Raw genomic sequence first — 57,464 nt, forward strand, 5'->3', positions numbered from 1 at the left:
ACCCAAAAATGTGAGAGAATATTCCCGACAATATCAAAAAAATAATTTATTATAATTGGTTAAAAAATTTAAATATAAAATCACAGTAGAAACTTAGGTTGAAAAATATCTAATACATTATATTTGGAGACTTTATAATTTTTTTGTGTTATTATTTAAGATTAAATTTTAATCAGAATTAAATTTTTAATATATTATCAATATTTTATTAGTTTTTTAATATAAATATGCCTCCACATAAATTTTTCTCTTAATAATACAATAAGTGATATATAAAATGATAAAGAAATAAAATGGGTATGTTTCTTGTTAATGTTAGGCTTTCAAACATCAATATGGCAGCTGCCTTACCTTTGTGGCCTTAATTAATAGCCTTCTTAATTACTTAGTCAGTTTTATTGTTTCATATATTGTGGGCAGAATCTGTTACTTTTGTGTGCTTTACTATCAGTAACTTCTTATAACTAAAATAAGATTTAATATTCATTTTAATATTTATGTATTGTACCCAAATGTTTTACATCATTCGTTCATTTCTGGATTAATTTTATTTATGAGTGAATTAATAATAGTTAACATATGAATGATAGATAATGTGTTAAAAGTATAAAACATTCTTATATTATTAGTGCATATATTATTTTCTATTTAATACTTTAACATATAATAAATTATTTAAATGTTAATATTCTTATATTTTTTTAAAGGAAGTAGGAAGAATTCGAATTGTGTGGTGTACTGTCATGAGTCAATTACTAGGTCCATTTCCTTTGGTTAGGAGTTCCTTGATTAAACATCATTCAATTAAGATAACACCAAACTGTGGTGTGGGACTAACAAATTAATAATTGTATCCTAAAAGTCTAAAACTAAGAATACCCACTTTTATTTATTGGCCGACACTTCTATTGAAGAAAATTTTTCCTAGTTCTTCTCAATTAATTAAGTGAAAATAAAAGGGTTGCAAGCAAACTTAAAAAATCGCCATGCAAAATATTCATTAATTTTTTTTCATTTAAAAAATGAGTTCAAGTAGGATTTAATTGGATGATTAATTGATGTAGATAAGGAATAAGAGTGTGATGCAATTAAATTGAAATATTGGAAGGTCACTCATTAACTTAGCTTCATTGATTAATCTCAGCGTAGAAAAAAGGTATGGCCTTAATTTGTACGTATTAAGTTCAACTTGCAGGATAAGTTGTACGTGTCGAAGTTTCAAACATGAAGCATAGTTGGATTTGAATAGAATATGATGCGAGCAATTGTGGATGTGCATATATATTAGGTCATCCTCACAGATGTTATGGGTTGATTAAAGTTATATGCAACCTTTCACCACCTCATTTGTGTTGGATAATCGGTTATATTAATTATTACGGAGAGAAAAGGAAAATTCTACATCCTCAAATTTGGAATTATCATCATATTTTTTCCACTCAAAACGTATAAAATTTTCTTTTATGTTCAATTTGAAAATCATCAAATATAGGTTTTGAGCTTGATAATCGATTATGTATCAAAAAATATTATTACATCGTTCACCCATATTAAAATGGTAATACTACCAATCGTATGGACTAAATTATACTATCAATTTATTTGATTAAAAACTATTACAAAAACATACAAATAATTTATATCTTCCTTTTGTGTTTTGGCAAAAATATATCTTGATCTTATGCATCCTTAGGTACAATAGGGATATTAAGACTATATATTTCTAGTAAAAAACTGGCTAATTGGGATATATTTTTATCGTTTTAAGCAAAAACGACATAGTGCAACTTTTTAAATGATTAATGGAGAAAAAAAAAGTTAATAGTAGCTACTTTCCTCTACCCCTAGTTACTTTCAATTTTTTTGTATTTTAAAAAATCAATAAAAATTTGTATTTACATTTGATTCATTAATTATTTGTTAAAATAAAGAACTTTATTTGTATTGTTATTATTATTATTTTAATTAACTATTTATTAAATAATTTTTACTTATTATTTTATCTTTTACTATATTGAAAAATAAATTTAATAAATAGAAGTGATACATCACAATATTCACCTATGATTCGAGGAAGTAAGTGAAATCACGACCCATCTATATTTACTCTATAAGATTAATCACCAAATATTTTAAAGGGTATTATTCTATGAGACTGAATCCACTTAATCGATGAGTAAATTAAAAAAAAATATTTCACATCTTAAGCATTTTTTCTATGGGAATCTCATTGTTCACATGATATGAATTAGTTAGTTGATCTGACTCATTAGATTTTCATAGAATAAATGACTAAGATATGAATTAGGTTTTTTTAACTTACGCCCGAAGTAAGTGAATCTCTTCCCTTATTTTATTAATTGTGAAATCTCGACAAGCCAATGTGGAAGTGCTAGATGTACGATCTCCTGACACATGGAAACTGAGGCCAGTTAGTGGGATTGTTCTGGCGACTGGATAAAGACAATCCTGCATGGACATCCAAACACCCACTTTTTTGTAGGGCTGACAATAAATCAAACTAACTCGATATTCATTCAAAATTTGACTCGTTACTTAGCTTGATAAACTTGGTTCATGAACCAAATGAGTCAGACTTGAAATAGAAGTTTAGTTAGTTAAATAAACGAGCTAAACTTGAGTTGGACAGAGTTCGTCTCGTTGGGTTCATAAATAGACTATATATATATATATAAAACTATTTTTTATATTTTATTATTAGGGGTGAGCATGAGTCTGGTTGGGTCAGGTAAGAATTATCTTTACCTAACCCTGAATGTTGATAGGGTCATTTTTTAAACTCGGATCCGACCTTAGACCCAAAGATAGCTCGACCCTAAATGTTGACCTGGTCAGTCTTTGAACCCGAACCCGACCCTAGACCAGATTAAATACAATGCTTACCCTTTTAAATAAAGTATTCTCAATATTATCTATTATTATGAATATTTTAATTTGACATATGAAAATATATATTTGAATCAATGATACTTTTGACCAATCATGATTGGGCCAAGCCGGATGAACGGGTAGGGTCAAGTCCAGCTCACCCCTAATTATTATTATGTTGTGATGACTAATACATTATTTTTTATGTTTATTGTTATTATATATATAACCTTGCACTATTTTGTTAAAATGAATTAATTATTTAAGTTGTCCACATGAACCAATTCGAGCTGAATCAAACAAACCATGAAATTTAACCGAACTGCACTTGAGCTAAAAAATAATTCATATCGAACTCGAGTCGAGTTTTGAGCTAAGCAAATATTTATCGAACTGAACTCTAGCTCAACTCGATTCGGCTTACTTTCAACCTTACTTTTGTATATTCTCTTTTGTTGTGTGTGTTTCTTGTTAGTCTACTACGCTATTTATTGTTGGGAAATTCAAAACCAATTTCTCTTCCCTGTGATGCAAAATGGGCACTTGCGGAAGCGACAAATGGATAAAGAAAATAGAGAAGAGTAGAAGAATAACACCAATAATTTTAATGTGGAAAAATCCCCTCAATGTGAAAAGGAAACAACCACGGGACCTAGTCCAGAAAATATATCCACTATTAAAAGTAAGATTACAATATTTGATTCTCTCTTACAAAGAGGATAACACTCAATCTCACCCAAAAGGATGGAAATACAAACTCTCTCTAGTATCTCACTAGGAATACAAATATCATACTATGTGGATAAACTCTCTCACTTTTTCTCTATGATGTTGTTTCTCACTTGTTTGTTGTATCTCTTCCTCAGAAGTCCCCTATATAATGAAAGGGGGAAGGCTCCATCATAAAGACGTAGTTGATGATTAATTGTTGTCATACTTTTCAAGACACTTTGAAAAGTACTACTCCAACTAAGTTGGACTTCATAATTTTCAAGAGTCAAGGAATAATTTCAAAACTTTGGAATAGTCATCATTGAATGATTCAATGGTTCATCTATCAAGATTCATTGGTGTTGCTTCCACATCAATTAGGAAAGATTCTCAACATTTATAGCATAAAACTTTGAAATTTTTCAAACGTTTTTGTAGTGACTTATTAAACCAAATTAAAACCTCTTAATAAATAATATTTTAGATTCAAATAATTAAAACCAAACTTATGCATGACCATTGATTATGATTTAAATATTTAAAGTAAATAAAATTGATTTCAGAACATTTAAAAAAATGTGATTTTCAGTATAAAAATATTTTTATAATTTTAAAAAGCCATATAAACTACTTTAACACTGGTAAATATGTAAGAATAATTATTTAGCTTTATAAAATCATAAAAAATATTTAAAATCTCATTTGAACCTTTTTGTATACTTTTTAGTGATTTTAAAAAAATTGTAATTTTATTTTTTTTGCAAAAATAGAGCGGACATAATTAGGTGTTTATACCACTATGGATTGAATTTTGCAAGAATGTGAGGTTAAGTGATCATCATGTTTTAGCAATGTTAGAGATAGAAAATTATATAAAATACAAGAATATGTGCAAGGTTTTAAGATAAATATTTTTGGTACTACCAAGAGTATCTCCGCCCTATGGATAAGGAATTAATTTCTTTCGTAGCGTGCGATTGCCCCTCCCAACAAGTGTCATTCCATGAATCAAACTTTTGACTTTTTTGTCATCCTGAGGATCTAGTAGGACCTTATACTACTAAATCAATGTCTTGCTGGTAGTTTTAAAATAAATTTAATAAACTTTTGAGAATTTTAAAGATAAAATAAAATATTAGTTTATTTACTAAATATTTAGAAATGTGAAGAAATTCAAATAAGACCCTAAGATATTCTGCTTATTATACACTCACAACATAGCAAAATGGTTCATGCCCACATACATATATAAACATATGCATTCACATCATCACTAGTGATGCTAAACAAATTTGTTAATCCATTCGAAAGTTCATAACTTTAATCTAATTAATCTTAAATTAAAAAAATAGTTTATATTAAACTCAATTAAATTTGAGACAATCCCTCATTCCCTATTGAGTCGATCTAGGTTGAGACTAGCTCCATTTGTTTCCATCCCTATTATTACTAGCATAAACAATGATCCTTTCACCAAACCTCATCTCAAGTGCAGCAGATAGTAGTGTATCAGAAAGTGTAAGTCCAAACAAAGAGGCGTTGCTCCTTTATCTCAACAAAGATAATAAAAAAGTTGTATTGACTTAATCCTTATATATGCAATTTCTGGAGTTGTGCTTTTAGAGTTTCCACCTCAAAATTTGTTACTGAATTAGGTGATATGTAAGGTTGACTTTGGTTGGGTAGAGTTAGAGAAAAAGAAAAAAGAGGGAGAGAGAAGTAGAAGAAAAATGAGAAATTTCTCCCATTTGGTTGAAATGGGAGAAAGAAGAGAGAGATGAAAAAAGTGGATGTGACCACAAAAATTATTTCTCTCCACTTATAAGGAGAAAGTGAAAAGAGAAAGAGAGACTTTACCGGGACAAAGATCTATTGTCCCAAACTATGTCACAAATCATATCCATTTAAAATGTTAATTAAAATTATAATAAAATTTATAATTTAAAATTATAACATTTATTTTTAATTAATAATAAAACATCATTTGATGTTTCCTTTCTTTATACTAAGACATTTTTGTAATTTGAACCACAACATCATCACTCTATTCTCATTTTTTATCAAACTAAACAAAAAATAAAGAGAAGAAAATACTTATTTCTATTCATTTTCTCCCATTCTTCTCGTATATCAAACATCACAAAAATCTACTATATTTATCTTCTTTATCTTTCTCACATTTTTATTTCTCACCTATTTGTCTCGTTCTTATTTTTCTCTTATCAAACAAACAAAGCATAAGTGAAAGAATAAGTTTGAAGCAAGGCCACCTAGATCCCACCACCTCTTATTGCTATAGCATAAGCCAAATATAGAGTATAACAGCATGAATAGGACATGGTATATTGTTCTCTAATGGTAGAAAATAGAAATTTTGAGCTTGCTAAAGTAAAACAAATTTAAGAGTAGATGATTTAGGGTTCCTTCAACTAATTTAATGTATCAGCTTCATATTGTTATTTTGCATCACATGACCTGATAAAAGGTTTTAAACTTTTAATACATAATTGTGTATTACCATTTAAATTGAAACAGTAGTCAAACTTAAGCTGGACTTTTGATAAATCTATTTGTGCATTATAGACGTGTATATTTTTTTAAATCAATTTATCTTTTACCCACTACTATATTTTGACCTACAACAACGTATTCATTTTCTATGGTTTTAAAACTATGGTCTTCAAGTATATTTGGCCATATTTGTAGTAGTGTTATCATATTTATCAATTTTATTTTATTTATATAATAAACGGTTTTGACCCATTCTTGTAGAGGAATAGGCAATAGTTATTTGTATAATTTCTTTTATATAACTTTGGTGTACATTATGCTATGGTTTTTTTTTTAGTGTTTTCTTATTTTTTGTTTTAAAAACCGTTCTCGTTTATATTAGGTCACACTATTTTTAGCGTTGTCGTATGAGTTTTAGGAAATTTGTTCTCTATTGTCTTGTTAATTAATTTATTATTTTGCACTACCACATTCTCTCTTACACACTCCCTAATTGAGAAACATTCACCCTCATCTCCAAACCCTTCTTCATCCCTTAATTTCAAAAAACTTAACCCCTTTCACACTCATCTTATTAGTTTATTAAATCTCCAAACTTCATTCCTTTCACACCCAAAACCTCCAAACTTCTTTTACTATATGATTAATAAACCGGAAACTCTAAATCCTAATTTCTTCTACGATTGATAAACTAAAAATCTCAACTGGCCAATTGTTTTTGTGACAAAACTCACAATTTATTCTTCTCTTTCACGATTGATGTTTTTCGTTCGCAGCTATTGTGAATTTTCACTTCCTTTGAACGCTCTCTAAATTAGCATCAAATTGTAGTAAGGTATCCTTTTTTCCATTCAACATTATTCAGTTCTTCTCATTTAGATAATAGTGAGTGACCCTTAAAATTTTGACAACATTATTATCAATATTGCCCAAGACTGTTGTTGGGTTGCTTGTTGTACTCACTTCATCTTGTTGAACTACATCATTAAGGTCGTTGTTTGATGTTTCCTTAAGCTCACTAATCTTAGGATCAATTTCCTCATTGTTCATTTCAACATATGCACTATTTTCATTTAGTTTTCCAAATTTGAGTTGCATTTGAGAATTTGAGGATAAATTTAGGGTTTAGGGGTGTAGTAAAAAATGACTACTTTATTATATTTATTTTTTAAAAAACTTCATGTTTATTCATATAAGCTAACATTATTATAACTTCTCTATTTGCAGCAAAATTATTTGGAAGACAATTTACCACATACAGTATAGATGGGAATGAATCAAGATTTCTTATTTTAGATTCTGATTATATTTTGTTAAACAGTAATAGAACATAAGCTTGTATTTTGGTTCACTAAATCTAGAGTAACAAATACTTGTATTTTAAATTAATTAATGTTATGAATATCCATTAAAAACATTTATTCATATTTCTTATTATTTATTGATCTTAGAGTATTATTGAAAAACAATGATTTTCTTAAAATTAAAATTCTAAATGAAAAAATTTATTTAGAAAAAGGTAGAGTAGTTGAGGATTGTATATATGGTGTAGCAAAGGCAACGATTATCTATTTCAAAAATGGACACGAGACCAATGACAACGATTTTCTTGTTTATATAAACAATGAGAACGGTTTCAAAGTTGTTGCCTATAAACACAAATGACAATAGTTTTCAAACTATTGTCTTTATACAAAGTGACAACAGTTTCAAGACCGTTGCCTATGAAAACAAAGACAATGATTTTGTACTTTCCTTTTAGATCACCGTTTTTAACCGTTGCCTTTAACATTGAACACAAATCATTGTCTATTTAAATATTAGACAATGATTTTAAAAATGTGTTGCCAAATGTCAAAAAATTGTGGTCTAAACAAAAGGCAAGGCCTTAGACTATTACAGTTAACAAACTGTTTTCTTTGGTAACGAGAACAATTTTTTAACTTTTGGTCACGGTTTTCAGTCATTGCCATAGATCAAAAATGTTGTAGTCACCTTAACGTTATTTACCCCTTTTTAGGTATTACAACTGCTCTCTTTTTTCTGAAAAAAATATCGTTTACCCTTTACATTTTCCTTAAGTATGAGACAAGTTTACAACTTAAGAACTTGTTAAGCATGTTTGTAAACATGAGAAGAGAAGCAGGTTAATCACATTGAGACTGCCATTCATTATGAGGTTTGTCTGTGGCCATGGTGTTTGCCAATATTATAAACAAAACCAGCATATCCTAAGGTTGGATCCAAAAAAGTAGCGGAAATGTTGGATTGTTGATATAGATCTTGACTATGGAGATGTTTAAGGGTTTGTTTGCGATTTAAGTTTTAGAGGGAAATGAATGAAAAAGGAAAATTTTAGAATAATCTCGCACGTGTATTTCATGACTTCTAAGCATTTTCTTTCTTTAATTATCCTTTAAAAGTAAACTTGCAAACAGACCCTAGGGAACTAGAAGATTGGAACATTGAGATTCAATAATTAAAACAAACTTTAAGGATGGTAAAACAAGGAAGAGTGAGAGTTGTTTGGACAAAGTTTGAAGACTTGAGAAATTCTATGGAAAAGAGATATACGTGATAAACAAAGACATAAAGTTTAGAATTATTAGTTTAGTTTTGAATTCGAATTGTAATAATGGGGATTGATAGTTTCTATTCATGTTTGAATATTAATGGCCTTAAAAGTGGCCTTAGAATAAGTTAGTGGTTATTTTGTTGGAGAAGAAAACGTATGGAGATATTTCAAACACATCATATTTGGAGATATTATATTTTTGGTTTTTTGTGTTATGATTTATGACTAAATTTAAATTTAATTAAAATTAAATTTTTAATATGTTATAAAGATTTTATTAGTTTGTAATTAGGTGATTTCAATTTTCATTAAAATTGCAACTAAATCATTCCTAACATCTCATCAAACATATTAATGGGAACATAAATTAAACCCCAACTTTCCTCGAATGAAAATTTTACCTTTGTAGTTGACTTTCTGTTAGGCATATGACTGATATTTTGGTGGATCAGATATTTTCTCCAGAAAATATCATACAAGTTATGAGTTTTAGTTTAGGCTAAGAAATTGAGGTAGGAAATTATATATTTATGTGTTACATAAATTTAACGATAAATAATTATAGTTATAAAACAAATTTTTATTGTTTAAATACTTAATGATAACTACTCAACGCTTAAGGAAGTGAGTGATAAAGGGTTGAAGGTTCGAGTCACACTCACTACAAATGTTAACATATTAACATTTGTCTATAAAATACTTGACACTTTCGGAAATGTATATACAAATTGGTTGAACTTCGTAAACAAATTTATTGTATTATTCCATATTCAGGTTAATATTTAATTGTTCGGTTTTCCCTAATCCTTTCTTCTCAATTTTACTTCTTGTGAAGTCCGTAACTTTCTTGTTAATTCCTCCAATTTTCTTTATCAAAATTACTATTTTAGTTTATAAACCTTATCACAAAATTTGTCAAACTCAACATTAAAATTGGCATGCATGTGAAACGTCTAAATCCACAAGCTTATTTTTTCACCATTAACCGTACTCGAAGATCACATAATAACAAACCAAATGCTTAGCTTATATTCGATTTAATTCACCTAATTTATAAACTTTGGTTTTTATAGGAAGAGCAAAGTTTGGTAACTTTGTCATTAATCATGTCTACTTTCTACCAAAATTTGGGTCAGAGGCTGGTCAATTGTTGCTTTCATCAAAGCTATTTGTGATTCATAGCCATATATAAAAATTCAAATTTCCTATAATAGCTAAAACTATTTCCTTCTAGTCTAGTGTTTGAACGAAGAAAAACAAGAATCTTTCCCAAGAAAAGATGATGTAGAATAATACAAATCATGTTGTGATATGTGAATGAAAATGCGTGTCATTTCAAATGAACCATATTCTACACAAGAGTTGGGAAACTTTAGGTTTATGGGAATCAATATAGAATACAAGGTATGGGACCATTATATGAAGAATTGGTAGCCATATAATTTGCACCATATTCTTACCAAATATAGTTTTCGTGCTAAAAATAAAAATATGATAAATGTGTTGCAAATGGGTAATTGATTTTTCCTCCATCCTCTTATGGATTATTGGTATTAGAGCAGCCACCAATGATGTACTTTTACCCTTATGTTAGTGGAAATGTTCACTTTAACCAACTTCACTAATCAAAATTGGGCAAAAAATTAAACAAATGAGTGATAACACCTAATGTACTTGAACATGATGAGATGACTTCTAGTGTTTAATTAGCACAAATTTCATTTTATTTAACCTAGTTTATTTTACTAAAACTTCTCAAAAGTGAGCCTATGTTTATGTTTGAAAAACAAATAAGTAAAGAAATATATCCTTAAATTAGTAGTAGATTGAGATTTTGATGCATTTAAAATTAAATAAAGAGCGGAACTTAGTAATAGTTTATTGTGGATTTTATACGGTATTTATGGCAATTGAGGGGGAAGTCAAGTAGCAAAATATACTAGAAAATTAAAAAACTTGATCAAATGTACTATCTCTTATTACAACAGACAGTATTTTTTAAGATTCATAAGAAACTTCTTTACATTTTTAACATAAAATTTGGTTGAAGAAAAAATTAGCATAAAATTAGTTTCCCGTTTAAAATAATTTTAGTTCACATTTTTAATAGCACTCTATTTAATTCACAGTTTCTACTCAAATAATTTGCACATATATTGTTGGCCTGCCTCCTTAATTGTTAGCCTAATAATATTTTTCATTTAGGTTGTAGCTATTTATTATATTATTATAGAATAAGATAAGATAAAAATATAAATATGTATAAAGGCAAGTGCATGCTTGTGAGGTGATATTGGGGTTTGCTCAATTAATGTTGGTGTACCAAGTAGATATTAGTTTAATCATGTAACATGACAAAAATGATTAGTTTTTTATCATATGTGAGAGAATATTTTTTATAGTAAAAAAACACTTTTCATTTGTTCTTTATAAAGGGAAGTCTCCACAACTCAAATTCATGACCTTGGGAATATAGAGTCATTGTCCTCATGAGTCACTATTATTAAGCTATATTAGCTCAATGGTAACGACTCGTAAAAACAATAATTATTTGTTCATGAGATCATATTTCGAATCATGGGAGACTCCCTTTATGAAAAATAAAATATTGGAGAAATAATTTAAGTTTATGGGTGAAAAGTTCTGTGACATGTCTCTATCCATGTTATTGCATACATATACCTTAATACCCCACTCTGGTTTTATCACTTAACAAAATATGAAATAATGATATAGCACCTCTTTGAACTAGAAGTCCTGGAATTAATTTTTGTGGTTGTGTTCGTTTTAGAATTATGATGATGGAGTAATAAATTTATAATGACTATCGAAATGGGAGAGAACTATTAGATGCAAAAAAGAATGATAAATTAGTGTATAATTTAAAACAAAGTATAAAAGAAGTTAAATTTCTAAAACATCAAACTATATAGTGTGAGGAATATAACCAACTCCAAGCTCCATCTGTATTTTGCATCATAATTTTCCTCACATAAAATACTTTCATCTAGAATTGACTAATCCACTTGGTTTGGGTATGTATAAGGGATTAGAATATGTTGTTCCAATGTATATCTCAAACCAATGATAATGAAGAATAAACAAACAGAAAATAAAAAAATTTAATTTTTGAATTAGCATGACATGTCTTCACTTATTTATGACATGTTTTGGCACTATTATCAAAATTGGTTTGTGTCGGCCGATTCAACCACTAAACAGATGAAAAGATCTTAATACCAGTATGGTACAATGTTTATATCAATCATGTAATTATATTGATCAAAACTGATTATACCGGTCAATTTTCAATTGAACCATACCGGTTATACCGGCTAGTTTTATTTAAAATTATTTTTAATGAGAATGATTTATATTTTCCAAAATGTTGGTATGAAGGATCAAACACACCACTAGGAGAATGAAGTATCTCCTTACACTAGGAGATAACTTATATGTCACTGATTGTTTGACATGTGTATTGTTTTTTATAATATATTTTAAATAAAAATTTCTACGAAGAAGAGAAAGAAGACACATGTCAAAAAATGAATAGATTTAATGAGATAAGGTATCTCATGGTACAAGAAGATACTTTATTCTAATATAAAAATAATTATTGTTTTTTATTGATTTTTCAATATTAATATTAGTATAAAATATATATATATCTAACCTCACTAACAGATTAATTAGTGAACTATCGGTTGAATCATCATATCACTATATCAATACTGATTTCATAATCAGTATAATATTAATAAACATTGTATTTTGGGATATTTGATCTTTGTTCTACAACTATTGAATCACTTGACACATCATTCATTTCTGACCAACCAACTCTGCCACCTAAGCTTGGATTAGATGGACCTGATCACTTGAATATGTCATTTTATTCTCCTACTAAGTTGCCAGCTAAGTTACAGCATGCACATATAGTTTGTTTAAGATGCAGATATAGTTTGTTTATATTTTATTCTTTAAATTCAGATTAAGAATATAAACTTTAATTACAAATTTACTATCTTTGTTTTGGAAGTCTTGTTTCCAAGGGGAGAGAAGTAGAGATGTCAATGAAAATAACATCTGGTTTTACCTGTATGAAACTAATCTAAATTTAAAGGAGAAAATTCAATATGGTTGAGTTTGAATTCAAGTTTTACTCGAGTTCAATTTTCAGATTCGGGTTTAATATAATTAATACCATACGTCGAACTCGATTAATATATATAAAATTATAAAAATTAGACATAAATACGTATATAAAATATAAGTTTTGGGCATGTTTCCATCGCGTTCGGGGATAATAGTACTTTTTTCAATCCCGCTTAACTGGGTTCAAGTTTTGGATATCGAGATTGGGTAAGCACAAATCCAATTCCGACCCGCCCCATTGCCATTCCTAAAGAGAATGACAGAGTCTTCTTGATTCGGAGTTGAAGGAAAGAAATGGAAGAGTTTTTGTGGTTTTCTGGAATCTCTAAAACTCTCAACACGCTCATTTTCATAGTTCCCCCAATTTAAGTTTTTCGGATACAAATATATTATAATACATAAATGTCTTTAGTTAAATATTATATTATTTATGTACATTTCTCATTGTTAATTATATTTTTAAAATAAAAATACGAAAATTATTATTGCACTATCATTACTTCAGTCTCTTCCCATCTAAATTTGATACTCTCAAATTAAATAAGTGAGACGTTTGTCTTTCTTTGTCATTCTTTTCCTCGACATCTTTGTTTATTGATCTATCTCTTTCTCTCATAACTCTTAAACATACCCTAAATGACATGTATTAGTTTTTAAATTAAAGCTATTAATTATCCTATTAACAGTATCATTTTCTTGTCGGTATGATATTGGGTTATGATACTTTTATCAGATTTATGTATACTTGCATACATTATTGATAGGGGTATCAAATTAGCAGTAGTTTTCTTTTGTTGATATACATAACACAATCAAAACTACTTTTTGACAGTACAATAGAACCTTCGATATTTTATCCCAAAAAAAACTTCGATATTAACCTTAATTAAATTAAAACAATACAATTTATTGTTTAGGAAAAGATAAACACGAGTATAATATAGTTCTAAAAATTGTATGGTGATGGGGTCACTTTAAGACTATGCTTCATGTTTATCTTTGCAACAAAAATGTGTGGATTAGGTTTGTTAAAACGATATAGGAGTCAATTATTGGTTTAGTATGGGAAGCACATCTGCTGTCCCACAAAGAGTGTCACTCCATGTGCCACTACTTGTAATTGGTTGAAAAAATATATTGAAATTAAAATTTTAATAATTAATTATTTTTCTGACTAATCACAAATAATGGCACATCAAGTGGTACACTATCGTGGGACAGCAGATGTCTACCCATACTTATGCGTCTATATTGGATTAGGAATTAGGCATGTTATAATAAAGTTTTGTCTTGCAAGTAACATCCATCCCTATCACTTCTCACCACCAAAATAATGTATAGTTTTTCTTTGCCTTGGCCATTGTTAACAACCATTGTGATTCGACCTATATAACTAGTTTTTTTAGCATGTATAATGCATGGATTGTTAAATTTTATTATATTAGTTAACGAGTACTATTATTTAGGATAGAACAGTCTAATTATTATCTATATTTAACTTAATGTTAATATTTATACTACTATATAATGGCAAAACATGCCTAAGGGGTATTAAGATAATTGAAATTTTAATTTTGATCACATGATTCATCTATTTTTTATGAGATTGTTTTTCAAAAGTTAATAAATAAATGCATATCTTAATCCTTAATACTATGATTTGGTAGAAAACGTGGAATAGAAATTTATGATTAATTTAAATTAGTGCTAATATGAATAGCTCTTAATTTTAGCATATCAGTCACTTTAATTTTGGAGAAAAATAGGAAATTTTTGGTTTTGGGTTATTCCAATTTTAGCATAGCAATTAGGATAAGGGGTTGCAACGGGTCAGAATAGACACGAGTAATACTTTCTTATACTCATAATATTTATAGATACCTGTGTGGGTAACGGGTATGCGTATAGTCACGTGCTTATATTCCTCCACTCTTACCATGCATACATGATTGTGATTATGTTTCTTGAACTAAAATTTTGTATGCTCAATATTTTATGCCATTATTTTTGTAACCAATAAAAATAAACATTTCACTAATGGTTTTAATAACATGTTTTTAATTTATTTTTTTAACGTGAGGTGTTTTTTATCAATGATAAAATATAATTATATAAAATAGTGAGTATAAAAGTTTTTTGTTGTTGATGATTCTTTGTCTTCATGTTAGACATGTAGGAGATGTTAAGTGGTGTATAATATTAAAACTCAAAAAAGCTATGCTTAGTATTTTTAAGTCCCTTATCGTGTGGTGAACCACTTAACCCATGCATTCTCTTCAAATGTTCTTCATCACTTATGTTCCTTTGGTCTTGCATGTATTTCTGACATCAACAAGGATTATTAGGGTTTCTTCAGCCATCTATTAGCAAAAGGTCGTGGCTTCAAACTCGATCAGCATTGAAGTCACGTATTTCCACTACCTCCTTACTGAATCTTGATACTAATCTCCTTTGGGTCTCCGCTTGTGAGTTTTTCGGAAAGAAAGAGAAAGAAATGATTTGTGAGGTCTTACTATTTAATGCTTTCAAGTCTGAAGATAATAACTAACACGGTAAACATAATTTATAAATAAATTCAAATAATTAAATTTAAATAAGATAATTTTCTATCAATCCAAAATATCCTCTAACATGTTCCTCAAGTTGAAGCTTAATAAAAAAAATATGGGTTCCACAAAAAGACAATGAAATGGGTTACGAACTGCGAAATCCGCAAATATAACCAAGATCGTCAATATGAAAGGCAGCCGTAATTAATATAATTTATCATTGTGACAAAATGTATAATCGGTATGATCATCATAAGAATAGAAACTAATTATATAATTACCATCAAAATGATCGTTGATGACAAAAGAAGTCACAACTAACATAATTTGTCAATATGAGAAAAGACACTACTGAAATGCACGTTGGTGGGAATAGAACATAATTAAATTATTGTTAAGTGTGAAAATTACCTTAATTCATAAGGATAATTGAACAGTTTTTTATTCTAAAACCTAATAAAATGTTATTCATACTTTACATCTTGATGATTTATTGCACAAATTCTGCCATATGAATAACCATGTCATGTCAAGACTTAAAGAGCAAAATGGGTAAAAATTGGTGACAAGCAACTAAAACCCAGACCAGCTGACCTATGTCAAGCACATGAATCACGCTTAGTGCATCCATGTTAAGTATAGATGATACGTCAAACGCAATTTGGCTAGGTGAAAGGTCGAGCTAGACAAAGATTGTGCTTAGCGCAACTTCCCTATGATTAGCAAAACGTTAAAAAATCAAATAGATAAAAGGGGCTTTAAAGGGGTCTGAAACCATTTCCTTGCACTTTTTTCAGTTAGAATTAGGATGTTTTCGATTTCTCTTGGTTTCTAGGTTAGATGAGGCTGGAAATCTGAAGTAAATGCAAGGGGGAAGATTAGAGGAGTTGATGTTTGCTTATTGAGGGGGTAATCTCTTCTCCTTTAGGTTGTATTTTATCTTTATTATAGCTTTCATGAAAATGTTTAGCTAAACTTCAACCTTGTTGGGATCGAATGTAATAGTCACTTGATGTATAATACTTGGATTTAATTTTATACTTAATTGTTATGTATTAATTTTTATGAGTTTCCTATTTTTATTAATGCTTCTTTGGATATTAACAACCTCATTTAATGATTTTTGAAAAATGAACTCCCGAAGGAATTATGGTTATAAGAGCCTAAAATTAGTAATCTATTATAATTCTAGACATAGATTTGTGCTAATATGTCATATGTGCTTGTGTTAATATGATTACTAAACATAGATTCATATGGACATTGAATAGCTCTCAAACTTATTAACATAAACTAGTAGACATAGAGATGTGTTAACGACGGATAAATATTTATCTTGTTAGTGTAGTTGTTAGACATAAAGTTGTATTAATAAGCTATTAATATGATCGGCCAAGACCTTGGCCATTAGTATAATTCAGGTGTTGCACTAAAATCAAATTCACAAGCATAGACTTCTAGATATACATGTATATTTTGTAGGTCATTAATCTTCATTTTATGTGTAAAGTTGTTAGACATAAAGCTTTATTTTATTAGCTACTAAATTGACTAAGACATTAGCTTTTAGTACCCTTGAGATCTATTGTGTGTAAGAATCATTGCTAAACGAACTTGTATTGTTGAACATGGTGTGTATGAATAGTGACTAGTAAAGTTTGATCCCAACATCTTAATTCCAGCATTTTTATCTAGTAGTTTAATTTGTATTTAGTTAATTGCAGAAACAAATTAAACCCTTTGAAACTAACTTAGAATAACAATATTTCGTTGAAAGGTTAGTACTAAGTCCTTATGGATTCGACAACTTTTTTAAACTTGTTTGTGACACCCGATTTGATAATTTCATAGACCATTTTTATGGTTAGTAATAATCACCATCAGCATGATCATCAATGAGAAAAGAAATCACTACTAACATTATTCGCCAATGGGAGAAAATGCACTAGCCCAATTATCATCAATGTGATGATTAACATATATTAAATAATAAAATAAAGGAAGAAAGTAAATTGTTGTATTAGAGCAAGTGGTGTTTCTTTATTTGGATAATTGTTGCATATAATATGGAATTGTTAGGTTGAGAAAAAATGAATGAATACGTCTCTTTTGTGGATGAACAAGTTAAGTCGGACTGGAGCTCCAGGTAAGACTTCTTAAATATTTGGGTTGGAGTTCTTATGGGATCTGGATGAAGGTAGACTTGGACCCGCCAGTGGAGGTACCTGAAAAGGTTCTCCAACGATCAAGTCAATAAGACTAGACAGGTAATGCCCGAGAGCAATAAATGAGTTATATGGGAAGTGAATAGAGAGAAATAATGACAAGAGATGAGTACTAAGTGTTACATCTTGTTGGAGGAGACTCATATTTATAGTGGTTGAGTTGGATGACGTGACCCTGGAGGATACTATTGGCATGACCGACCATCCTGGCTTGTCAGGGGCTGATTTTCCTATGCCAAACGACTTTGGGAGGGTCATACTCTAGGCATAGTTGACTTGCAGCTTGTGGAAGTTCTGGTAGTCGTATTGCAGTCTATCCTTGTCGTGTTGGTAGGGTGTAGGTGGGATTGTAGCTGGCGTGGCAATGTGTTGTTAGCAGCGTGTCAGATAAGGAGTGATCCCGACCCCAACCTTGGAGGTGTGGCCTAAGAGGGAATGACTTCGGCTAAGTCCTTTAATTGGTTATACCCAGTCTTTTCTCGGCTAGAGGGGAGGCCATCACGGGCAGTTAAGATGTCCGAATGACCGGGATGGAATAGTTGCCCTCATTCTATTAGTATGTTCGATAGGTGAGTATGTTGGTAGACTCTAGGTGCATTAGTAGGGTGTTGCTAATCTTCTGGCTTGGGCAACATGTGGCTGATCGTCATTAATGTTCTTTGGTAATCATAATGTTTTGCAGCGCAAAGTACTTGAGTGTGGCTCATCGATTCATTTCATATCGCCTTTCATCTTAGTTCTTGGGTCATTGTTGGATCATACTTAAGTTTATTTTGAACGGGGAAGATGTGTTTTGAACTGGGCCATTTTTCGAAGGTTCTGGAACTCCTCCGCGTGGTACTCCATGTCCACTGTTAGATGTATTTGGTCCCTCCCTATAAATAAGGAGGGCACTTCTTTCAGTCATTCAACGTTTGCTTATTTCTTCGTTTGAAAACTCTTGCTGCAGAACTCGTTCTCGAGCCGACCAATTATTCATCCTCATCATCTTCGAAGTATTTACTATGTAATCTCTCTTTCTTTTCCTTACTCTTACTTCTGATAATGTCATCCTCTTCCGAGCATGATCATAGCTTAGGTAGTGTGGAGGTTATGTCCAAAACTCTGCCTATCTTCACTTCCCCTTCCCAATGATGTCGGTGTGTGAGGTCGGCCTTTGAGAGGAGGGCGCATGATCTCCCAGTCCAAACCTCGATGGTCGATCGGAGAGAGAGAATGGCTACATAGGGGAAAATCTCAGTGTGTTTCCAAACCTCGGGAAGCAATTTCCTGTTGTGAGTAGTTATTCTAGTTCGGGGTCTGATATTTCGTCTGGTTGTAATTCTTCATAGCGAGAACATACATGGTGAAAGCTGATCAGTTGGTCATTCTCCCCGACTTGGACATACCTGGTGCATGGTATTGGTGGGTGGATGAGGAGATCACGCGAGAATCAGCCTAAGATGAACATTTTGGAGGGTTAGGAGAATGATGTTGTACTGAAGTCTCCCCAGATCGACGAGAGGGTCTGACAGGACCTCTAGGCTAAGGCGGGGATCGATTACACCTTCTATTACGCCTTTTATTTATATCACCATATTACATCTTCCTTTTGACGATTAGAGTATGGTTGTCTTGGGTCATCTTCAGGTTGCTCCTTCCCAACTCCATCTGAATGCATGGTTTTTATCTGGAATTCGCCATTTAGTGTGGAGTCAACAAGAATCTCTGCTTGGTGAATCTCTTTTAATGGATGTTTCGAGTCACTCATAGTACTAACTCGGATGAAGAGAAAGAAGGTCGCCACAGGTGGGTGTGCCTTCAGTCAAGGCAAAAGCGAGACTTGTTCACCTTTTTTAACCAATCGGTGAAGAAATGGAAGACGGGTTTTTACCAAGTAGAGATTGAAGGGGTGGCCAGCCACCCATGGGCTTACAGATTGGATGGCAAGAGGCAGTTCCCCTTTGCTTGGAATGGGGCGTTCCACCAAAACCCATGCAGAGGTTTTTGACGAGTGGCGGGAGTTTGACTAGCTGGGAAACAAATGAGGCTATTGGTTGGCGGAAGGAGCAACCGTAGCCTGCTCGACCCTAAAGAATGGGGACACGGTCTTAGAGCAGCGCATAGGCACATTAGTTGAGTTTTTTGTGTATGCTTGGGAAGTTATCTGATATTTACTAATCTTTGTTTCTTTTGTAGCTGAGATGAGCAACAATCTCGACAAGACCCGTCTATTGGCCAAGACACTTGGGAGAGGGCAAGATGGGGCGTCATCGAGCAAGCATGCTCGGATTTCCAATCCTTCAACGACCCCTTCTACCTTTGGTCACGGGTCAGAGTCCCTTTCGACTCAACAAATGATAGGTGAAGGTACTTGGCTTGTCCCCATCCTTCCGTCAGTCCAACCAATAGTCGATCTGACCCGGAGGTTTGCATCTGACCGTTCTTCCGAGCCAGGGGGCTCTGTTGATGTCGAGGTGCAGATTGTTAGGCCTGATGGGCAGAAGCCTACTACCAAGGGAATGGAATCAACTACCCGGCCTAAACGCGTGCTCTCAACCTTCTGACCTTCTCCGTCGTTAGAGCAGAACCTCGTAAGCCCCACCGTCAGAGAGCTTCTGGATGGGATCTTGTTATCCTTTAAATGAAGCCTTTTATTTAAGTGCTTGTCTCTCTTTAATATTCATGTCAGGTAGTTTTAATCATGCTATTTATTTATCCATAATCGATATTGACTAGATCTAGATTTGGACAAGGTAACCTAAATCGGGAATAACTCACAGTAATTGTGATGATTGAACCTTGAATCTTGATAAAGTGCCCTTGACTGGTAATGACCTAGCAAGTCAACTCCATTTTCTATGAATAATTTTAAGCACTAAAGATGATTTAATCGGCATTAACTCTCCAATTATAAGTTGTTTCAAGCCCGATATTGGTCAAAATCGGACTTTTATTTTATCTACCACTCTAACACTAATCAAAACTAGAACTTGAACAAGATAAACCTGGTGGGAAATGATCCAGAGTGATTCGTATTTGAACTTTAACAAATGAAACTTGGCAGAAGTATTAATAACACAACTAATTGAATCTTGAATTTGAATAAGGTAATCTTGGTCAAGGATAATTCAGAGAACTCGAATATAAACAAGATAACCTGAATTAGTAGAAGAGATAACATATATAGTTGAAATCGGATGATGTGATACTTCCAACATTAAACCTAAGTCTGAGTAAGTTGAGTAGCTTGAGTGTGAATTCGACCAAGGGGATCAAAGTTTCATTCTTCGAGTATTGAAGTTAACCACCATAAAAAATGGGGCATAGGCCATGCCTTTGACGTGTATTGAAGTTGAACCATAAGTAAAGGGGGACAAGGTCCGCACCCAGAGTGAGTTGTTTGACCGTCATAATGGGGGCCATGGACCACGCCTTTGAAGGGTACTAATTATTGGACCACCAGTCAAGGGGGCTTGGCCCACGCCTTAGGTGATTTACTAGACCACCATCAAAGGGGGCCATGGGCCACACCTTTGAAGGGTATTAATTATTGGACCAACTATCAAAGGGGTTTGTCCACGTCTTGAGTGATTTACTTGACCTCCATCAAAGAGAGTCATGGGCCATGCCTTTGAGGGGTATTAATTATTGGACTGACGGTCAAGGGGGCTTGGCCCACGCATTGGGTAATTTACGTGACCACCATCAAAAGGGGGCCATGGGCCACACCTTTGAAGGGTATTAATTATTGGACCACCTGTCAAGCGGGTTTGCCCATGCCTTGAGTGATTTATTTGACCATCATCAAAGGGGGGCATGGGCCATGCTTTTGAGAGGTATTAATTATTGGACGGCCAGTCAAGAGGGCTTGGCCCACGCCTTGGGTGATGTACTTGACAGCCATCAAAGTGGGTCATGGGCGACGCCTTTGTTGAGTATTAATTATTGGACCACCAGTTAAGGGGCTTGGCCCATGCCTTGGGTGATTTACTTGATCGCCATCAAAGGAGACATGGTCCGCACCTTGAAGGGTGTCGTTGTTGGGTCGGATTCTGGTGATAAATACATGAAATGAATAATACCTCGTTATCATATATGTGTTTGAGTTACAAAGGGTTGTCCGACCCGAAAGGGTCAACATTACATTTTCTAAGCGTAAAATTTTTGGAGGTTTAAAACATTCCATGTCCGAGGAATCTCTTTCTTAGCCAGGTCTTCCAGCTTGTAGGTGTCTTTGTCGGTTTTGTTTATCACCTAGTAGGGACCTTCCTAGGTGGGTGCTAGTTTCCCCTTGACCCGTCCAATTTCTGCTCTACGGAGAACTAAAGCATAATCTTCAAAGTTCCTGGGGACAACCGAAGAGTTATATTTCCCCATTGTTTTCCTTTTGACGGTTGCCTCCCTTATGCAGGCTTGATCTCTCTTTTCCTCAATCCAATCCAGGTTGTGCCTAATCAATGTTGGATTGGCTTCCTCATTAAAGTGCAGAGTTCTCCATGCAGGTTCTCCTATATCCACCGAGATCATGGCCTTGGTGCCATACGTGAGGTTGAAAGGAGACTCGCTGATTGTGGAGTATGGAATTGTTTGATAAGCCCATAGTACATGATGAAGTTGGCCGAGCTAAGTTCATTTAGCCTCGTCTAGCCTTTTCTTGATTCCCCTTAGAGTGACCTTGTTGGTTGCCCCAGCTTGCCCGTTTGTTTGAGGGTGCTTGACAGATGTGAAGTGCTGCTTGATATGTAAACCACACAACAACTCTTGAAATTTTGGGTTGGAAAACTGGGTATCATTATCGGTCACTATGGTAGTTTGAATGCCAAACCTAGTAATGATATTTATCCATGTGATATTTTGGATGTTGGTTGACGTGATGGTGAACAAGGCCTCGGCTTCAATCCACTTGGTGAAATAGTTCACAGCTACTACCAGAAACTACAGTTGGCCAGTGGCTTGAGGAAAAGGCCCTAGAATATCCATGCCCCACCTGCATAATGGCCAGGTGGTCAGGGTGGTAGTTAACTCCTCGGGTGAGTCCTTATGGAAATCAGTGAAAAACTAGCATCGAGTACATTTCTTGGTTAGATCAGATGCATCCTTCTCCATGGTAGGCTAGTAATACCCAGATCGTAAAATTTTCTTTGTTAGGGAAGTTACACTAAGGTGGTGCCCGCAACTCCCCTCGTGGACTTCTTGGAGGATATAGTGTGCCCTATTGGGGTCGAGGCATTTGAGGAGCGGGGTAGGGAATCATCGACAATATAATGATCATCGCGTCAGGGTGTACCAATAGAAACATCATATCATCCTTTGCCTTTCTTTCATGTGGGTAAGCATAATATCTTGCAGGAGGTAGTTGATGAATGGACCCATCCAATCATCTAGGATGGAAATTTGTTTGATGGCCATGATATTGGGTTTCAGGAAAGTTCCCTGGATGACAGACCGATAGTTTCTTGGGCACCTAGTGCTAGCCAGTTTAGATAGGATATATGCATGTGCATTATGTTCCCTCAGAACATGTTGGGTGGTCGCTTCCTCGAACTTAGCCATCGGTTCCTTCACTTTTTCCAGGTACTTACCAATTAGAATGTCTTTGGTTTGGTAAGCACCAATTACATATGAGACCGCCAACTGGGAATCGCTACATACTGCAATTTTTTCATTCTCGACATCCCTCGCTAATTGCAGTCCGGCTATGCAGGCTTCATATTCGGCCTAGTCGTTAGAGGTTGAGAAAGGGAAGGTAAGAGAGTGTTCTATGGTCATCACAAGGACATGGTCCAACAATATCCCGACCCTGATTACCTTGGGGTTGGAAGATCTGTCGACTAATATCATCTAGGTTTGTCCTAGTTTGTCCGATTGTGTTGTCAACTCGGCAAAAAGTTTGAGAGGACTTAGCTCTTGATAGTCATTCGGGGTTCGTACTGAATATCAAACTGTAAGAGTTCAATAGATATGCTATCATTCGATCGGCCAACTCTAGTTTATGTAAGATCTGTGTGATGGGATGGTTGGTTCTTAGCACTGTTGGGTGAGGCTGAAAATATTGTCATAATCGCCTCGTCGCCATTAGGAGAGCATATGCTACTTTCTCCAATTGCTAATATTGAATTTTTGGACCTTGCAGCGCCTTGCTTATAAAGTATATCGTGCTCTAACCTTCTTCTGACTCATGGAACAAGGCGGAAGCCACAACTTCATCGACCACTGTGAGGTAGACATATAACACCTCACTGGGTATTGGCTTGGTCAGTACTAGCGGGATGGCCATGTATTATTTGAAGGTTTGAAAAGCCTTTTCACAATCAACTGACCATTCAAATTTTTTGCTCTTCTTTAGCAACTGGAATAAGGGGAGAGAATGTTTGGCGGTTGATTAGAGGAATTTGGACAAAGCGGCTAACCGATCGTTCAGTTGTTGGGCCTCTTTTACTAAACGAGGGCTTCCATGTTGATGACCGCCTGACGTTTGATGGGATTGGCCTCAATTTCACGGCTGGTTAGTATAAAACCTAGGAATTTTCCGGCCTCAACACCGAACGTGCACTTCTCCAGATTGAGCCTCATGTTGTACTTGAGGAGCTGTTAAAAAAATGTTCAGCATAATGGAGACATGATCTTGGTGTAGAAGGATTTTGGCGATCATGTCATCCATATATGCCTCCATGTGTCGGTCAATCTGTCCTATGAATATCTTATTCTTTATTCTTTGATATGTGGCCCAAGCGTTCTTCAATCCAAATGCATGACCATATAACAATAATTCGCCTGATCACTAATGAAGGCGGTCTTCTCCTGGTCTAGTGGATACATTGGGATCTGGTTGTAGATTGAGTAAGCATCCCTAAAAGATAAGTATTGATAGCTCGAGGAGTTATACACCAGATGATCGATGTTGGGAAGAGGATATGGGACTTTTGGGCATACCTTGTTTAGGTTAGTGTAATATACACACATCCATCATTTCTCGGAGAGCTTTATGACCAATACCATATTTGACAGCCACGTGGTGTAGGTGATTTCTCGGATGAAACCAACCTGGAGAAGCTCGGTTGTTTTTTGAGTGACCTTAGTTGTTCTTTCGGCTGCCATTTTCCTTCGTTGTTGAGCAACTAGTTTTTCCCCTAGGTTGGTTGTCAGTCGGTGACATACTGATGAAGGGTCAATTTCGGGCATGTGGGTTGTGGACCAAGCAAAAAGGTCTTTGTTGGATTTTAAACATTCCACAAGCTTCACCCTCTAAGCTTTTGGCAAGGTGCTTCCGATATATACTAGGTTGGTCTCTAGCGGTTCTAGCTAGAAAGAGGTTTTCTCCCCTTCCGATTGAGGGTGGAATTCTCCCTCATCAGCCCGGGTATCCAACTCTACCAGGTGTATTGTTTGCATTCTTTTCATTGGGGATGGTCTTCTCCTTGCAGTATGATTGGGGCGAAGACTTGTTTGATAGCAACTATGGCATTGTGTTGATCACCTCGAACTATACCATACGCAGAGATCAAGAGAAAGAAACTTCATGCACATATGCGGTGTAGAGACCACTACTTCAAGGCGGTTGAGTGTTGGATGACCTAGAATCACGTTGTAAGCCGATTGGCAATCAATGACTAGGAATTTGACCTGGGTTGTCTTGCTCAAGGGTTGGTCGCCAATTGTCAACCAATCATCCATGTAACCGCGTGGAGTTATGCCTTGGCCAGTGAATCCTACTAGCTGCTTGTCATAGTGTAGTAGGTTACGATCTCTCAATTCCATCCTTGTGAATAAATCTTGGAACATGATGTCCGCCGAGTTGCCTTGGTCGATAAGGAGTCTGTCAACCTTCTTGTTGTTTAATTTTGTTGTAATGACCAAGGGATCATCATGCTCTCGGATAACACCTTCATAGTCACGGTCGTCGAATGAGATGGGAAGAGCATTTCGGCTAACGCGTTATGGGCGAACAGTTCTAGCGGCTACTTGCATGACTTTCTGCATATATTGTTTCTCGACCGGCCTGGAAGTGCTGCTTGCGGCGAATCCTCCAGAAATGGTGTTGATTTCAATGAGGGCCATCTGCATGCGGTTGCTTGGGTGGTATCTATCTGTTGGGACTCTAGTCTAAGGATGTCTTTTTCAATCTTCGTGGATGTGGATGTTATCTCCTTTATAGGATTTGCTTGGTTTCTGGTGGTCACCATGGTGTAGATAAGCCATAAACGGGCTAATGTTCTTTTGTGGATGAACAAGTTAGGTTAGACTGGAGGTCCGGGTAAGACTTCTTGAATATCCAGGCATGATTTCTTCCGGGATCTGTATGAAGGTAGACTTGGACCTGCCGTTGAGGTACTTGAAAAGGTTCTTAGACGACCAAGTTTGTAAGACTGGAGAGGTAATACCTTGGAACAATAAATGAGATATGGGAAGTAAATAGAGAGTAATAATGACAAGTGATAAGTTCTAAGTGTTACTTCCTATTGGGGGAGACCCTTATTTATAGTGGTTGAGTTGGATGACGTGACCCTAGAGGGTACTATTGGCATGGCCGACCATCCTGACTTATCCAAGGCTACTTTTCCCATGTTAAGCGGTTGTGTCAGGTCATACTCTGTGCATAGTTGACTTGCAGCTTATGGCAGCTCTGGTAGCTGTATTGTAGTCTGTCCTTATTGTATTGGCAAGGGGTATATGGGATTGCAGGTGGTGTGGCAGTGCGCTGTTGGCGGCATGTTAGATGGGGAGTGATCTCGACCCCGATCTGGGAGGTATGGCCTAAGGGGAATGACTTCGGCCAAGCCCTTTAGTTGGTTATACCTGGTCTTTGCTCGGCTAGAGGGGAGACCATCCTGGGCAGTTAAGACGTCTGCATGACTGGGATGGAACAAATACTAACGAGAAAATTACACAACAATGATAGATGACTTATCGGGGTTACAAATTTTCAACACCTTGGTAGCGAAATAGTGATCGAAGAGGTCACGAATATTGAAATTTCTTTGATACCGTTGACGATGCTACATGTGTTTCAGGGTGTGTCAATACACACCCTAGGATTTTAAGATATATCACTTATAACTCTATAAGTCCAAAAACATTTGTAAACAACATGACATACTTTGTGAAAACAAATAATTACTAGAGTGTAATATTGATACAATGTGTAAAAATTTATACATAGTCAATACATCATTCATTTGTATTACTTTATTTCAGGAGTCAATGATTATAAAACATGAACGGTGGATGATACAGTTATAGTGTATAAAACTCATATAATGTTAGTGTATACATATTTTCTCTAATCATTATTGTGTTAAATTATTTTGTAAGATTGTGGATATGCAACTTAAGAAACTTCATCATCGTTTCTCCGAGACAAATATTCAGCTATTTCTTTGTATGTCTTCCTTGAGTCTAGTAGATTTCTTCTCTAGTTTTGGTATGGCAAAACTGATTGAATCTGTCAAGTTTTACCCACATGATTTTTGTTCAACTGATTTGGTGATATTTGATGATAAACTTGATATTTATATCATTGATATGCATAACAATGTTAAATTTGCTTTCTTGGAATGAATCAATAATCTTTGTGATACGTTGGTTGAAAGTGAAAACACGTTGTTTACTAATTAGTTTATCTTCTTTTAAAGTTAGCAATACAATTGTAGAAAAAGTTTTTTCAACTATGAACATTGTGAAAAATAAGTTAGCATAATTGAGTTAGAGATGCATGAAAGAATGATTGTCTAGTGACTTATATATAACGACATGTGTTCAACAACATTGATAATAAATTGATCATTCAACAATTTCAGAATAAGAAATTATAAAGAGAAATATGTAATTTATTTGATGAAATATATTTAAATTTTGTAATTTCATTAATACTTTCATCTTTTTATAATTAGTGATATCTAATTTTTTTTTTTTTAATATTTATTGCACACCTTACTTCTGGATCCTAGATTTGTCATTGTCTATGTAAAAATGTAGAATTGAGATTTGTCAAACTCAAAGTATGAGTAAGCCCATATAATTTATTATATAAGTAAAAGTTGTTATAAACGATAAGATATTATCTATCGAAATAAACATAAATTGTAAATAAATTCAACTAAAATAAAACTAACTAAATTATAAATAAGATAATTTTTTTTTGTTAATCTAAATATGTTCTAACTATTTTTTTGAAAATTAACTAGGATTATTGAGATCTTTTGATATCTTCCTAGCAAATTCAAGACATTACCAATAAATTGTGATGGGAGATTGATGTGAATACCAAATAAGTGTTGCTCATTTCAAGGTTGTTAGGAAAACTCTAAATTTCATGAGATCTAAAGAAGTGGTTAACAATATGTGAGTGTTGAAGGCTACTAAATGCTTCTTTGGATCAATATTCCCATCATATTTCTCTAATTCATAACTTACATGTTTTCTCTTTAAATAGATTATATTATTTGCTCCATCTTGTTCCCCTTCTCAGTTTCTTTCATTATCATGCCTTTCTTTTCTCAAGAAGTATATATTTCTCTTTCATTTTTGCTTCATCTACTAACCTTTGCTCCAAGGTATGCATAAAAAATAGTTTTAACAATTCTTACAATGCTCTAATAAGAAGTAAGATTTAGAGTATTATTCACTATGATCAATACTACAATTTATCTTTTAAACAGATTTAAATTTTTTTTATACAGGTTAAGCAAATATGTTACAAGAGAATTAATTGTTTTGATTTAAAAAACATACAAATAATTATAATTCAACCAAAATTGTACAAATTTAAAGTGATATTGGAAAGATGAAAAAATGTATGCACTGACAGTGTATGAATTTGATACATTGTCATTTGCATCATCTATCATTCATATTTAATCATCATTGACTCTTCAAAATAGTTAAATTTACCAAAAATGATGATTTTTTGCTTCTAATTGAGACTTAAAGAGAATATAATAACACTAGAATCATAATTCTCAAATGGAACTGAGCATAGACCAGTTTTGTGTTCCTTCTTGGATAAGTTCTCAGAGGAGTGGGCTTGAAATCCTCAGGCCCAGTCATGAACACAACACACTTGTAATACTGGCATAGAAATAAAAATCCCTCAAACCTACTTTATATTTAGTTTAATAATTTTATTTCACCTTCAAAGAAAATAGAAGAAAGGGGAAAAGAAAAATAACTAGAAGTTGGAAGAGAAGAGGGAGAGAGAATAATAATGGAAAGGGAAAAGTGTATGTGTTGGGAAATGAAATAATAGTAAGAAGCAAAACTAATGATGTATTGTTTTGTACTTTTATAGGTTCCAAAACTATAACAAAGCTAATAGAATATGATTTGCACGTTTTCTTCAATAGGTGTTATAATACTTTTTAGTATGCACATAATTGTCATGACATAAAACATGGAAGATCAATATAACATGGAACTTACTTTGTGGTTGTAATAGCAACTATTATTTTTTTTGTTATTGATGGATAATTGCCTATGCTTGAGTGAATTATATATTTGTTCTCTTCAAAAGAATAAACTGCTACAATTATAATATAGGACTAAAGACACACTTAAGAAAATAATATGGAAATTGAATGGGTAGATATAGATATTGGATTATATAGGTTTTTGGTAGAAGATGGTAAATTATTACAATGTGGATGGTTTTAGTATGTTTTGGCTTTTGTTTTTCTCTATTTGATCTTATTAAGAGCTTTTATTATCTCTACCTACTTTATTATTAGCATTGAGACTATCATTTAAGTAACAATATTAAATGAAATAATATTGTAACCTTAAAATATAAAGAAAAATAACTCACTTCTAACCCTAATAGAAGTGCATACTTTATAACTGTATTAGAGGGTAGGAAGAAGACACGTTACCTAAGTCAAAGAAAGAGAAAGGAAGAAAAAAGAATCCCTCAAATGTGAAATAGCTGTCTATGGGACCCACCCCTAATAATACCATTGACTCTTCCTCACCACTACTCCACTATCATCATGATTCATGAACTTAATATAAGGGAATAAAGTCACTGACTATGCCAACTTATTTTGTTTCTCTAAAGTAACATTATATTTAAATTAAGAAAATCAAAGTGTATACATATTATAGATCTTCATATACTTTATTAAAGCAATGATAGAGATCCTTACTTTTTTTATTATAATTTTGTTGGTACATGAGAAATTCATTTCAGAGAGCTAAACCCATTCCTTCAAAAAAAAAACAAAGGAGAACTAAACCTATTTCGTGGATCTCCTAAAGAAAGAATTTGAAAATAAAAAAAATAATATCAAATGCTAAAATACAAACACATGACATAATACTTTTAGAAAAAAACATAAGTTTTAAGCTAAAAGCATGTTATAAAACATATTCTTTTATATAACCGGTATCGATAAAAAATAATCTTTTTTTAGTGTATAATTATCATTTTTAACCATTGTCACTTTCATGAATTAAATCACTTGATAAATACCTTGTTACCAACTCCTAGGTATAAAATCTGTATTCTATACTAACATATATTCAATATTTATTTTATGAAAAAATAGGTTATGTACCGTTAATACATTTAAAACTTTATATAGCCTATCTATTCAAATTATTATTTTATTCTTGGTACCTTCTATGCTTTAATTTTTCAACAAGTGCATAGTAGTTGAAAGCACTTATTCCAAACTCCACCTACTTCAGTTTCCTCATCCTATCTGTACCTTTGACTTCTTGCTCAAAGAATATCACTTTTTAAATACACAATCTAATCTTTGAAGAAATCAAATCAAATAACAAGAAAAAAGGAAAATAAATTCCTATTTTATGCCAACAAAGAACAAAACTATATTTAATTTCTGAGAGCTACAATTTCTTTAGCGGTCAAATTTACACAAAAGTCCTCTTAAATCTTAGACGATTCCGTCAAAAGCTACATTTAAAAAAGATGACTTTTTTTCTCCTTCAATACTTTGCTTTTGATGCTGTTCCTACACGCGCCGCCGCGCCGTTTCCGGAAACAGCCACCATCAAATGTGTGACGGTGTTTTCAATTTTGCGTCGTCGTTTAATAACTCAACATGACTGGAGTTTGAAAAAAACACCGGCACCGGTAGTTGCCGGTGAAAAAGGCAGCGCGTGGTGGTGGTCTCCTTCATAAGTAACGATGAGCATGTTGGGGTCGTTTTGTGCACGCTCCACGTGCTTCCTCGCTGGACACCCTCTTACAGTGCTGCACTTGTAGTATCCACTGAAATAATAATAATGAAATTACAACATTATACTAAGATTCATTTATTTTTTTGGAATGATTATACCATATACTTTTCTCGATCTCATACATCAAAAGATCTAAGTATAATAATGAAAGTATAAATTTTAATTAAGTATAATAACAATATAGAGAAAAATGCATACACCCATATGCAAGAATTTTTTAATACTATATTACGTATCATTCATATTTAATCATTAGTTATTGTTAAATATAACTAATACTGTCTACCAATTTTTATATTAACAGTAAATAGATATAATTTGTAAAAAAAAAATTGTCAATTTAATCTCTCATTTATTCAAATATTAATACTTATTCACTTTTTTAATGAATACCCGATGTTAAATTATGCAATACTAATGTACAGAAAATTGCACAACCTTCTGATATCTTTAAACTCAGACATAAGATGGACATTATTTTGTTGAAAAAATGACAAATATAATTGAATGCAAATTTCTTTTTCATTGTTGATTAAGAAATATTGTAAGTTTTATTCGCAAACAACATTAGTTGCAAAATATTAAGAGATCAATTATTTCAGCTTCTAATAAAAGTTAGTTTTCTTTTATTTTTAACCATTACCGTTCAGCAAAGAATTTAATTTTAATATATCAATCATATACTATAAATTAGAGTGAAATTAGATCATTGTGTTTGAGTATGACTTATTCCAAAACAAGAATAGTATTATACCGTGGATAAGGTGAACCCTTGATCGGTTTTTGACCATACTTTCTCCACGAGTACTCGTCCGATGGTATATCAGCGATCTTTGAACTTATCGCCGGCACATGAATCGTTCGTTTCACACGTGATTTCCTGACAAAAACAATAAAAAACATTAGTCCATCAAATTTATTGTTTTTGAATCCCGACCCAAACCCGACCCAAAATTTCATTGTTGCTGAAAAAAGTTGACATCTAAATCAAAACTTTAATACAATGATTTTTTGGATTTTCTCCTACATGTAAATTTTTTGTATCTAATAAGATTTCATATTTGAATATATCTAACGATTTGATTAATTTTACCATTAAAAATTAACTTTTTTATATTAAAAAACAGTTGCAAGATAGTTTCTAAAAAAAATTACCTTCTCTTGGAGCAATGGCAATTGCCGGAGGATGAGACTTTTCCGGAGAGGGTAGCATCGTGACACCTTTTCCGGTGAGTAGAAGAGAGAGGTGGTTTTCCGGCGGAGACAGCAGGAACCGGAGGAGCAGGGAAAGGTCCAATTTTCCCATCGGAGACACTTCCGTCGCCGGTGATGGTGGACATGAAGGAGGTAGTGGTGGTAGACATGCTAAGAGCCTCATCCATAATACTAGACTTTGCTTTGATAAGATTAACTTTCGACAAACCTTCTTCTTTACCTTGAGTTTTTGGTTCAAGTTCGGGTTTTCTATCCGGTTGTGATCGAAGTGGAGCACGACGAAACCGTGCATGACCGGTTCGGTTCAATAAATTAATAACCGTTTTGAATTTGGAGACAGTGAAATCCGTGATTTTGGAGCAGTCGAGGTTGTTAAGGTTAAGGTTGTTGTTTGTAGGACAAGAAGTTTGTGTTTGTGATTGTGATTGAGATTGATATGAAAGGAGTTTAATGAGATGTTCCATACTCTTTAATCCAGCTGAAGCAGCTTCTTGTAATTCCATATTATGATCTTCAATATTCTTGATCATAGGAACACCAACAAGATCTAAAACCATCAAATTGTTACACAAAAAAGAGAGAGAAAAAAGAAGAAGATATTTGCTTATGTTTTGATGAGTAAAAAAAATGAGGTTGGATGGGTTATAAAAGAGAGGAAAGATGGGTTGGAAGGAAAGTCAAACAAGGTTTCTAGAATCTAAGGGTAGGGATTGGTTGAAAAGAAAAGTAGAGTATGACAAAAGTAGAATGGTTTGTTGTCCTAAATTGTATTATAAATTATGTATCAAATCAATAAAAATATGTCATATCAATTAAAAAAATTAACTATTTATTATTTTTCTATTTTTACTTCAATATTATTAACAAGTTTCATAATTTAGAACAACATATTCTTATATATCACAAAAAAGAGGTCCAAAAGAGGAGTTGGTGGTGGGGTACTACCTCTTTATTTTCAAAGTGGGAAACAGATGAGAAAAGACTATGCGAATATATGAAGGGAAGCGATTACTTGTATTTTACTTTGACTTTTTTTGATTAACTTTTAAGAAATATATATAATGCTATGATAAAAAAATATTATAAACTTTGACTAAGGTTCATAAAGAAATATTTCGTCAAAATGATTATAAAATTGAAAGTTTAAGCACCAAGTAAAGAGTTTCTACTAAGCAGAGAATTTGACTAAGCGAATAGTTTTTCAATCACAATAATATTGGTAGGTAATAGAATTTCTATAATTTATGTGAAGAAGAAAATAGAATTTCTATAATTTATGTGAAGAAGAAAATAGAATTTCTAGAAACGTTTTGAACTAATTTCTGGATTTTGGGTTAGAAATTCAATTTTATATTTAGTAACTATATTATGCCATTTTAGTACATTTGTTTTAAAAAATTGATATATATTGCACATGTCATTTTCATGAAAAATCCCCCAATTAGAAGAATTTTAAGGTTAATCTATTAAAAGATTATCACATTTTCTATTAAGAAATATTTAGATGTGAGTTTTAAGTCTTTATAGAATTAGCTTTAGAGTATGGGCAAAATGAAGAATAAAATAAAATAAAATTTATTTAATAATATAATTTTTTATATTGTTTATTAACAAATGAAAAAGATTATATCCCAATAATGATAAAAAGTAAGTTGTCGTTTAAACTAATACATTTCTACTTCATGTAAATTTAAGTTGGAAGTGACACACATTACTTTGTTAGGAATAAGAAGATATTTAAGGTGAACATAATAAAAATAATTTTGTTAAAATAAAAAAAATCAATGATTTTATACAACAAACTAAGAACTACAAGAAGTACTTCACACTATTTAGTGTCTAATTCTTCAACACTCAAAGGTGTTACATAAATAGTGAAAGCCATGACCTTCTGTCTTTTATTTGTATTGTTGTATTTTTTGTATTGCCAGTGATATATTCTAATATTTTTTTTATAAAGAATTAATCTCTTTTATGATATATAGTTGTTATTCCTAACAAATGTTACTATTAGGAATTAAATTTTTTGATCTTTTGATTATCATAAGGATTTAGTAACTTGCTTCAATTTATTTTGTTAAAATGAAATTTGTGATAGGTACTTATATTTTGAGTTTGGTAACCTATATAATTATTACACCGAAAGAAAAATCAGTCTGAATTTGTTGGCGAGTAGGTCAAGGCAATAAATTACGTTACAAAATATTAATAAATTCCTGAAATTGTCTTTTCATGTTTCTAAAAAACACTGTTATTTCACAAATGAAAAGGTAACTTTTTGTTGATTATTAGTAGTTTTGAATCAATGTATCTATATATATATTTGTTCTATCAAAATATTGGTATAGTGGTAGAGGACCTGAATTAATTTTTAAATGAGTGAAGATTATACGTATTTGTAAAGAACTCAAAACGCATCAACCATATAATAATATAATATAATAATAATATTGAGGTCGTCATAAATAAAGAATGAAATCTAAAAGAAACTGGATTTTTGGCTAAGTCGACATGAAATTGTGAGACACAAATTTCTCTAAAATTGTTTCAATAACATATAAGATGAGACTGTATAGATGTATTATTTTTAGGTAAAATAGTCAAAAATTTGATTCTTGAAAGTAACATTTATTAGAATGGACATTCATACATCAAAAGAGATTAGCTCATTATCATAAAATAAGGGTGCCATTTGTTATATAAAAAAAAATCAGTTGGAACAATATTTCTTCTCTATTATATGTTGTTTTAGAAATTTATTTATTTTATTCATTTTTAAAAAAGTTGGTAGAATATTTTATTCTAAAATTAATGTTTGAAAAATAATAAATATTTTAATTTAAGAGCTTTTTTCCATGAAATAATTAATGGGTCATGTCAACAATATTCCTAAAAACATTGTTTAAGCAATCCAAATTGAATAAGTCAATTTTAAAAATATAAGTCTCACAATTTTCAGAATATTAAATCTATAAATTTTCAAGGCAAACTTACTTTTTTATATTTTTAAACAATACCTTAAATATATTCTTCAACATTTCTCATATAACCCTTAAATTAATTTTAATAACTAAACAACAATCTTGACTAAAAGGTAGCAATGCACGAAAAAGAAAACAAAAGTTGGATAATTATTTAGCATCGATATCATCAAAAGTTTCGCCATTCCATCTTTTCTTCTTGTCCTTTTGTTTATAGTTGACCAAATGTTGATAGGTATCTGTAGAAAAGAAAACAGCATCACATGGAACTTTAATTTTTTAAAATTTAGCATGGTTTCAATCAATACAATGATAAAAGTAACTTATATACATAATATTAAATATATATAAATATTAAACAACGTAAAAGGGGTTACCCCATTTGATTCTCATACTTTGGTCAGAGCCCAATTTGATGCCACCAACAGGGAAGATAATATATATATATATATATATTATTATTATGATGGAGTTTAGGATAAAAAGTATTTCGAATAATTTTTACTATTTTTTATACTCACCTATGGGTATAGAATTAACACTTTTAATATACGTAGCTGTTCATTCTAACAAGTATTTAGGAATCGAATTCTTGACATTTTGCTTATCAGAGTTTAATATGACTAGACCAACTCATTGATAGTTTACTATTATTGATAGTTTGTATCATTGATAGTTTGCTATCATTTAAACTCATTAAGGCTAATTTTGTATATCTAGTTTTAAAAAATGTCAAATAGCCTTAAATCATATCTAAGTAGATTGTTTCACACAAAATAGAAAATCATCCACTTTTTTTGTTTATAACAATTTTATTTTTATTTTTCCTTCCTCCATAGTAATGACGGTAGAGGTATAATATTTTTTACTATCTGATATAGGGTAAAGTTTTTAACCGGGCCAAGCGGAACCATTCATATATTATGTTTCACAACTCTACTAGGTGGGTTGTTTGATAAATAAGTAATTAATATTATCTTTGAATGTGAGATTGAAAATTATGAGAATAATTTATGAGTTTAAAATCTATACACCGACAGTATATTTTTATACTGTCAGCATACTATCCATTATCAATTTATATTACTTTTGTTTAAGAGTCAATGTTTGTTAATAATGGTGGATGATTGACTGACAGTGTAAAAAAATATTTACACTGTCATTATATAGATATTAAATCCATAATTTATACTTATAAAAGAACAGATGAAGTAATATACTTAGTACTGAACACACAGATTTGGCCTGAACACAGATTTGGCCTATTTAATATATGGTGATGTGGGACAAAGATCTGATATCCCAAAGTATATCCAGTATTAATTAAAATATATTATATTAGTTAAAAAATTAAACATTTATAATTTTTATTTTATTTTATTGTGATTGATTCGGAATATGCTTTGTGACATAAGATCTTTATTAGGGAATGTGTGGCTAGAAAGAGGGTGGGGTTTGCCTTGAGCGTGTGAGGTCCAATTCAATTAGACAAAACGAAGGTGCGTTTTGACATTTATGATGCGTTTTGACATCAACAATGTGGTCAAAGTTTGTGCAACCACGTAGTTGATCAAATCCATACAAATTTGCATATTTTTCTAATGTGTAATATCAATATAAAATTTATACACAATTCGTATATATGAAAAATCTACTATTTATTTGTATTAGTTTTTTGAAAAATCAATAATAAATAAACATTAATAATAGATGGCATAATAACAATATATGAATCTTATATATTATTGGTGTATATATTTTTTCTCTATTTTATTTCCAGCTCTTTTATTGTCTATAAAAGGAAAATAAAGTAAAATAAAACTAACACAATTTGCTTGACTTTTTGGTGTGCTCAAAGGAAGTAGTTGACTATATGTTAGTGCTCCACTATTTAAGTAAGTGAAGGTGCAAGTCAATACAATATATTAACATATTAAAAGCTTTTTACTTATAATAGAGCAAGTCCTAAAATCAATTTAACGTTAATATAAATTTATTCATATCACATGCTTTCGAAAAGCTCTCCAAATATTTGGTATTTATATGTATGATATTAAATATTAAAGATGAACATTTCTTTCATTATAGGAGCAAGTCAACTCTTTAAACAAATGTTCAACGTGATAGTATTATTGAATTATAAACATAGGCTGAATTATCACAAATATGTGGTGGCTGTGGTGGTTGATCCAAGATTTGAATAATGGCAAAGCACATGATGCCACAATTAGCTTACGTCAAAACCACTAAGCCTCAATAATCAACCAACAAAGCTGTCTTAATTAGATTAGTTTTCTATATCATATTTCAAGTTATCCCAACTAATTCATATCCAATCCAGCTATTTGAATTTAGGTAAGCAACAACTAAAGAAGTGGGAGATGGCATCGTACAACGTACAGGTCGAAATATGATTTTTAAATTCAAATTAGTGGATATTGCTAAAGGAAGTGGCAATATCATATACAAAATAGAAAAAAATGCAATCAATTTAATAATGATCTAATGGTCTTTGACCCGAACTAAAGAATGTTAGATCAAATGTGTTGTGATATAAATATGTGACACTTAATGTGTTTATTATACAAGAGGGATCTACTTACTCTAGGAGTAAGTTAAAAAAATCTACTTAATATCTTAACCATTCATTCTAAGAAAATCTAATTATTTAAATTAGTGAGTATATTTCAACTATTAGATTTTCATATAATGAATAACTATAATGTGAAGTATATTTTTTAACTTATGGTCTAAATAATACATGTTATTTGATATTTGAATTAAATTATTTTAAAATTATACTTTTTTTTGACAAGTGAAAATGAATTACATATACAATCAGAAACTTTATAAGAAAAGAAATGTAATCATATTTTATTATGTTTGTTGTATGTTGACTTGGGACATGCATTGGTGAACTTGTTGTGATAAATCATGTCTCCATACTAAATAAAGTAGAAAAAATAGCTATGTCAATGACAGCAAAATATACCTCCTTCTTAACAAAAACAAATGCACAAGCTCTTGTGCAGAAATGTCAAATGGTATTATATTATTCTAAAGTCATGTTCATAAAATTAAAATATATCTCATGTTACAATGACTTTATTCTTTTAATAAACTTATAGAGCTCAAATTTACTCTCATACAAAATTATACGACCTCTTATATAGTTTTTTTTATTTGACTTAATGCAATTTTAGTATCTCATTGTCACTTTAATCCTTATAATTAATAGACCACAAGTGGCATGTTGAAATGGTTTGTGTTATGAATAATTTTAATGTTCAGCATTAACTTCAGCATTATTAATCACTCCCTCTCATAATTTTGCAATATTCATTTACCAAGCTATATAAGAAAAAATCATGAACCTTTTGAGGAATATATTATAATAGAAGGGGGTGAACTCATATCAATCATAAAACACAATTACATTATCAGTAATTAAAAAAATAATTCCAAGACCACACTATTATCAAATCCAACACTCCTAGCATCCTACATAGACATTAACTCACTTCAATTACTTTATAAATGGAAGTTGAATGAAAGCACTAATTGTGCACAAGTAAAAAAAATTGGGCTTAAAAGGAAAAGCATTAAGTAAGAGTTTAAGAAATAAAAGCTAATATTTTTTGTTGAGATATTTACAGGTTTTTCACAAAGAAGTTAAAATCTTAAAAGCTACTAGATAGGAGTTCTGGCCCAGATCCAACAAACTAAGATAGTAGTGAAAAAAGGCGGCTAAGCCCGATAACTACTGCGATAATAAAAGTGATAACAACAATGGTAATGACAATAACGATAATCATTACGAAAGTCGCAATAGTGGTGATGATGACAAGAATTTATATATATTGTTTTAATTTTCAACACTTTACCAAAAAATTGTAGAGTTTCATAGGTGATTGTAATTTCAATTGCTCTAAATCAATCATTTTTCTATCAAATGATATACAATTTTTGGTTGAAGGGTATCAGGTAGGTTCTATAGATAATGCATCTTTTCATCTAACAAGTCTAATTTGTACCCTTATATTTAGTAGAATCGGCACTCAAAGGTTTTTTTCCAGATAAACCCACCTAGTGGAACTAAGACTATTGTTTTTCCCGAATAAGCTATCTGAAATTTTCACAGTTCGGAACGGTCTTTCCAATAGTGTAAAACATAAAATCGTCACCACCAAAAAACTTCGCTTTTATTATATTCTTCAACTATAATGGTTCACTTTACCTATAGGTCTCAATCTCAGAAGAATGAAAATTTAAACAAACTTTGGTTGAAATGAATCCCTCAAACTTGATTTGCACAGTATTTACTGCATGAGCGTAAGTCAACAATCAAGTAAACAATAAAGGACACTATGTAAAGTGTTTTTCAATATAAAAAACTGCACAATTCTATTCTCACTAGTAAAAGCCTCTAAGCAAATTTTGTTTTCTGTTACACCTTACAAGTTTACAACAAAATGTAGTTGTAGCTACTATTACAAAATCCAAAGAACATTGTAGTTCTACCATGGCATACACCAAATCATTAAATATACAAATGGTGTTCCAACTACAGAACCAAGCATTGTAGTACATTTTTTATCATGTATTATAGTTGACACATCATTATAACACCTAAAGTGGTTAGATCAGAGTGTAGAAACAAGAGAAAGAATGAAAAATGCTTGGTTAATGTGTCGTATCATTGCATGTAATGCAGTGATAGACATTAAGTTAGACAGACTCGGCGCCGTAATGCCCATCATGAGTGCTGCCATTTTCATTGCTCAGTTTAGATTTTGGTAAAATGGATGGCTGTTTAGGAGATACCTTGTTTGATTGCTGCTTCAGATTAAGGCAAGTGTAAACAGACGTACCGGCAATAGCGGTAAATGCACCACCAATACTGATTTTGCCAGGATTGGATCCAAAGAGGTAATAGTTTCCGAGAAGGAGGATGCATGTCTTAAACTGCCCGAGGACAACGTGTGAGATGGCGGATGTAGCACTGTAAATTGCAAGGTAAAAGAGAGAAAAAGTGTGAAAAAACTGACCAGCAGAAGATATGTACACAAAAGTGTATTTACCCAAGCAAAAAAGTCATCGGAATGTTATGAATACAATAACAATAACCAAGCCTTAATTCCACTAGATAGGGAACTATAATGTTCTAAATGTTATAAAAAAATGGCAAACAAACATAACACTTCAAAAAACGTGATGGATAAGTAAAATATATTTGCTAATGCTAAAGTTCTTGGTGCCTAATCTATCACTAGTATTGTCACCAACTTTTAACAGTCAGTTCTTTATTTGTATAGTTGGCCATAGATTTCATGTTAGTAACTTAGTATCACCAGATAATTATGCAACATTTATTACTACCAAATAATCATGCAATATCATTTAGTGCAGGGTGTTCAAGTCTAGACCGGTCCAAAAGTAAAACCAAAAGCCGGTCCAATATCAGTATTACTGCAGTTGAAAAATGGAATCACTCTTTCAATATTCAATACCAGATTGCTATTCACCAAACAAGAAGAAAAAAAAGAATAAATACCCATTTCAGTTCCTCATGTTTTTCGACTTTACCAGTTTGGTCCCTCAAAAAAATGAAAAACCCAAAATGATCCCAAAAAATTTCAAATATGGGTCAAATTAGTCATTTTTAACATGTTTTAAAACACTTGGTAGGGGACTAGAAAACATTAGTTATCTGAGGTACCACATTCGCAATGCCTCAAGAAACGTCCAAGTTAGGCTACGATTAGGAAGCCTCCAACCACTGGGAAGTTCCATTGTTACCGGGGCATGAGAAGAGTGGAGAGTTACAAGTGAGACACCACGTCTTGAACCAAAACCTTAAGGCAACGGTTTCATGAGTCTTTTCCACTTATAAAATATTTCACTCCTTCCTTTATATCCAATGTGGGACTTCGCACTTGAATAGATCCAACACTTATGTCATTCAGCAAAACATGTTCTATGCATTCTATAAGAAATTGAAATTCTTTATACAAACAAAACAATTCAACAAATAAAAAATTCGCTTACCCTAGTGCTAAAGCACCTGACAACTGAAGCAAGAAGCCAAGAACAGCTGATGAGAAAATCACCAAAGTGTTTCTGAAGTTCCAATCAAAGAGAAGTACACCTGGAGGATCTAAGAAGGGTAGCATAGCGCCCAGGAATACCAAAGTAATTGGTGTTGTTTTCCACATCAGCCTGTTGATCAATCCAAAAATTACACAATATAGAGAAAGAAATTAATTGATGCAAAACAGCACGAAAACTTTGGGGGGAATAGCGGTGCTAAAATACAATAATGTCATAAATTACTCACGACAAGGCAGTCCAATTCTCTTGCTGCTGCAGCCGAGACCAGAGTATTTTGTTTACAGCACTGGGTACAATCCATGCCAATGCTACACAAGCACCAAAGAAATGGAACTGAAGATCAGTCACTGTAGCCACAGCAACACCAATAGATACCATCACTAATGCTAAAACCTGTAGAGTTTCAAATGCTACAGTGAACATTTCAATCTAAAATGAAATAAGCACAAAGACTGAAGTGTCAATGTCAATTGGAGAGACATATAGCGCTCGTGAATTAGAAGACTTCATTTATTTAAATACTAGTTTTCGTAAAGCTTATGTCGTCTTAACAAAATTGACTTCCCCCCTCCCTACACCTGCACCCGACCCTCCCAAAAAACACACGAGCACACACACATGTTCTTTTAAGGCAGGAATAATAAACTCTTCTAAGCCATTAACAAAAAAAGGGTGGTCTAGTGCACAAGACTCATCACCCTCGCAAAGGGAGAGACCCTTTCCAAACAAGGCAGCAATCTTACCATTGTGCCGATGCCCACTTTGGCTACATATTCAAAAGGAAAACAAGGTGAAATTTGGTTCTAGCATATAGAATACACATCATTTGTAGCCAGAGTATAGGCTAAATAAATAACACTTTCTTATGTGATGATGCTAGAGATCCCTAAAACAATATTACGATGATATATCACAAATACTATGACTAAGATTCTCGGGGCTAGACCTCCTCTGTCCGCTACTATTCAGAGCTGTATTCATAGGACCTCAAAAGCACATATACAACGTCATGTCACATGTGAAAATCACTAAATCTACTCAGTCATTTAGTCATCTTCTGTAAACAACTAAACACAAAGGTATAAGTAAAGCAATAAAGGATGGCACTAGCAATTTGATCCACGTTGTTTTAATTAAAGGTATAAGTTGATTCTTATGACAATGTGCACATATTTCTTATGTGCTAATTATAAAAGCTATTTTTCCTACAAGATCCATATATTTATCATATATACTCGCACAACCAAAGCAAATGCATGTACATACCTTCTGCAAAGAAACTTTTTTCCTATACAGTACAAATTCTGCCAAAACTATTGACGGTGTCACTGCAATCTTTGCCATCTGATAGAAACCAATGCTGAAGATATAGAAATTAAATTAAGAGTATAAAACAAATACTTTGAATAAAAATGTGAAAGTCGGGTTACCTATTATACTTCAGGCTGACATTAGCAAAGCCGGTAGATAGAGACATAACAAATCCGAGAGTAAATAAGGTAGACAGTGGAGTTGATTTTGAGGAAGGAGAAGCAGGTAAGAAAGAAAGCACTTTTAGAACTGCCATTAAGAACCAGCTCACTAAATAATGAATTAGTGTGAGAAGTATCGGGTATTTGAATTTAATAGTTTGAAACACCTGAGACAAATAAATGTAGAGAAACCTAAGAAAGTCAGCAACTAAACACCATGTTAAATCGAAATTTCAACACAGAACACAGCTTAACAAGATAGACAGAAAAGAGAGATAACAAACCATTTTGTTCATGAAAATAATACCAACTGCAACCAGAAAATTGAAGGTAAGTGCAGTAGCTGGACCACAAAAACGCTGCTGTAGACGTTTTGCACCTTCGGATGAACGGAATTCATTTAAGAGAGAAGCTCTCAAGTCTTCCAGAGCTCTTCCTGCAACGACCGGTCAAAAATAATAAAAGGTGTTTAGCATTTCATTACTTGGAAATTTTTTTCTATAAATTATAGATTTACCATGAATAATTATTTTCATCTTTCCCTCGTTGAATGAATGAGATGTTGATTTAAAATTGAAGTTAACCACTACATTGTATTATGAATGTAGCTTCCCACACTAGATTAACTGACATAAAGACCAAGTCTACAAATATATTAGCAATAACACAATCCGGAATACTCGTTGTTTGCAATACTCCTCCATACTGGTACGGCTACATGGTACGTCATTTTACCAAATATGTGATTCATGGGATATATACCTAGTCAGTATGTTATTTGAGTTTACATTTTATTGATCTTTCAAAAAGGTAAACCCCGCCTTTACTGCTATGTTTTTCATGGGATCTCATTCATTTCTATCATGGGGGCAGATTCGTCACTTGTAGCAAAATGAATTGTGAACTAGAGCGGCTCAAATCGCAAATGTATCGCAGATTATTATGTATAAACTCAGTCGAGGGATGATATGGGTGGAAGCATATTTGTTAATGGTGCTCGAAATTGATATTGTCTCTAAGGAGAACATATAAGGGTATATCTACATTGATTTAATCTAACCCCACCTAGTGAGACTAAGATTTGATTGTTATTGTATATTGTGATCTTAACTTGCTAACATTTAATAGTGGATAATACACCTTCACTCACTCATTTTAGTGACAAGTTCAAGTTAAAGGATCCTTTATGGTTTAAAATTGCAGGTCACAACAACAATTGCGGGCAGAACATTGTAGTTTCGGGAGTCTTTGCAACTGCATCGACACCTTAATTGCGACCACATCACTACTTAAATTGCAACCGCATTGGCCACAATTCCCGCAATTGTGGTAAACAAAACATAACCACGACAGCGACTGCAGTTGCAATTTAAAACCATTTATTCCTTATCTTTCATAACACAGAGCAATCAATAGAGGCTTCAGATTCCTTTACTAGATTCTAATATAAAACAGAATTGTTTTAGGTACTTAGATGAGTATTTTAAGCAGCAAAATTTTCAAGAGAAAAAAATTATAATTTGTTTGGATCAGCTTATTTTCATTAAAAAGGGCACACAAACATAATGTCTTCAAGCTAATTTGCAAAAACAAATTAAAAACAAGTGATTTGGGAACAACCCAGAAGCTCCATTGTGTAGTGTATCATCAAATAGTTGATATGATAAAAGAAGCACACAGAATATGAAGGAAGGTATAAAAGAATTAAACTTGAAATAATTGGAACAAAAGGGGTTGTAAAGAAGAAGAAAAAAATGAACCTTTTTCACCAGCATCACTGTCTTTGCGCTTGAGAATCTTTCTAAGGTATTTCCTATTGAAGAAATTGAGCATTGTTGAAACTAAACCCTAAAGAAGAATTTGAAGCAGAGAGAGAGAGAGTGCTTGGTGTATGTATGTGTGTGGGGAGTGAGAGTGTGCAAATGTTGCAACAACAAAACAGAACAACAACAGCAAAACTTTATATTAAAAGGAAAAACCGCAGCTGTCGGACAAGGAAATGAATGTATTGTTTTAACTTTTAAGAGTTTAAAATCTATCCATCTTTTATACAGATTTTTACAATTCAATGTCAATAATTGTATTCCTTTTATTATTTGAGAGTCAAAAGGTGAATTATTACGGTTTCATGAGTCTTTTCCACTTATAAAATATTTCACTCCTTCCTTTATATCCAATGTGGGACTTCGCACTTGAATAGATCCAACACTTATGTCATTCAGCAAAACATGTTCTATGCATTCTATAAGAAATTGAAATTCTTTATACAAACAAAACAATTCAACAAATAAAAAATTCGCTTACCCTAGTGCTAAAGCACCTGACAACTGAAGCAAGAAGCCAAGAACAGCTGATGAGAAAATCACCAAAGTGTTTCTGAAGTTCCAATCAAAGAGAAGTACACCTGGAGGATCTAAGAAGGGTAGCATAGCGCCCAGGAATACCAAAGTAATTGGTGTTGTTTTCCACATCAGCCTGTTGATCAATCCAAAAATTACACAATATAGAGAAAGAAATTAATTGATGCAAAACAGCACGAAAACTTTGGGGGGAATAGCGGTGCTAAAATACAATAATGTCATAAATTACTCACGACAAGGCAGTCCAATTCTCTTGCTGCTGCAGCCGAGACCAGAGTATTTTGTTTACAGCACTGGGTACAATCCATGCCAATGCTACACAAGCACCAAAGAAATGGAACTGAAGATCAGTCACTGTAGCCACAGCAACACCAATAGATACCATCACTAATGCTAAAACCTGTAGAGTTTCAAATGCTACAGTGAACATTTCAATCTAAAATGAAATAAGCACAAAGACTGAAGTGTCAATGTCAATTGGAGAGACATATAGCGCTCGTGAATTAGAAGACTTCATTTATTTAAATACTAGTTTTCGTAAAGCTTATGTCGTCTTAACAAAATTGACTTCCCCCCTCCCTACACCTGCACCCGACCCTCCCAAAAAACACACGAGCACACACACATGTTCTTTTAAGGCAGGAATAATAAACTCTTCTAAGCCATTAACAAAAAAAGGGTGGTCTAGTGCACAAGACTCATCACCCTCGCAAAGGGAGAGACCCTTTCCAAACAAGGCAGCAATCTTACCATTGTGCCGATGCCCACTTTGGCTACATATTCAAAAGGAAAACAAGGTGAAATTTGGTTCTAGCATATAGAATACACATCATTTGTAGCCAGAGTATAGGCTAAATAAATAACACTTTCTTATGTGATGATGCTAGAGATCCCTAAAACAATATTACGATGATATATCACAAATACTATGACTAAGATTCTCGGGGCTAGACCTCCTCTGTCCGCTACTATTCAGAGCTGTATTCATAGGACCTCAAAAGCACATATACAACGTCATGTCACATGTGAAAATCACTAAATCTACTCAGTCATTTAGTCATCTTCTGTAAACAACTAAACACAAAGGTATAAGTAAAGCAATAAAGGATGGCACTAGCAATTTGATCCACGTTGTTTTAATTAAAGGTATAAGTTGATTCTTATGACAATGTGCACATATTTCTTATGTGCTAATTATAAAAGCTATTTTTCCTACAAGATCCATATATTTATCATATATACTCGCACAACCAAAGCAAATGCATGTACATACCTTCTGCAAAGAAACTTTTTTCCTATACAGTACAAATTCTGCCAAAACTATTGACGGTGTCACTGCAATCTTTGCCATCTGATAGAAACCAATGCTGAAGATATAGAAATTAAATTAAGAGTATAAAACAAATACTTTGAATAAAAATGTGAAAGTCGGGTTACCTATTATACTTCAGGCTGACATTAGCAAAGCCGGTAGATAGAGACATAACAAATCCGAGAGTAAATAAGGTAGACAGTGGAGTTGATTTTGAGGAAGGAGAAGCAGGTAAGAAAGAAAGCACTTTTAGAACTGCCATTAAGAACCAGCTCACTAAATAATGAATTAGTGTGAGAAGTATCGGGTATTTGAATTTAATAGTTTGAAACACCTGAGACAAATAAATGTAGAGAAACCTAAGAAAGTCAGCAACTAAACACCATGTTAAATCGAAATTTCAACACAGAACACAGCTTAACAAGATAGACAGAAAAGAGAGATAACAAACCATTTTGTTCATGAAAATAATACCAACTGCAACCAGAAAATTGAAGGTAAGTGCAGTAGCTGGACCACAAAAACGCTGCTGTAGACGTTTTGCACCTTCGGATGAACGGAATTCATTTAAGAGAGAAGCTCTCAAGTCTTCCAGAGCTCTTCCTGCAACGACCGGTCAAAAATAATAAAAGGTGTTTAGCATTTCATTACTTGGAAATTTTTTTCTATAAATTATAGATTTACCATGAATAATTATTTTCATCTTTCCCTCGTTGAATGAATGAGATGTTGATTTAAAATTGAAGTTAACCACTACATTGTATTATGAATGTAGCTTCCCACACTAGATTAACTGACATAAAGACCAAGTCTACAAATATATTAGCAATAACACAATCCGGAATACTCGTTGTTTGCAATACTCCTCCATACTGGTACGGCTACATGGTACGTCATTTTACCAAATATGTGATTCATGGGATATATACCTAGTCAGTATGTTATTTGAGTTTACATTTTATTGATCTTTCAAAAAGGTAAACCCCGCCTTTACTGCTATGTTTTTCATGGGATCTCATTCATTTCTATCATGGGGGCAGATTCGTCACTTGTAGCAAAATGAATTGTGAACTAGAGCGGCTCAAATCGCAAATGTATCGCAGATTATTATGTATAAACTCAGTCGAGGGATGATATGGGTGGAAGCATATTTGTTAATGGTGCTCGAAATTGATATTGTCTCTAAGGAGAACATATAAGGGTATATCTACATTGATTTAATCTAACCCCACCTAGTGAGACTAAGATTTGATTGTTATTGTATATTGTGATCTTAACTTGCTAACATTTAATAGTGGATAATACACCTTCACTCACTCATTTTAGTGACAAGTTCAAGTTAAAGGATCCTTTATGGTTTAAAATTGCAGGTCACAACAACAATTGCGGGCAGAACATTGTAGTTTCGGGAGTCTTTGCAACTGCATCGACACCTTAATTGCGACCACATCACTACTTAAATTGCAACCGCATTGGCCACAATTCCCGCAATTGTGGTAAACAAAACATAACCACGACAGCGACTGCAGTTGCAATTTAAAACCATTTATTCCTTATCTTTCATAACACAGAGCAATCAATAGAGGCTTCAGATTCCTTTACTAGATTCTAATATAAAACAGAATTGTTTTAGGTACTTAGATGAGTATTTTAAGCAGCAAAATTTTCAAGAGAAAAAAATTATAATTTGTTTGGATCAGCTTATTTTCATTAAAAAGGGCACACAAACATAATGTCTTCAAGCTAATTTGCAAAAACAAATTAAAAACAAGTGATTTGGGAACAACCCAGAAGCTCCATTGTGTAGTGTATCATCAAATAGTTGATATGATAAAAGAAGCACACAGAATATGAAGGAAGGTATAAAAGAATTAAACTTGAAATAATTGGAACAAAAGGGGTTGTAAAGAAGAAGAAAAAAATGAACCTTTTTCACCAGCATCACTGTCTTTGCGCTTGAGAATCTTTCTAAGGTATTTCCTATTGAAGAAATTGAGCATTGTTGAAACTAAACCCTAAAGAAGAATTTGAAGCAGAGAGAGAGAGAGTGCTTGGTGTATGTATGTGTGTGGGGAGTGAGAGTGTGCAAATGTTGCAACAACAAAACAGAACAACAACAGCAAAACTTTATATTAAAAGGAAAAACCGCAGCTGTCGGACAAGGAAATGAATGTATTGTTTTAACTTTTAAGAGTTTAAAATCTATCCATCTTTTATACAGATTTTTACAATTCAATGTCAATAATTGTATTCCTTTTATTATTTGAGAGTCAAAAGGTGAATTATTTATTGACAAGTTTTTACCCTATCAGTATGTATCATTTGCTATTTATTTCCCATTATCATTTACTTTTTTTTAAATAAAAGTAATACAAATAAATAATGAATGATATATCAAATTTGTATAAATCTTTACATTATTATTGTAGAGATTTTATACTAAAAAAATTATACATAATATATTATCAACCATTCATTTATATTATTTATATGAAGTGTTAATAATGAAGAAAAATATATAAATGATGAGCAATACAGTGAGAATATATGAAACTTATATATTATTAGTGCATAAATATTTTTCTCTTGTTTTAAAGTGGATGCCTTATTTTACAAGAAAATGAATTTCAGTTAAATGAGAACTTTTTTAAGAGGAAAAAATGTATGCAATAAAGTTATGAATTTTATATATTATTAATATATTATCCAATTATTTATTGTTCAAAAAATTAGTACAAATGATTAAATCTATATATCAGTAGTACATAAATATTATAATCTCTTTTAATTGAAGATGTTAGATTAATTAATTAAAAATTATGAACTTTTCCGGATTAAAAAACTCCCATTTATGTACTTTCATCTTAAATGTACTAAATGTACTATATATATATATATGTATATATATATATATATGTATGTATATATATATATATGTGTATATATATATATATATGTATATATACATGAATATAAATGAGGCTTTTAAATGGATTATAAGAAAATGTAAATTTTAATACATTATATTTATGTATTAATATAAATATTATATATATATATATAATAATTATAAAAATATATTTATATTTATATATATGATTACATTTAATGTATATAAATTTAATATATGTATATGTTTGTTTATATATAATTGATCCACCTCATAAAGTTAATGATAAATTGTAATTACTAAAATCCATTTTTTATTTAACGATATTAATTTTTTAGTCAAACCCAATTATTTAGTTCAATAGTCAAGTTTATCAAAATAAATAACAAGTGAAATTAAAATAAATGCCAATTTGACTTTGCACATTGTGAGTCATATTCATCAAAATAATTATTTCGTGTTCCAACACAAATGATTATAAGGATACCAACAAGACGTTGGTCTAAGTGGTTAAGGTCTTTCTAAATTCTCAAGATTGAGATTTCGATTCCTGTGAGCGATACTTGTTGGGGGCAGCCACAAACCCCAGAATGATTAGTTATTTACCAAAAAAGGTGAGGATATACCATTTGTAGTATAAAAAATGAGTACAATGATATATCATCAACCAATAAGGCGTTGATCTATGGTGTAAGACCCTACTAGATCTTTAGGATGACAAAAAATTCAAAGGTTCAATTCTTAGGAGTGATACTTATTGGGAGAGACAATCATACACCTAAAAATGATTAGTTTCTTACCCAAAAAGAGATGGACACCCTTACTACTACAAAAAGAAAAAAAAGGACATATCATCACAATAATTATTTCATGGTCCACTACATATGTTCATTGTTAACCATACGCATCACAATAATTATTTCATGCACCATGATAATAAGTGACTGAGTACACATTTGTTGTCTCACATTTGGTATTACTCTATGTCTAATAAGTATATGATTGATCAGAAAAGATATATTTAAGTTAAAATTTAATTATAAAATATTTTTCTGACCAATCCTAGATTTAGGATATATGGAGTGACACAAAGTGTGGGATAGCAGATGTGCTCCCCATCGGAATACGATTCCTCAAACCAAACGACATCCATTCGAGCCATATTATTGTTCAAACGCAAATATAGGCATCCCGAGTCAAGTCAAGGTAGTTTGTTTTTAGGAAGATTTTTTAATGATAATAAATATTTGAGGTGGAATGGTGGATCCATCCCAAATGTACTGTGTATTTAAAAACATTTATTAAGAGAGTAGTACATTGGAAAATTTAAAAAAGAACATAATTTAAGAGTGACTATTAAATAAATTTAAAATCTACATATAGTTAGTGTAAAGTTTTTTACATTATCAACACATCATTCATATTTGATTTATATTACTTTTGTTTGAGAGTTAATTATAGTTAAGATATGAATGATGGGTAATTTACTCACATTATAAAAATATTTACATTGTCAATATGTACATATTAAATCCTTATAAAATTAGATTGGTGAATAATTCCTAAATACATAATGGTAGATTTGCAAAAGAAATGTATATAATTTATCTTAAGTTTATAAAAAATCAAGAGATGTAGAATAATACACAAATATAAAGTTTTTTGGAATGAAAGTAGTAGTAAAAGAAAGCCATGTTTTGCACTTGTTAAGAATTTATATTTCATGTACAATATCTTATTTCAGTTATAAATAAAATTAAATCTGTCATTATAACTAATAATAAATTATATATATTCTATTTTTAAGTATATATATAAATTTTATTTATGTTAGTTCTAATATATAATATATTTACTTAATTTAAAAAGTGGGTTGACAATACTTGACATAAAATTATCTCAAAAATAATTAATTATATGACCTTTAAAGTTAAAAAATCATTTACTACATGTAAAGAATTAACCAACATTATATAATATTCAATATTTTGGTTGTATATAAATTTTTTATTCTTCAAATGTAATATCTATGTATTGTTAATATAAAATTTATATACAATTACTATATCATACATCATTCATTTGTATTACTTTTTTGGAAGAGTTAATGATAATTAACATAAATGGTGGATACTGCAATGAATATCATAAAACTTATACACTTTTAGGGTATACATTTTTGTCACTTTGATAATAATAAATATGATCAAATATAAAGTAATGAATCAAATTTAAAGTCCTAATTTAACATAATAAATAAATTATATATTGTTGATTATAAAGTTTGATGTAGGTTATTATTGGAAAATAACTAAATTTTAAAAGTAAGGACATAGTAACCTATTCACCATGTCATTACCAAGTGATTGACTTTATGGTTAGACTTGGATTGCGTTCATAGGATTCTTTCAAAACTTGGACATGGCTCCTTCCACATGTTATTACTTACTAGCTCAGGATCTCCTTACTAGTACTTAGTTCTTCGTTTCTCTGTTTGTTTTTCTTTTGATTTTGGCTTTACCAAAAAAAAGTAATCTATCCACTCAAGCAATAGTATCAAATTTCACACAAAAAATATTATTTTTTTAAATGGGAAGAACCAATTAATATCTTAAATAATTTCGTCAATTCTGAATGAAACATTTTATTAAATAACACTATGTTTTTATGCATACAGCTCATTTGTGATCATATATGATTAAAGTATGCGAAAATAGTTGATTACAATATTTTACACCCTTGAGGTTGAGTTCAGTACCATGATAGATTAAATTAGTTCTTTGTTCCTATTCAAAGAATCGATATGATAGATGATAGACATATAAATGAATAATTTAAATTTCTTACTAGTCTTAGATATAAATTAATAAAATGTTATAGTTAAAATAATATATTTATTAAAATTTGACCCGTTACTATCATGGTGAGGGTAAGTAATTAATGTTTTCAAAAGTAATTTGACCCGTTAAGTTATAATACCAATAAGTGCGAGTTCAAGTGATAAATGCTTGATTTTTCTTAATCAACATCTGAGTTCGAGTCTTGTGGATGAAAAAAATATCTAATGGGAGAGTTAGTCCCACATACCTGTGAATGTTTCCGGCTCGAACAAGATTGCCTCTTGTGCGATGACACTTGTGAGAAACAAAAAAACTCTCTTTATAATATACATATGAATTTGCTTAGTGTTCTTCATATCAAGAGATAAATTACCTCATATGGTCACTAAAATCCTGATATGTGTTTTATTTAACTATTTTCAACAAAAAAACACATTTCTAAAAACTAATTTTTTGGATACACTGCACCAAAATAGCACAACAACAATGCTTAAAATTGTCATTTAATAGCGCTTTCAATGCACTTTCTATGTGAGCGTAATAGAACATAAAGTTGTATTCAACAATGCTTTTTGAAGCGATATAGAAAGTAGACATTTAACAACACTAACAGAAGTGAGTCTTGTTAAATATCTACTTTCTAAATAAGACAATATCTCTTTGACATTCTATCAAATGCATGACAAACATGTCCAAGTCCACCACATTTATAATAGATTTGTTTAATCATCAACACTCCAACTATATTCAACCTTAACAGATTCCAATATTATAAAATAATATATGAGTAATGAGATCTTACGCAAATTGTTCATTCTTTCTCCTCCAATGTGCATGTCCTTATAGAGTGTTCACTTGTTCCTCTATGATCAATGCAAGCTGCAATACAAATAAAAATGATATCTCTAAATAAATAGCAAAAGTTATGAATAAAAATATAAAATTAGCAACAATTGAGAAAGAACATTTATCATCATACTCAAACTCTATGTTCTAAACCATTGAACCATAGAAAAAACCTAGAACACCATAGCTGCACAACTTCATAACAAATAAAGATGACACTATTAGCTAGTGAAACGTTTTCACGAAATTGATCATAAATAAAATAATTATTTAAAAAAATAATGATTCAAATGCATCAAAGACTTGTTATTTATGGTATTAATGCAAACATCAAGATTGACTAAAAAAGAAATGAGCTAAAATAAGATAACGATTTACCTTATGTTTGAAGAGAGACACCAAAAACCGATAACTTTCCTGAAAAGAGAACATAAAAATAAAAGAGAAAAAAATGTAACTCATGGAGAAGAAGAAGAGTAAGAGAAATAATAAACTGAATGATGTGTGTATTATTGTGTGTGAGATTTTATTTTTAAATTTGAAAAGATTCTTGCTCACCAAAACAAGCGTTTAACAGCATTCACTGAAGCAAACATTGTTAAATATATGAATATATGACTTTTAACAGTGCTCACTGAAACAAGCGCTGTTAAATGTGTTACTTTTAACAACGCTCATTGAAGCAAACGATGTTAAATGTGTTACTTTTAACAGCGCTCACTGAAGAAGTGTTGTTAAATATATGAACGTATAACCTTTAAGAGTGCTTGCTTTAGTGATCGATGTTAAAGGTGTTACTTGTAACAACGCTCATTGAAGCAATCACTGTTAAATGTGTGATAAACAACATCACTTATTTCACTAAGTGCTGTTAAATCTTTGACCCATACATTCAACAACACTCATTGAAACAATCACTATTAAATATATATCCACATATTACATTTAACAACGCTTACTTTACTGAGCGTGTTATATCTTTTCCGCCTTACATTTAACAACATTCAACACACGAGCATTGTTGAGTGGACATTGTTAAATATCAATTATGACTTAGTGATACAAGTCATGATTTTAATTTAATGGTTGGAGGATATAATTATCTTTTTATATGAGAAGATATTATATTCTCTATTTTTAAATATCCATAGAAGTTGAGTTTCTTGATTGAACTTTGTATAGCAGGTTGTGTTTAATAAGCAAACTTACTAGTAAGAAAAAGTCTTTCCAAATTGATTAAAATGAGGTTTGGAAATTGAACATGTTAATGATTTTAGAGCAATGTGAAAAGTGATGACATTCTAAATCGGGTGTAGGCCTCGACTTAAAATTTAATTTTGAATCAATTTTTTTTAAAATTTCGGATGCGGAAAGTTACTTTTCGAAAATGGTAAATAATAAACCTTGATTTTAAAAGTTACTTTCAAAGATCTCAAAGTAATGTATCAAGATCCTCTCTAGTATTTGAGAGTGAAGTAATTAAAAAACAAAAGGAAAAAATTGCATGATATAACCCATTCTCAAACCTATGATGTTGTTAACGGACAAATTGGAGTATAAAACTACCGTAGTGTTACAAACAAGTAAAGTAATAAGGGGTAGTCGTATCAACAAAGAGTTGCTAGATTATAACATTTCAATTTAACAATTACTATTTTAAGCAAGATTACAATGGATTGTTTATTTGGTGACACAAATATTCGAAATTGCAATATTATGAAAAAGAGAGCTGAGATTAAACTTCACACTTACTATCTACACACTTGATTCTTAAAGTAAATTCATTCAGTAATGATTATTCTCCGTAAAGACCTCAAAATTACTGAAAACTAATGTCTTAGTCAGTTTAACAACTCATGCAACAAAGCTCTATGTCTAACAACTTTATTCATAAGATCAAGAAACATGACTTGCATAACACTCCTCTATATCTAGTAGTCAATGTATGCAAAGTTGAGTTAAATGCAACACCTCAATTGTATTAGCTGTCAATGTCTTGGTCTATACTAACACTTTTTCATTTTACCTCTACATTTAGTAGTCTAAATTAATAAAATTAAGTTATATAAACCTTTAAACAAACCTCTATGTCTAATAATCTATGTTATTCACTTTGAGAGTTATAAAATTAGTTATATGTCTAGATGCTAATAAATAAAATGTATGAGATGACAAGTAATACAAGTCAATGTCTAGAAAATATACTAATTGTTGAGTTAAACAAGTTCAGAATAATGCAAGTAAGAAACTAAGCAACAATAATCATGCAATAAGATGATCAGACTTAAAGTAAGCATTAAGCAAATAAAAAACTCAAAGATAATAAATTTTTTTATGAATTAATAATTAAATCAATGTGTATATATCAAGCTTATCTTGCATTCAATCCCAACAAGGGAGTATTTAGCTACTCATTCCCACATGATGTAAGAAAGATAGGGATAATGAAAAACTCATGTGGTGGTAGAACCACCCACAAACAAGCATAAGTTAACATATATAGTACTTACACTTAGTTTCTATGAGCTATAAATTAGCTAAATTCTCTAAAACTTAGGAAAAGAAAGATTATAATCCGAATACTATAATGTTGGGTATCAGTAGGTCAGATACACCTAGAAGGGAGGGGGGGGGGTTGAATAGGTGTCGCGGATTACTTGTTCTGCTTTTCCTATATTTGCACAAAACTAAAATAGACTGCAACTAATCGATTATGCTTGGACTTAATCGATTAAACATTGCTCAAATATAATCGATTATTCTTGTGGATAATTGATTATGCTTATGGATAATCGATTATCCTGACACTCGTACAACTTGATTCTTTGATTTCTTGTATAACAAGTTACCGATTATCGAATCTTTACACAATTAATTGATTAATGAGATTACAAAAAACAGTAAACAAATTATAGCATGCAACTCATATTAACACAATTAATCAACAAAGTAAAGACGAAAAGTAAAGAGATTAGGGATTAGAAAGAGGTGCACAAGGAATTTTATCATAGTTTATTTGCGGTCCACTGCAAACTACATCCAGATCTCCCCTTCTCATATCGGGAGATTTTACTTCAACTATTGCAATTGTAAGTTTTATGCCATCTTCAAGTCCTCCCATAAGGAAAGGAATTCAAACCTGAATTACAAGTTCCTAATGGCCATTTAATAAGGTAATTTCGGCCATATTTATTTTAGAGACAAAGTAATAAAAGTTCCAAAGTAAAATAGGTAACTATCAAGTTCTTAAATACTAGTGAGGGTGTTAATCCCTCACTTTATTAAATCAGCTAAAGCATGCCTTAATCAAGCCCTCCTTGGCCGTGGCTAACTTGGGGAATTTCTATGAATATAGAGCAATTGATGGGCTTGATATCCATGTTGGGCCTTGCATCTTCAAGTACTCCTTTGATGAGTTGATTGAGAGATTGATGGGCCTTCTTGCTCTTGGACCGAGTCATGGGCCCTCCAAGCCCAATTAGACCCTCTTCATTGTATGCCCTAGGTAGGGTCACATGAGAAAAACAATTACATATTCACACAGTAATCAAATAAATAGCTATAGCAAAATTCAAATAACTAAAGTAATGTCAATTTATATACCATAGTTGATGGTCTCGGACGATAGTGAACAAAACGATTCCATGGATCTTTGTCTATGCTAATTGGAAAATTTCTTATGATTTCATCTCTAGTCTTGGCTGGATCAGAGAACTCAACCCATAATCTTTGCCTACTTGCGCACCATTTTCTCCCAAGACTAAGTTTGCAATGTCATCTTGAAATGCGTTCACTAGTCCTAAAACAAATGCGAGGCTTCCAAAAAGTGACATGAATTTGTAAATATCACTTACTATTATGAGGAAGATGATATGGTTTCGCATCAAAGTTACAAGTAGGACAAGCTAAACCCACATGCGTGTTCCAACCAGATAAAATGCCTGAACCAGGAAAGTCACTAATTGTCCATATAAGAGCTGCCCAAATTCTAAAAGTTTCGTTTGATGAAGAATAAAAAATTTCCACGCCATCATTCCATAACTCTTTCAACTCCTCTACAAGGGGACGTAAGTACACATTTATATTGTTTCCAGGTGTGTGCTTGTCCGGAATGATCATTGATAGAATGAAAGAAGTGTGCTTCATACACATCCAAGGAGGAAGATTATATGGAGTTAAGAATACCGGCCAAATGCTATAGGTAGAACTAAGAGTTCCGAAGGTATTAAAGCCATATGTAGCAATGCCTAAGCGAACATTTCGAGGATCTGAATCAAAATCGGGATGCATTAAATCAAAAGTCTTCCACGCCTCACCATCTCTAGGATGCCTTATCAATCCATCTTTATTGCTTTCCAAAGCATGCCATCCCATATGCTTTGCAGTATACCAACACATGAACAATTGTTTCAATCTTGGTTTGAGAGGAAAGTAGCACAAAACCTTTGCTGCTACCTTCTTTTTCTTATTGGGTTTCCACCTAGATTTACAACAATGTTTGCATGCATCCAAGTCATTTTCACTATCTCCCAAATATAACAAACAATCATGTGGACATGCATCTATCTTGGTGTAGTTAAGACCAAGTTTGTGTAAGAACGAGGTTCCAACTAAGAGGGGGGGGGGGGGGGGGAATTTAA

General features: G+C 32.0%; 2 protein-coding genes and 1 long non-coding RNA gene across 4 annotated transcripts; 1 reads left to right on the top strand and 2 right to left on the bottom strand.

The window, feature by feature from the left end:
• The first annotated feature begins 7,264 nt into the window (after positions 1 to 7,264).
• Positions 7,265 to 32,768, top strand: LOC109338366. Its single transcript, XR_002106545.1, has 3 exons — positions 7,265 to 7,431; positions 32,673 to 32,676; positions 32,756 to 32,768. It is a non-coding gene; the product is annotated as an uncharacterized LOC109338366 (long non-coding RNA).
• LOC109338362 (probable WRKY transcription factor 11) lies at positions 30,401 to 32,644 on the bottom strand. The gene is made up of 3 exons (XM_019575573.1): positions 31,953 to 32,644; positions 31,552 to 31,677; positions 30,401 to 30,828 (listed from the first exon to the last, which is right to left on the bottom strand). The coding sequence occupies exons 1-3, from the start codon at positions 32,567 to 32,569 to the stop codon at positions 30,654 to 30,656; spliced, it is 918 nt and encodes a 305-aa protein (XP_019431118.1). The 5' UTR covers positions 32,570 to 32,644; the 3' UTR covers positions 30,401 to 30,653.
• A 6,586-nt stretch (positions 32,769 to 39,354) lies between the features above and the next one.
• On the bottom strand, positions 39,355 to 48,350 carry LOC109338367 (solute carrier family 35 member E3-like). 2 transcript variants are annotated; one of them, XM_019575583.1, is made up of 7 exons: positions 48,176 to 48,350; positions 46,700 to 46,851; positions 46,374 to 46,582; positions 46,210 to 46,303; positions 45,170 to 45,336; positions 44,881 to 45,051; positions 39,355 to 39,995 (listed from the first exon to the last, which is right to left on the bottom strand). In XM_019575583.1, exons 1-7 carry the CDS (start codon positions 48,246 to 48,248, stop codon positions 39,722 to 39,724), a joined length of 1,140 nt encoding a protein of 379 aa, XP_019431128.1. In that variant the 5' UTR covers positions 48,249 to 48,350; the 3' UTR covers positions 39,355 to 39,721. The 2 variants fall into 2 exon arrangements, with proteins under 2 accessions (XP_019431128.1, XP_019431126.1); XM_019575581.1 differs by lacking the exons at positions 44,881 to 45,051; positions 45,170 to 45,336; positions 46,210 to 46,303; ... (1 more) ...; positions 46,700 to 46,851; positions 48,176 to 48,350 and adding exons at positions 41,042 to 41,212; positions 41,331 to 41,497; positions 42,371 to 42,464; ... (1 more) ...; positions 42,861 to 43,012; positions 44,337 to 44,511.
• Positions 48,351 to 57,464: the final 9,114 nt, after the last annotated feature.

The sequence above is a fragment of the Lupinus angustifolius genome, unplaced genomic scaffold (assembly GCF_001865875.1).
Source record: "Lupinus angustifolius cultivar Tanjil unplaced genomic scaffold, LupAngTanjil_v1.0 Scaffold_22_100, whole genome shotgun sequence".
In the NCBI taxonomy this organism is placed as follows: Eukaryota; Viridiplantae; Streptophyta; class Magnoliopsida; order Fabales; family Fabaceae; genus Lupinus; species Lupinus angustifolius.

What these genes read in the sequence shown, in the direction of transcription:
- LOC109338362 (XM_019575573.1), bottom strand. Translation starts at nt 32,569, where the DNA reads ATGGTTTTAGATCTTGTTGGTGTTCCTATGATCAAGAATATTGAAGAT. An exon ending in TGCCATTGCTCCAAGAGAAG is followed by an intron (nt 31,678 to 31,952) that starts GTAATTTTTTTT and finishes TGTTTTTGTCAG; the next exon opens with GAAATCACGTGTGAAACGAA. An exon ending in AAGGGTTCACCTTATCCACG is followed by an intron (nt 30,829 to 31,551) that starts GTATAATACTAT and finishes TTATTATTTCAG; the next exon opens with TGGATACTACAAGTGCAGCA.
- LOC109338367 (XM_019575583.1), bottom strand. Translation starts at nt 48,248, where the DNA reads ATGCTCAATTTCTTCAATAGGAAATACCTTAGAAAGATTCTCAAGCGC. An exon ending in AAAAAGTTTCTTTGCAGAAG is followed by an intron (nt 45,337 to 46,209) that starts GTATGTACATGC and finishes GAAACTCTACAG; the next exon opens with GTTTTAGCATTAGTGATGGT. An exon ending in GAGAATTGGACTGCCTTGTC is followed by an intron (nt 45,052 to 45,169) that starts GTGAGTAATTTA and finishes ATTGATCAACAG; the next exon opens with GCTGATGTGGAAAACAACAC.